The sequence below is a fragment of the Triticum aestivum genome, chromosome 6A (assembly GCF_018294505.1).
Source record: "Triticum aestivum cultivar Chinese Spring chromosome 6A, IWGSC CS RefSeq v2.1, whole genome shotgun sequence".
Lineage (NCBI taxonomy): Eukaryota > Viridiplantae > Streptophyta > Magnoliopsida > Poales > Poaceae > Triticum > Triticum aestivum.
In genome coordinates this window covers 564386522-564458037 of record NC_057809.1, presented here as the reverse complement: position 1 = coordinate 564458037, position 71516 = coordinate 564386522, and the positions used below count along the sequence as shown (strand labels likewise).

Genomic DNA, 71516 nt, shown 5'->3' with positions numbered 1-71516 from the left:
GGGGCACAAAGGTGGACGTTGGCTCTAGTCTCAATAGTGCGCTCATCAGTAAGAGCAGCATGAGCAAGAAGATTTTGGATATAGTTCTCTTGGGAAATAAGCAACAATCTCAAGGAAGTAGTGAAGAGGACCAAGATTCAGTAGTGACCTTATCACTAAGAGCAGCACAAGCAAGATCCTAAATGTACTTCTCTTGGGAAATAAAGAAGCCATCAGAGGTGGACGAAACCTCAGTTCCAAGTAGTGAAAGGGACCAAGATCACACATTAAATCTATTCACTAAGACGAGCCTTCAAAAAGGCAATGCACTCAAAGTTGTTGGTAGTGATGATCATGTCATCGACATATAGGAGCAAAGCTCGACCATGAGCTTAAAGATGGATATAAAGTGCAGAATGATGAACATTAGGCAAAAACTAGTTGTAGTCATCGATGAGACAAAAAACCTCAAACCGTGCACGAGGGCTAAAGGCATAGGGAGAGTGACAAATACGGCAGATCATGCCATCAGGGGAAAATATCTATGTGGTGGCTACATGTAGACCTTCTCATGCAACTCACCATTAAGAAAGACATTCTTGACATCAAGCTAAGAGACAGACCAGTGGCGAGCAAATACCACAACGAAAAGTGTGCGAAGAGTGGTCATGTGGGCCATATGAGAAAATGTCTTGTCGTAGTCATAGCCATGTTCCTATCGAAAGCCACAAGTCACAAGACGAGCTTTGTAAGGCAAGGGAACCGTCAGAGTCTTAAATCTTGTAGACCCACTTACAGTATACAAGTGATGGGTTGAGCATGAGGAGGAAGGGAAATGAGATCCCACGTGCCGGTGCGTTTAAGAGCAGCAATCTCCTCTGCCATCGCATGTCGCCGTTTGGGTGAACATGGTATCACAGTAAGTTGTATTGCGAAGAGCAGCGCCAAAACACCCATAGTGATCAATAGGTGGAAGCAGGCAAGCGCAGAAGCTAGGTTGAGCTGGAGGTAGTGCGTTTCCAACAGAAGGAGACATAGTAGTGGAGGGAGGTGGCTCATCGAAAGATGATGCATCAGAAGAATCCACAAGATGCGGACGTCTAGTGTAGTAAAGAAGAGTATGCGGGAGAATCACTGGGGAAGTCTTAGGGAACGAATGAGGTGGGGAAGCCGCAGGTGATGATGACGTGGGGTCTACAGCAGTACCACATGGAGACACATTGGAATGGATGTAGGAGGGCAAAACATGAGTGATAGGTGTATCAAAAAACGTTAGGAAAGAAATATCCTCAATGGGATAGGCCGAAGGAGAGGATGAACGTGGATAGAAAGGACGAGACTCGTTAAAAGTCACACCTGAGGAATGCACATTCGCCGATCGATAGGATCCCAAGACACGAAGCGCTCAGTAGCCATGAGAACGACCAAACAGACACTCGAGAGGAATGTCACCTTGCAAAGCAAGGAAGGCTGACTGTTGATGAGGTAGGTGGAAGTAGAAACAACCTCAACCTAAAAATGAGGTGAAAGAGAGGTGTTGATCTTCAATGCACAAGCCGCCTCGAGAAGTTGACGATGCTTACGATCAGCAAACCATTCTGAGCATTTGGACCACGACATGAGAACTGAGAAAGTGTGCCTTGCTCAGCAAGGAATCCGCACATGGAAGACACAATTAGACTCTGCACATGATAGATGAACTCACAAGCAAAATCTTCATGGAAGACACAATTAGGAGTGGGAAACCCGGCATGAAGCATGGGGGCAAACTTCTTACTGATAGATAAGACCTTACTACAAGAAAAGCATACAATATATCCATGTGTGTCGAGAGAAAACATCTATAAAGATAATATAGTGGCGATGGCCTCTTTTTGAGGCAAAGGGAGCTCGACCACAAACATCAAAATGAACAAGATAGAAAGGATGAGGCATAGTCTCGCTATGAAGATAGAGTAATTAAACCTGTTTGCCAAGCCAACAACCTGACAGTGACAGATCCAAGAAGACCACTTCGAACTAAGGATGAGAAGCAAGAACCACACAAGTGACAAAGACGATGATGCCACAAAGAGGCAGTAAACGAAGTAACCGAGGCGGAGAGACTGGTGACGGTGGCAGCAAAGGGAAGGTTAAACCAGTCAAGCTTCTAGAGGACTTGGGAGTTACAACGACGATGGCCAACACTAAGTAAAGCATCCATCTGAGGATCCTAATAAGAATAAGAGTTAAACTAAAGAATGACTGTACAACCAAAGTCGACAATCTGACCACTTAAAATGAGCTGCATAGGCCAAGGAATATGAGCAAAAGAATAACATGAAAAGACGAAGTAGTAAAAGTGCCTCGACTGTCTCGACTGTCGACTTGGAGGGAAGTTCCATCATCAGTAAGAACATGAACATGAGTATCTGAAGGTCAAATAGCTGATAAACTCGAAGAATCATAAACTATTTGAAAATACATCCAGTACCAAGGATTCATATAGGTGTACTTGTTTGTGTAAAAGTTGTCACTCGGTACTAGAAAAATCAGTAGCAAAACCTATTGATGGAGAACCCAAAGAATTAGCTAGTAGACATGGAAGTCGCCTAATCTCCAGTGTAGTCATTGTCTCAACCGAAGAGGTTGCCGAAGAAGTATTGTGCGATGAAACTAGAAGTAGCAAGTAGGTGTTCTGTTAAAGTTCAAACACCCAAAAGTATTTCTCGTTCTTCTTTGTTTACTTTAGTTTTGTTTTTGATTGCTTTCTTTTGTGTTCCTTTGGTTTTTTTTTCTTCCTATTGTTTGTTTGTTTGTTTGTTTGTTGTTTTCTTTTAAAAGAAACCCTCCTTTTGTTCTTTTGGTGTTTTGAAGTTCTTTCGGAAAACAACAGAAATATTTCTTTGTTCTCTTTACTTTTTCTTTGGAAGTTTATTTGATTGCCTCTTCATTAAAACTTTGGAAATCTTTTATCTTTATGATCTTTTTTGCCTTTGAGAAAAACCAAATATTCTAAATTATTTCTGTTGTGTTTCTCTGAGTTCTTTGCATTTCATGTTTCAGAAAATTGAAAAATATTTCTCTTTCGTTGTTCTTTTCTTTTCTTTTGGTTGTTCTTTTTGACTTTTCTTTGTTGTTTCTTTCATCTTTGTGTTTTAAACTGCAAAAACCCAAAATTTCCAAAAAGATTTTTCGTTTGCATCTTATCGAGTCCCAAGTGTTTGTAATTCTTTTTACTTCCTATTGTTTCTTTTGTTTGTGTGTTGTTTGCTTTTGAAAGAAACCCAAAAAGATATTTCTTCATTCTTTTTTGCTTTTTCTTTGAAAGTTTATTTGATTTCGTCTTTGCTGAAACTTCGGAAATCTTTCATATGTGCTTCTTTTTGCGTTCTTGTTTGCCTTCTTTGAGAAAAGAGAAAAAATCCAAAAATATTTATGAAGTGTTTCTTTGAGTTCTTTTTTGCTCTTTATGTTTCAGAATATCCAAAAATACTTCTCTTTTGTTGTTTTTCTGTTTGCCATTGTTTTTCTTTTGGTTGTTCTTTTTGGCTTTGCTTTGCTATTTTATTTTTGTCGTTTCTTTGGTCTTTGTGTTTAAGTTGCAAAACCCAAACATTCCAAAAAGATTTCTCGTTTGCGTCTTATTGAGTCTTAATTGTTTTCCTTTGGTTATTCTTTTTGGCTTTTCTTTACTATTTTATTTTTTTCGTTTCTTTCGTCTATGTGTTTATGTTGTGAAACCCAAACATTCTAGAAAGATTCTTGTTTGCTTCGTATTGAGTCTTAGTTGTTTGAAATGTTTTTTTTGCTTCCTACTTTTTCTTTTGTTTGTTTGCTTTCAAAAGAAACCCAGAATGATTTCTTTATCTTATTATTCTTTTGATGTTATTTGAGGAAACCACAAAATATTTTCTCGTTCTTTTTGCTTTTTCTTTGGATGTTTATTTGATTGCCTCTTTGTTGAAACTTTGAAAATCCTTTATCTCTGTTTCTCTTTGCCTTCTTTGAGAAAAACCAAAAAAAAATCCAAAATCATTTCTGTGTGTTTCTCTTGGTTCTTCTTTGCCTTTTATTTTTTAGAAAATCCAAAAATATTTCTCTTTTGTTCATCTTTTGTTTTTTTTGTTTTCTTTTGATTGTTCTTGGCATTTTTTTGTGTTTTCTTTTTGTTGTTTCTTTTGTCTTTGTGTTTAAGTTGGAGACGTTAAAAAAAGTTGCAAAACCCAAAAATTCCACAAAGATATCTCGTTTGAGTCTTAAGTGTTTGTAGTGTTTTTTTGCTTCCTATTGTTTCTTTTGTTTTTTGTTCTTTGTTTTTAAAAGAAACACCAAAAGATTTCTTTGTCCTTTTGTACTTTTGTTATTTTGAAGTTCTTTGAGAAAATAATAATATATTTCTTTGTTCCTTTTGCTTTTCCTTTGGATGTTTATTTGATTTCCTCTTTCTTGAAACTTTGGAAATCTTTTATCTTTGCTTCGCTTTGCATTCTTGTTTGCCTTATTTGAGAAAAAAATACCAAAATTATTTCTATTGTGTTTCTCTAAGTTCTTTGCCTTTTATGTTTCAGAAAATCCAAAAATATTTCTCTTATGTTGTTCTTTTGTTTTTCTTTGTTTTTTTTGCCTTTTTCTGTTGTTTTCTTTTTGTCGTTTCTTTTGTCTTTGCGTTTATTTAAGTTGCAAAAGTTGAAAGTTCCAAAAAGATTTCTCATCTTAAGTGTTGAAGTGAACGTACTTCTGATTGGCTCTTATGTGCTTTATTGTTGAACTAATGAAAAGACCAAAAATATTTCCCTAGTCTACTCTTTTGTACAAATTGTCTAGTAGTAAAACCTGCAAAACCTATCGATGGAGAACCAAAAGAAGCAGCTAGCAGACACTGAAGTCGTGTAATCTCAAGTGTAGTGAGGGGCTCAACTGAAGAGCTTGACGAAGAAGCACATGGCTATGAATAAAAACTAAAAGAAGTAGGTGTCGAAGTCATGTAATATCTGTTCCTCCTTGATATGGTTTGGCGTCCTTCCCCTGGTTGCAGGTTTTGTGGCACGAACTTGATGTTGCATCCCATGTTCCCTTTGATGGCCCTTGGCCCTAGTGGCAGGTAGCGTCGTGCACACATCCTATGGGTTAGACTAATGTTGAGGAAATCGTTAACTGGTAACTGCTCGCTCAGCTTGGGATTAGTGATTAATCGTTGAATCGGTTTATTAACTGGATTAATCGGTCAACCACTAGAAGCAAATTTTGTATGGAGGGAAAATTTACATTGCAACTAGGAGGCAAATGGCACCATTTTCTTTTCTCAATAGATCACAAACATGTATAGAGCAACAATTGATGGAGTCATGTACCTAGGGTAGGGTCACAGACCTGATCTAAGTACCCTGCCCAAGGACACCCTTAGAAGAGATCACCTTCCAGTCGACCTACGAGGGACTCACTCGACTGACTTGAAGGACTCGACCACGAAGACTCACTCGACCACCAGAAGGTCAAGAGGCACTCTGCACTGCAACGGTCTGTAATTAAGTAGACTTTATGATAGTAAAGACACTTTATGTGGAGCGTTACCAGTAACGCCCCGGACTTAATGTACCTTAAACCCTTCATTACGTGGGCTGGCTGGGGTCCTGGCGCACTCTATATAAGCCACCCCCCTCCACAGGCAGAAGGGTTCGGCACCTTGTAATCCATATACACATAATCCACTCGACCGCCTCCGGGCTCCGAGACGTAGGGCTTTTACTTCCTCCGAGAAGGGCCTGAACTCGTACATCTCTTGTGTTTACAACCTCTCCATAGCTAGGACCTTGCGTCTCCGTACCTACCCCCCACTCTACTGTCAGGTTTAGATCCACGACAGTTGGCGCCCACCGTGGGGCGGGTGTTTTAGCGATTTTGTGGAGAAGTTGCGATTCTTCTGAGTACTTTCATCATGGTAGCTGCTGGAGTTTCGGTCGAGGGTCGAGAGATTCGTCTCGGTGCTCTCACCTTCGTCGCCGACGACTCCGCCTGGCTCCAGGAGGCTCCACTCGACGTCGATGCGCTTCTCGTCCGCGGTGCAACGCATTTTTGCGCATGTGTCCGCGGCGTTCTGCTGCGGCAACCGTCGACCCCATATCGGTCGACTCCCCTATCGACCACCCTCCCGGTCTCCCGCCAGCGCAAGCGCTCGGGTCGGTCAAGGCTTCAGCGGTGCGTGAGACGCGCGGTGGCTCGCCAGACGGCCACCACCCAAGTTGCGGCAATCGAGCCCGACGAATCTCTCTATGGCCTGTTTGATCTGTCGACTGGCTCCGTAGAGACTGCATCCGAATGCGATAGCAGTGATCCAGCGGCGGAAATCCTGATGGTCGACGGGCCTCGCAGCCCCCCTGGCTTCAGCCGTGATGGTGGGGCAGGCGACGGAGGCGACCCCGCACGAGACCACGAAGAGTACCAGCCCGAGCCACTCGACTCTTTGCAAAGAGAGGAACTTCGCTGCAGGAACATGGATGCCCTGCATACTCCCATCGCAGGGGAAACCCCCGAGGCTCGCGCCTTGGAGGAGGCACGTTTGGCCAATTTGGCCGAACGCGCTCGCCTGGAGAATCTTCAGCGAGCACTCGACGAGCGCGCGCGGCAACAAGTTCCCGACGCCAATCGACGTCAACTCTTCCCGCCGACTCAGGTATATCGAACCCCAATCCAGAATTTAGCAGCTGCGACCCGTATAGCAGAGTCCATCCAGCCCTCTCAGTCGGAAGCTGGCAGAGGCTTGATGTAGATCAGGGATCTGCTCCGGGCAGCAGGAGATCAGAATTCAGCCGTGTCGCAGTCGCGCAACAGAATTCACAGTCGATCCATCGCTGCGAATACGGTTCAGTCGGCTCACAGTCCCAGATCGCCTCCGCGGCGTGAAGGGCGCGAGAATCGGCGAGACCAATATGGAGACCGACACGACCGAGATGATAGGCGTCGAGTGCCCACTTCCCCTCCGAGGGGTGGGTCATACGCTCCTCGGCAGCAAGATGACAGACGTCAGCTCAGTGCGGGGCGAAGAGTTCCAGTCGACCCCAGAGAACCAGGCTTCGACGCACGATCCATTATCGTGCAAGGCTTGGTCGACCGGAACAGAGCCCATCGAGGTGGACTCGACAGAGATGCGCCCACGAGCAGTCGAGTGCACGTTTCTGGTCCAGAATGTTTCAGCAGAGCTATCAGAGCCGCAGTGATTCCTCCCAATTTCAGGTTGGCAACAGGAGTCAGCAAGTTCACCGGTGAGTCTAAGCCCGAAACTTGGCTTGAGGACTACCGAGTGGCGGTTCAGATTGGTGGTGGGAATGACGAGGTGGCCATGAAGCATTTGCCCCTCATGTTGGAAGGTTCTGCCAGAGCGTGGTTGAATCAATTACCTCCTAGCAGCATTTACACTTGGGAAGATCTGTCCCGAGTGTTCGTCAGAACGTTTGAAGGAACTTGCAAGCGACCGGCTGGATTGACGGAGCTGCAAGTCTGCGTGCAGAAGACCAATGAGACTCTCAGGGAGTATATTCAGAGATGGATCACTTTGCACCATACTGTGGAGAATGTGTCTGATCATCAGGCAGTCTGCGCCTTCAAGGATGGTGTCAAGAATAGAGAATTGAGTTTGAAATTTGGTCGAACCGGAGACATGACCTTGAGTCGGATGATGGAAATTGCTACCAAGTACGCCAACGGCGAAGAAGAAGACCGACTCCGAAGCGGCAAGCACAAGCTGAGCCAGTCGGAGAAGGGAAACACCAGTCAGAAACAGAAGCGGAAGGCTGAACCGGCAGCTCCTGGAGAGGCTCTGGCCGTGACTCATGGAAAATTTAAAGGGAAACCAAAAGGATCCTGGAACCCTAAGAAGGTAAAGGATAAAGAAGGGAACGACGTGATGGATATGCCGTGTCACATCCACACGAAGAAAGACGAAGAGGGGAATATCATTTACCCAAAGCATACCACTCGCCAATGTCGACTCCTGATCCAGCAGTTTCAAGGAAAATAGCCTAAAGACAAGGAAAAGGAGTCGGACAAGGCCGAAGACAAGGAGGACAGTGAGGAAGGATATCCGCATGTCAACTCCACTCTGATGATCTTTGCAGATGTGGAAAGCAAGAGTCGATTGAAAGTCATTAACCGCGAGGTGAACATGGTTACCCCAGCAAAAGCAAATTATCTGAGATGGTCCCAAACACCCATCATATTCGACCAATCTGATCATCCGACTCATATTGCCACCCCTGGGAGGCAAGCTTTGGTGGTCGATCCAGTTGTCGAAGGCACTCGACTGACAAAAGTGCTGATGGACGGTGGTAGCGGGCTGAATTTGTTGTATGCAGACACACTGAAAGGAATGGGCATTCCGATGTCCCGACTGAGCACCAGTAACATGAGCTTTCATGGAGTTATACCAAGGAAGAAAGCCGAGTCACTCGGCCAAATAGCTCTGGACGTGGTGTTTGGTGATTCGAAACATTTTCGCAAAGAGAAGTTGACGTTTGAGGTCGTGGATTTTCAGAGTGCATATCACGCCATTTTGGGGAGACCAGCTTATGCACGGTTCATGGCTCGACCATGTTACGTGTACCTCAAATTGAAGATGCCCGGCCCCAAAGGAGTGATCACTGTCACTGGTGATCGGAAAAAGGCAGAAGAGTGCTTTCAGAAGGGCTCAAAGATTGCTGATTCCCAGGTGACAGCGGTCGAGTTTGAAGAATACAAGCAAAACGCAGATCCGAGTGATTTGCTGCGATGCAAGAAACCCGCCACAGAATCTGCATTTCAGTCGTCCGGTGAGACGAAGCCTGTTCACATTCACCCGACCGACCCCGATGCAGCTCCGACCCACATCTCCACAACACTCGACCCGAAATAGGAAGAAGCGCTCATCCAGTTCCTCCGTGAGAACTGGGACATTTTTGCATGGAAGCCCGCTGACATGCCAGGTGTTCCCACGGGACTGGCTGAGCATCGCCTAAGAGTCGACTCATCAGCAAAACCAGTCAAAGAGCATCTTCGGCGGTCCGCCGTCCAGAAGAGAAAAGCCATTGGTGAGGAAGTGGCTCGACTGTTGGCGGCAGGGTTTATCCGAGAGATATACCACTCCGAATGGCTCGCTAATGTCGTCATGGTTCCTAAGAAGGACAAATCGCTCCGAATGTGCATTGATTTCAAGCACATCAACCAGGCCTGCCCGAAAGATCATTTTCCTCTCCCTCGCATAGATCAAATTGTTGACTCGACCGCGGGATGCGAGAGATTGTCTTTTCTAGACGCCTACTCCGGGTACCACCAGATCCGTCTGTACGGACCCGACGAGGTAAAAACAGCTTTCATCACTCCATTCGGGTGCTTCTGCTATATCACCATGCCATTCGGCCTCAAGAATGCCGGAGCCACATTTATGCGAATGATTCAGAAGTGTCTACTCACTCAAATCAGTCGGAATGTGGAAGCGTATATGGATGATATCATCGTCAAGTCACGAAAAGGTTCCGACCTGCTCGCTGACCTCGCCGAAACATTTGCCAACCTCAGAAGGTATGATATCAAGCTCAATCCATCAAAGTGCACATTCGGAGTTCCTGGTGGCAAGTTACTCGGTTTTCTCGTTTCCGAGCGAGGGATCGACGCTAATCCAGAAAAGATCGGCACTATTCTCCGAATGAAACGCCCTGTGCGAGTGCACGACGTCCAGAAGCTTACTGGATGCTTGGCCGCATTAAGTTGATTCATCTCACGACTCGGTGAAAAGGCATTGCCTCTTTACCGACTGATGAAGAAGGCAGACAAGTTCGAGTGGACTCCAGAAGCTGATGCAGCGTTTGCCGAGCTAAAAGCTCTGCTCTCCACCCAGCCGGTGCTTGCTGCTCCAGTCAGCAAAGAGCCTTTGTTGCTTTATATCGCAGCCACAGGACAAGTCGTCAGTACAGTGCTTACGGTCGAGCGGGAAGAAGAAGGAAAAGCTTTCAAAGTTCAGCGCCCAGTGTATTATTTGTCTGAAGTCTTGACTCCATCCAAGCAGAGATATCCTCATTATCAGAAGCTTGTGTATGAAATATACATGACCACAAAGAAGGTTGCTCATTATTTCTCTGATCATTCCATCACAGTCGTCAGCGACGCTCCACTATCAGAGATTTTGCACAACAGAGATGCAACTGGTCGAGTGGCGAAATGGGCGATTGAACTTCTTCCCCTTGATATTAGGTTTGAGGCAAAGAAAGCCATTAAGTCCCAGGCAATAGCGGATTTCCTCGCCGAGTGGATTGAACAGCAGCAGCCGACTGAAGTTCACTCGGAGCATTGGACCATGTTTTTTGATGGCTCTAAGATGTTGAATGGTTCCGGTGCTGGGGTTGTCCTGGTTTCCCCCAGAGGAGATAAGCTCAGATATGTGCTCCAGATTCACTTTGATTCCTCCAACAATGAGGTAGAGTACGAGGCCCTCTTATACGGATTGCGCATGGCCGTTTCACTCGGCGTCCGTCGCCTGATGGTCTATGGCGATTCAGATTTAGTGGTCAACCAAGTGATGAAGGAGTGGGACGTGAGAAGCCCAGCCATGACTGGATACTGCAGTGCAGTGAGGAAGCTGGAAAAGAAGTTCGAGGGGTTAGAGCTCCATCATATACCCCGACTAAAAAATCAAGCAGCTGATGATCTAGCAAAGATAGGTTCCAAGAGAGGAGCCATTCCGAGTGGTGTGTTCTTGGAGCATATACACACTCCGTCAGTCAAAGAAGATCCTTTCACCGAAGAAGCTCCACAGCCCAAGAGTGCCACAGATCCGACTGAGGTTGAAGTCCCAGCAGTGGTCGACTTGGTCATGGAGGTCTTGGTGGTCATTCCCGACTGGACAGTTCCGTATATCGCGTATATCCTGAGAAAAGAGCTTCCGAAGGATGAGGAAGAGGCTCGACAGATCGTCCGTCGATCTAAAGCCTTCACCGTAATCAAAGGACAGTTATATAGAGAAAGCGCGACTGGAGTTGGTCAGAAGTGCATAACACCAGAAGAAGGTCGAATCATCCTTAATGATATCCACTCGGGGACCTGTGGTCATCATGCGTCCTCTCGGACCATCGTGGCCAAAGCATACCGAGCCGGATTTTACTGGCCAAAGGCGAATGAGATGGCAAAGGAAATAGTGGATAAGTGCGAGGGATGTCAGTTCTACTCGAATATGTCGCACAAGCCCGCATCAGCTCTGAAGACCATTCCACTCGTCTGGCCTTTTGCAGTATGGGGGTTGGACATGGTCGGTCCTTTGAGAACAGGTCGAAGTGGCTTCACGCATGTACTGGTGGCAGTCGACAAGTTCACCAAGTGGATTGAGGCTAAACCAATCAAGAACCTTGACGCCGGTACTGTTGTTAGCTTCATCAGAGAACTGATATTCAGATATGGAGTCCCACACAGCATCATTACGGATAATGGGTCGAACTTTGACTCGGAGGAATTCAGGGACTTCTGCAACTCTCAAGGCACACGAGTCGACTACGCTTCAGTCGCCCATCCGCAGACGAATGGACAAGCAGAGCGAGCCAATGGCCTGATTCTCAAGGGATTGAAACCCCGACTGATGCGTGATCTCAAGCATGCAGGTGGAGCGTGGGTCGACGAACTTCCCTCGGTGCTTTGGGGACTGCGGACCACACCTAATCGATTGACCGGAAGAACTCCATTCTTATTGGTCTACGGAGCTGAAGCACTCTTGCCGAGTGATCTTCTCCACAATGCTCCTCGAGTTGAGATCTACAACGAAGCAGAAGCTGAACAAGCGCGGCAGGACGCAGTCGACCTTTTAGAGGAAGAAAGGGAGATGGCTCTGATCCGATCGACCATCTACCAACAAGATTTACGTCGTTTCCACGCCAGAAATGTGAGGGGTCGAGCCTTCCAGGAAGGAGATTTAGTTCTCCGAGTGGATCAGAAGAAACATCACAAGCTTGCTCCTTGGGAAGGGCCCTTCATCGTCACCAAAGTTCTCCACAACAGGGCGTACCGTCTTTACAACGTCGAACATAATATCGACGAGCCCCGAGCTTGGAACACGGAACTACTTCGCCCATTTTACACTTAAGTTTATCACTCGGATGAGTTGCAATAAAGTACTCCTGTAGTTCATGGATTTCAAAATAATAGTGTCATAGTTCCTCCATAATTTTGGTCACTTTTTATTTTGTCCAATAAAATTTTCCCCTCAGTGGGTGACTTAGCCGCGAATCCGTTTCGCCTAAGTTTGTAAAAATCCTTACCGAGTGGTGAGCCAGACTCCCACTCGGAGGCTTAGCCGCGAATCCGTTTCGCCTAAGTTTATCAAAATCCTACCGAGTGGTAAGCCAGACTTCCACTCGGAGGCTTAGCTGCAATCCAAGTACTCGCCTAAGTTATAAAAATCCTACCGAGTGGTAAGCCAGACTTCCACTCGGAGGCTTAGCTGCAGTCCAAGTACTCGCCTAAGTTATCAAAATCCTACCGAGTGGTAAGCCAGACTTCCACTCGGAGGCTTAGCTACAGTCCAAGTACTCGCCTAAGTTATCAAAATCCTACCGAGTGGTAAGCCAGACTTCCACTCGGAGGCTTAGCTACAGTCCAAGTACTCGCCTAAGTTATCAAAATCCTACCGAGTGGTAAGCCAGACTTCCACTCGGAGGCTTAGCTGCAGTCCAAGTACTCGCCTAAGTTATCAAAATCCCACCGAGTGAAGAGCAAACCTCTCACTCGGGGGCTTAGCTGCAGTCCAAGTACTCGCCTAAGTTACCGAAATCCTACCGAGTGAAGAGCAAACCTCTCACTCGGAGGCTTAGCTGCAGTCCAAGTACTCGCCTAAGTTATGAAAATCCTACCGAGTGGTAAGCCAGACTTCCACTCGGAGGCTTAGCTGCAGTCCAAGTACTCGCCTAAGTTATCAAAATCCTACCGAGTGAAGAGCAAACCTCTCACTCGGAGGCTTAGCTGCAGTCCAAGTACTCGCCTAAGATATAAAAATCCTACCGAGTGAAGAGCAAACCTCTCACTCGGGGGCTTAGCTGCAGCCCAGTGCTCGCCTAAGATATAGAAATCCTACCGAGTGAAGAGCAAACCTCTCACTCGGGGGCTTAGCTGCAGCCCAGTGCTCGCCTAAGATATAAAAATCCTACCGAGTGAAGAGCAAACCTCTCACTCGGGGGCTTAGCTGCAGCCCAGTGCTCGCCTAAGATATAAAATCCTACCGAGTGAAGAGCAAACCTCTCACTCGGGGGCTTAGCTGCAGCCCAGTGCTCGCCTAAGATATAAAAATCCTACCGAGTGAAGAGCAAACCTCTCACTCGGGGGCTTAGCTGCCCCCCTAAGTGGATTAAGGAATAAGTCGACTGCAGTGAGCGTCTTGCTTTGAACCTGCAAAAGACATTTCAAGCCAAAAGCAATCATGTTCAAACATCAAATTCAAGTTCGGAACGATACCTAAAGGAACCGAAAGTGCTCAGGCGCTAAGCCTGTTAAGGTTTATCGGTTACAACTCCACTCGGCATACCGAGGCAAATTTAAAGCGTCGAGCTTAAAAGAAGTTTTTTACCCCTCCTGTGGAGGGCTGGAAGGTGCAACAAACTCATCAAGATCAATTCCATCTGCGATCCGAGTGGCAGCAGCAATGAAAGTTTCCATAAAGGACCTGAAGTCGTGTTTCTTGGTGTTGGCCACCCGGAGGGCCGCCAGCTTGTCTTCTCGCGCATCTTTGCAGTGGACTCGGGCCAGACACAGAGCAACATCTGCACCGCACCGAGCCGAGGACTTTTTCCACTCCTGCACTCGACCAGGGACTGTGTTCAAGCGAGCCATCAGCGACTCGAGGTCGTGCTGGAGTGTCTCCCTGGGCCAGAGCGTTGAGTCGATGCGAGATGTGGCGACCTTCAGCCTTGCAAGATAGTCCACGACAGCTGCAACACGGGACTCCAGTCGGAAAACATTCATGGCAACTTCGTCGTTCACCGGAGAATTGACGGGGTCAAGGTTTGGTTCCAGCCGGCTAGTCTCTTCTTCAAAGTCTTGACAAAATTCTGCAAGGGCGATCACCGAGTCAAGGCAATGGTCGAATGGAAAAATCACAGTTGAAAATGATTGTTGAGCGTAAAGGTTTACCTTCAAGCATAAGGAACAGCTTCTTGGCAAGACCACTCAGGAAGGCCTCCAGATCATTTTTCTTCTCAAGAGCAGCTTTCAGATTGGTATTTTCTTGCTCAAGCTTGGTGACTGAAGCTAACTTCTCGTCAGCAAGCTTGATCTTCTCAGCTAGTTCAAGGTCTTTTTTCTGTTGGGCCTCCTTCACCTTACCTGCAAGTTACAGCAAGATCAGATTTTGAAACAAATAAAGGGAAAAAGCAGTCGTCGAGGTCTCACCAAACATACCTTTGGTCTCCTCCTTTGGCTTCGTCAGATTCTCCTGAGCCAGCTTCAAATCTAGCTCGAGCTGAATGTGCTTGTTTTCCAGCTCAGTGTAGCGAGCCGCAAGGTCACAGGACCTCTGCGAAGAATCAATCGACTAAATGTCAAAGATAATTCACTCCCGAGTGGAAAAGGAAAAATCATGCGTTTCTAAGACTATAGCCGAATACAAGCATTCGACCGTAGTCTCGGGGACTACACCCAGTGGGTGCACTCAGCGTGCCCCCACTAATCCTGTGGAAGACAGAGTCGACCAGTCGACCTCAAAAAAAATTCGCCATAGTCGAATGACGGAAAGACTGAACTTATAAAGCCTAAGGCCGACTGCCAGCAGTCGACCTTAGCCTTGGGGACTACACCCAGTGGGTGCACTCAGCGTGCCCCCACCGGTTTGCGAAATCAATTCGCCATAGTCGAATGACGAAAAGACTGAACTTATAAAGCCTAAGGCCGACTGCCAGCAGTCGACCTTAGCCTTGGGGACTACACCCAGTGGGTGCACTCAGCGTGCCCCCACCGGTTTGCGAAATCAATTCGCCATAGTCGAATGACGGAAAGACTGAACTTATAAAGCCGAAGGCCGACTACCAGTAGTCGACCTTAGCCTTGGGGACTACACCCAGCGGGTGCACTCAGCGTGCCCCCGCTAACACGGAGTTTAAATCTGACACACCCAGTGGGTGATTACTATAAATTCTGGAAAGAAAAGTTTTTGATAACATATCCTAACAGAACAAGTGGTGGTCGACTGACCTGAACATTGCTTTGAAGGGCGGAACTGGCGTCGTAAGCTGCCTGGCTCACATCCCGGATGATCCCTGCCTGGCGTATCGCCTCCTTCGCGGCGCCAGCTTGGTCCTCTGGGACGTGGTGCGTCGTGAAGAGGGAGGGCTGCAGAGCGCTCGTCAGAGGATCTGCGAAGGACACAGTGTGTCGAGTGGTGTTCTCTTCCTCCGCGACTAGAGTCTCAGGCACCGTCACATCCTGGGGCACCCTGCCGGCAGACGCTTTCCTACTCCTTCTGTGCTTCAGCGGTTCCTCATCTTCATCATCATCAGGGAGAGTGATAACAACATTGGATGGAGCTACAACAAAGAATCAGAGTCAGAGATCATGAGTCAGTCGACTAGAAACGGTGTTAAGAGTATAGTACCAGGTTTTGAGGTTGTTGCGTCCTCCATCTCATGGTTGTCAGCCCGGGCTGAGGTTTCAGAAGTAGCAGCACTGCAACTCCAAAGAATCAGTCGACTAACTCCAGCGCCAACCAGAGATAAAGTTCGCACAAAACAAGAAGACTTAAGCAGCATGACTACCCTGATATGGTGGGGATAGACACCTTCATCTTCGGCAGGAGCTTGGTCGGCTTTGACGGGGCCGCCCTGGGCTGCTTCGACGCCTTTTCAGTCGGCGCCGGAGAGGTGGTCCGAGGGCGCTTGGTCGACTGTGTGACAGTAGCAACCCCCTTGCCACGTTCAGTCGCAGGGTCATGGACAAGCTTCGACCGCCTTTCCGAGCGCGGTGGTGCAACCTCCTCCTCCTCCTCTTCCTCGTCCTCATCATCATCATCATCATCGTCATCATCATCATCATCATCCTCAGCGGCGTCCGAGTCCCACTCCTCCTCCTGGCTCTCGCCCCCGCTCGCTTCTCCCTCCTCAGTCGGAGCCTGTGCTCCATTGGGCATCGAGTACAGCTCAGTGAGGGCCTGACAGACATCAAGACAAAGATCAGTCGACCGATCGGCAGAGAAAACAGAAATAAATGTGACAAGAATACAATGGGAAGTGGAGCAGACATACCTTGTTTGGATCACTGTGGTGGTCGAGTGGAGGAATCCTTCTGGCTCCGCGAGGGTTATCCTTGTTCCCAGTAACAGCGGCCATCCACCTTTCCAGAGTGGCATCGTCGACTGTTTCTGAATTGACCCGAGTCACATCCTCAGTCCCGCAGTACAACCACATGCAATGGCTCCGGAACTGAAGAGGCTAGATACGACGCCTAAGAAAAACCTCCAGGAGATCCATACCCGTCACTCCCTCCCGAACCAACTAAACTACACGCTCCATCAGCATCTTCACGTCAGCTTTCTCCTCCGGAATCACCTTCAGAGAGGAGGGCTTGTTCACTCGGCCCATGGTGAACTGAGGGAGTCCACTCGACTGCCCCGGCGTCGACTGATCCTGGTAGTAGAACCAGGTCGACTGCCAGCCTCTGACTGACTCGGGAAATGTCATGGCTGGGAAGGTGCTGTTGTTCCTCACCTGGATCCCCAGACCCCCACACATTTGGACAACTCGGGTTTTTTCGTCGCCTGGGCTCGCCTTCTTCACGGTCTGAGAGCGGCACGTGAATATGTGCTTGAACAAGCCCCAGTGCGGTCGACAACCCAGAAAACTCTCACACATGGACACAAACGCGGCAAGATAGGCGATAGAATTCGGGGTGAAGTGGTGGAGTTGCGCCCCAAAGAAGTTCAAGAAACCACGGAAGAAAACGCTCGACGGCAAAGAAAATCCGCGGTCGACATGGGTAGCCAGAAGCACGCACTCACCCTCTTCCGGCTGGGGCTGCCACTCTTTCCCCGGAAGCCTCGCAGCTCCATGAGGGATCAGGCCCTCGTTGGCCATGTCGAGGAGATCCTTCTCCGTGATGGTCGACTGGATCCAATCTCCCTGGACCCAGCCTTTCGGCAGGCGAGATCTAGACGAAGACCCGCCACGACTAGTGGATCTCCCCTTCGCCTTCTCCGTCGCCGACGCCTTCTTCGCGCGTTCCAACGCTGCCGTCTTCTCCTTGACCATGGCTGCCGGCGGGACGCGCGAGGGGAAGTTGTGCGGAGGCAAGAGCGAGCGCGTTGGGCGGAGACGAAGGGAGCAGAGAGAGAATGCTGAGGCACTGTTCAAAAAACCCTCGCCGGGCGCATTTATAAGATCCCTTCCGAGTGGATGACAGGTGGGCCCGGTCGATCTAATCATATCCTGAACAGTTACGCGGACGCGATACGTGGCGAAAAAAGTGGCGCGGGGATCGAGGCGTCTATGCCCTGTCCCGTCCGAACACCGCGGTCCGCCCCGCTTCGCGCGCTTCCCCAAATTTCGCATCCCGCGGAATCCGCGAACGGCAGATCGGTCTGCCAAACGCGGGATTTCCTGCGATCCGTCGCTCGGAAATCGGCGAAGTCCAAAAGATCACTCGACGAAGGAAAAGAATGGATCGAGTCGACTGAAGAAAAGTTGCTCACTATCAACAAAGAGATTTTTTAGTTCAAAACAACGCACGACCAGTATGCGAAGGCTAATCGGAAACAACATCAACTCCTTCATCACTCAAGCCTCAATCCATTCGGGGGCTAATGATGGAGTCATGTACCTAGGGTAGGGTCACAGACCTGATCTAAGTACCCTGCCCAAGGACACCCTTAGAAGAGATCACCTTCCAGTCGACCTACGAGGGACTCACTCGACTGACTTGAAGGACTCGACCACGAAGACTCACTCGACCACCAGAAGGTCAAGAGGCACTCTGCACTGCAACGGTCTGTAATTAAGTAGACTTTATGATAGTAAAGACACTTTATGTGGAGCGTTACCAGTAACGCCCCGGACTTAATGTACCTTAAACCCTTCATTACGTGGGCTGGCTGGGGTCCTGGCGCACTCTATATAAGCCACCCCCCTCCACAGGCAGAAGGGTTCGGCACCTTGTAATCCATATACACATAATCCACTCGACCGCCTCCGGGCTCCGAGACGTAGGGCTTTTACTTCCTCCGAGAAGGGCCTGAACTCGTACATCTCTTGTGTTTACAACCTCTCCATAGCTAGGACCTTGCCTCTCCGTACCTAGCCCCCACTCTACTGTCAGGTTTAGATCCACGACAACAATCATCCATGCGGGGATCAGAAGTCATCTATGAACATGTATAAAACAACATTTTTTGCTAATTTCTGCTTGCGTCACAACTCTGAGAGATGATGGCCACATGATGACGACAGATAGAGGGAAGGTGGCAGCCTGCGCGATGGGCATCTGAACGAGTCGGTTGCCGGAGGTGGTAGGTCATGAAGGAGGGGAAGTAGCAGCGTGTAGAGGGAGAAGAGGAAACGACGACACACAGGGGAGGAAGGAAGTGGCAGCACGTCGACGAGGACCTGGTCATCTAGGTCGGGAGGGGATGAGAGGAGCAGGAGGGGTTCTAAGCCCTAGATATTTAGGAGCGAGAGGGTTTATGGGCCAAATAATTAGGCTTTGTTTGCCCACAAGTTAACATGCCAGCAACGATTAATCAGCTTGACAACAGATTAGTCAGTCCAATCGACCATTTCATCGGCCTGGCAAGTTAACGCGATGAATATGTGTTATTCGAGTCGGCCACCCGATGAGTAGCGATTAACTGATTAATCGGGTGAATTCTTGAACAATTGGTTAGACATTGCAGTGACGACTGCCCCTGCTCTTGCTTCGCCGATAGGTGGTGCTTGAGCATTCGACTATGGCGCCCACTAGGGGAAGACGAGTTCTGGGATCAAGACAGCGACAGAGGAACCCGTAGCCAGACAAAGGATGCTCAACCGGACTGACATGGAGCGGAGCGTGCACGAGGGGTGTGGTGGAGGGGTGAAAAAGCCGTCGAGAGCGGACCGCCGCTGCCATTTAGCTTTTGGACCTGGAGTTGAGCGGTGAGGGGATGGCGACAGGGAAGCAAGGAAGGCCGGAAGAGGGCACCGAGAGGAGAAATGCATCATCCACCCTACTATTGTGCATTAGCCGCTACGGCGGGCGGTTGTGGGCAGATCCGGTGTCTACATGTGGATCTACTACTCGGGATGAGATGACATGCTTGTTGAGTGAGGTGTCACAACTATTGGGCCGTGTGGGTGGGGTTTGGAGAGTCTGTGTTTTGCTCCGGTTAAGCCTTCATGAAGAAACAGACCAAGTGTAAATCAAAAGGCACATATTGAAGAGTAATAATATGATCCTGCACTCTGGAGTGCATGAATGCATGAACGAGGCATGAACATTAATATGCTTGGTGAGCTCATGCTTCATATGGTGAGGTGCAATCTTGATAGCACATATACTGTATGGTGTGACGAGAAAAGTAATGTAGTGATAGAAAAAACAAAATCCTCAAGGTCGTTAATCGAAAGGCACATACTAAACGAGAGAGAGGGAAGCCGTGTGCTGTGCTCTGTCTGAGTCTTTGTGAAGAAACGGACCAAGTGTAAATCGAAAGGCACATACTAAACGTAGTCTGTTTCTTTGTCTTCCGGGCAATGAGAAAACCATCAAGAAAACGCAGTAAGTAGAAAGGGACGAGTGAACTTGAGCATAGGATTAAGAGAGAGACAGGGAGAGGTAGTTCCACAAAGATATCATAGAACAGGGGGGAGGTGACTCAAGTGGATGAAAGTGGGAGCAGAGACAAACTGACTTAGAATGAGAATGTGATATGAAATGTCTGGATGAGTGACATCTAAATAGACAAGACTCCCGACAAGATGACAACAGCGCGTCAGATACAACAAAGGCTCATTGTCGGAAGCACAAAGGTGGATGTTGAGCTCCATGGGAGTGTCAACAGTGACCTTATCACTAAGAGCATCACAAGTAGGAAGATACTGAATGTACTTCTCTTTGGGAAATAAAGAAGCCATCAGAGGCAGAAGAAACCTCAATTCCAATGAAGTAGGGAAGAGGACCAATATCAAACATAAAAACTATTCACTAAGACGAGCCTTTAAAAAGGCAAATGCACTTAGAGTTGTTGGCAGGATGGTCATGTCATCGACATATAGAAGCAATGTTCGACCTTGAGCTGAAAGATGGATATACAGTGTAGATCATGCATGAGCATTTGGCAAAAAGTAGTTGCAGTCATTGCTGAAACAGAACACTCAAATCGGACGATACGGGCTAAAGGCATAGAGATAGCGATGAAGACGCCAGATCGTGCCATCAGGAAAAAGATATCTAGGTGTTGGCTACATGTAGACCCTCTCATGCAACTCACGATTAAGAAAGACATTCTTGACATCAAGCTGAGAGACAGATCAGTGGCGAACAAATATCACAACGAGAAGTGTGAGAAGAGTGGTCATGTGGGCCATATGAGAAAATGTTTCATCTTAGTCATAGCCATGATCCCGTTGAAAGCCACGGGTCATAAGATGAGCTTTCTTACGCAAGAGAACCATTAGAGTCTAAATCTTGTAGACCCACTTACAAGATACAAGTGATGGGATGAGCATAGGGAAGAAGGGAAATGAGATCCCACGCGTCGATGCGTTCAAGAGCAGCAATCTCCTCTGCCATCGCATGTCGCTGTTCGGGATGAGCATGGCGTCACGGTATCTCGTATTGAGAAGAGCAGCGCTAGAATACTTATAGTGATCTATATGCGGAAGCGAGCGAGCGCAGAAGCCATAAGTAGGTTGAGCTAGAAGCGGTGCATTGCCAATAGAAGGAGATATAATAGTCGAGGGAGATGGCTCATTAGAAGAATCCGCAAGATGCGGACGACTAGTGCAGTAAAGAAGAGGATTGGGTGGAATTATCGGGGAAGTCTTAGGGAATGAATGAGGTGGGGAAGCCGCAGGTGATGATGACGTGGGGTCTACGACAGTAGTACAAGAAGACACATTGGAATGGAAGAGGGCAATACGTGAGTGATAGGACGCATCAACACCATTATGGTTGGTGAGTTCATGCTTTTCATGGTTGTGCGCAATATTGGTAGCATTTGTTCTGTCTGGCAGATGGACCCCTGAGATCATATTGAACAAGGTCAAAAGGACGACGAGATACTGTCTCACTATGAGTATAAAGTAATTGGACAGTGGATTAGGGACATCATCAGAGACGGATCCAAGAAGACCAAGTCGAACTAAGGATGAGAGATAACAAGTGATCCAACGGGATGATGCCAATCCTGGAAATAACTGGTAGACAAGGCAACAAAGGTAGAGACTGGTGATGGTGGCAGCAGAGGGACTTGATCCAGCATCCCATGTGCCTATGCACTCTTCGTACCCCACCAATCCGGCTTGGCGTTCTTTTCCTGTTTGCGGGTTGTGGGTCACGCACTTGATTAAGCACCCCATGTTCTCCTACTACGCCCTTGGCCTCGACTTTAGGTAGCGCCTGTCCTCGGCTCGTCCCGTGCATAAACCAGGTACGCGTCGACTGTTCGAGCTCTTGCTCACCATTGGTGGTGCTCGAGCGTGCGGTTATGGTGTCGCACATAAAGGGAACACGAGATGTGGGATCAAGACAGTACTCATAGCAGCCTGCAGCAAGGCAAAGAATGCCCATCCAGACTGGTAGGGAGCAAAGGTGGGCACAAAGGTGGACGTTGGCTCTAGTCTCAATAGTGCGCTCATTAGTAAGAGCAGCATTAGCAATCTCAAGGAAGTAGCAAAGAGGACCAAGATTCAGTTGTGACCTTATCACTATGAGCAGCATGACAAGATCCTAAATGTACTTCTCTTGGGAAATAAAGAAGCCATCAGAGGTAGAAGAAACCTCAGTTCCAAGTAGTGAAAGGGACCAAGATCAGACATTAAATCTATTCACTAAGACGAGCCTTCAAAAAGGCAATGCACTCAAAGTTGTCGGTAGTGATGATCATGTATATAAAGCAGAAGCTCGACCACAAGCTTAAAGACATATAGGAGCAAAGCTCGACCACGAGCTTAAAGATGGATATAAAGTATAGAATGATGAGCATTTGGCAAAAACTAGTTGCAGTCATCGCTGAGACAAAAAACCTCAAACCGTGCACGAGGGCTAAAGGCATAGAGAGAGAACTGACTTGGATAGAAAGGACGAGGCTCATCAAGAGCAGCACGAGCAAGAAGATACTAAATGAATTCTCTTAGGAAATAAAGAAGCCATCAGAGGTAGAATAAACCTCAATTCCAAGGAAGTAACAAAGAGGACCAATATTAGACATAAAAACTATTCACTAAGACGAACCTTCAAAAAAGGCAATGCACTCAGAGTTGACCCTGAGCTGAAAGATGCTATAAAGTGCAGATCATAAGCATTTGGCAAAAACTAGTTGCAGTCATCGCTGAGACAAACACTCATACCAGACACGAGAGGCTAAAGGCATAAAGAGAGCGACAAAAAGGCAGATCGTGCCATCAGGAAAAAATATCTAGGTGGTGGCTAAATGTATGCCTTCTCATGCAACTCACCATTAAGAAAGACATTCTTGACATCAAGCTAAGAGACAGACTAGTGGCGAACAAATATCACATGAGAAGTGCGCGAATAGTGGTCATGTGAGCCATATGAGCAAATGTCTCATCGTAGTCATAGCCATCTTCATGTTGAAAGCCACGGGTCACAAGACGAGCTTTCTAACGCAAGAGAACCATTAGAGTCTAAATCTTATAGACCTACTTACAATATACAAGTGATGGGATGAGCATGGGAGGAAGGAAAATGAGATCCGACACGTGTCGGTGCGTTCAATAGCAGCAATCTCCTGTGCCATCACATGTCGGTGTTCGGAATGAACATGGCGTCACGGTAAGTCATATTGAGAAGAGCAACGCTAGAATACCCATAGCGATCAATAAGCGGAAGCAGGCGAGCGTAGAAGCCATAAGTAGGTTGAGCTGGAGGAGGTGCGTTGTCAACAGAAGGAGACATTGAACATATAAACCGGACGTGAATTTTTGGGACATGCGGCCACGCGCTGCCACAATCAAGCCCGTCCGCGCGCGCATCGTGATGACTACTTTTAATAGGACATTAGGAAATACAGGGCAGGCTAATTTCCAGCTTCTGGAATACATCTCATTATGCGACACATAGTGTGGACCAGCCCCGCATTCAATACCGTACGAATACACGAGCCATGCAACGCTCAGGCAATGGAATAATTGCTCTTTGTGTTGGGTGGACATAATTGTGTGCTCGCACGAGTTCGTTTCTCGCACTGCTCATCTCGTCTTCCCGTCGTCTGTGGACGAACAGAGCTAGGTCTGGCGATGGATTTTGCACAAATGGAGATCAGGTCAGCCCGTTGAAACCATCTTTCTGATTCGTTCTTCACCTATGCCTTTGGGTGTCTTGCTTTCACATGTTTTGATCTAAATTTTGGTTGGATCCCTTAGCTTAAAGTCATTGTTGGCCGTGAGTTCTCGATCTGGGTCAGCCGGTGAGATGGACCCGCCATCCCCATCTGTTTGCCTCGTTTTTGCAAATCAATCGGGACGCCTATGTACACTGCGAGAGGTTGCTAAAGATGACCCAGGCGACAGATTTGTGGATATGCTAAATTCTGTTGAGGGTGTTGTTGAAGATGGATCATCCATAGATTGCTGGGTGCATTTACATTTTGCAGGGGCAGCTGGGCGTATTCACTCTTCTGCTGTGTCTTTACTAGATGCATCGCATGTGGGCTGTAGGAGCGATGGATTATTGCCGCTGGCCTGGGTGTGGTGCACACGCACTGCGTGGGGTTAATGCCATGCATGTGTCTGGCCGTGGTTTAAATAAATTTGCATTGTTCCGCGAGATTAGTCTGACTTACTAATTCACAAATGCTCATAAACAATGGATATGTATTAAAGATAATCCAGCCGCCTGCATACGTATGTTTGTCTGCAGCTGGAGCTGGGAGGACAGGTGCACATTACATGGACATGGAGCAGGCAGATAAGAAAAATGCATAACGGAAGAACAAATCCATCGCACGAGGGGGAGCTTCAGAACTTGTGGATGCGGGGAATGGTCATTAGCAGCATGTTGGCGATGCCCGGGAGACGATGGACTGAGAGGATCACGAACAACTTACCCCATGCCGTTCGCACTTGTAGAAGTGCCTCCCTGGGTTTAGTTCTGTCCCGGAAACAAACCACAGGACATAGCCGGTGTTGCATTCGGGACAATGGATGAGAGGGAGTAGAGGCATCTGGTTGCTCGTGTGGTGAGATGGAGGTTGTGTTGAACTACTACAGGTCACAGACGAACACATGCTTTGCAAAGCCCGACTAGTCTGAAAGAAATGGAGAAGGGGAGCAGTTTGAAATGGCCATGCGATGCAAGGAGACATGGCGTTTAAATAAGCAGAGAGGAGCGTCGCCCGGCTAGCCGTTGCATCTCCCTCACGCTTGGTGCATGTAGCCGTTGTGGCTACAGCTCAGGAGCTTGACACTGGTCGCGGCCGCCTGTCACCACCCGATGGCATGTGGGCATTTAATGACGCGTAGAGAGAAATACATGCGATATACAATATGGTGTATGCTGCTCAGGTGAGTTTATACGCAACCGTTGTATTGAAGTTAGCACGAATCGCATGGTGATAAGCGATACGGATAACGACCTCGCGTGGTCGCATGTACACAGATGATTTAGCGATATAAACCCTGCTAGAGTGGTAGTCACAACGAAGGCAGCCACGTCGCCTTTAAATCGCTCGTGCCACTGCCTGTTATTTTCGTGCGCCGCCGAGGGCATTTTTGTCATTTCGCATCCGGGCGTATAAAAGCCAACCGCTCCTGTGGAGAGGACCTGGCCGCCGCTGTCCTCTTCCTGTCGCCTCGGCTCACTCCTCCCATCTCAGCTCTCTCCTCCCTCCAAACCCTAGCCCCGCACGCCGCCGGTCGCGCGGCTCCGCCTCCTACTCTCCTCCTCCCCTTGAAGCCCGAGCGCGTCTGACCGCGGGGTGGCCGGCGGCAACGGGCGAGCGGGTGCGGCTGGGCGCGCCGAGCGGGGGCCGGTGTGGCAGGCGAACAGCGGCAGCCGGAGGCGAGGCCAAGGGCGGGCGAGCAGCAAGCGCACGGGGCTGGCGAGGCGGCGCGGGCGCGGGCGCGTCTGCGGGCAGCAACGGCAACAGCGCGCAGCAGCAGGCAGCGGCGACCGCGAGCGCGCGGGGCTGGCGAGGATGCGGCAGCGTGGCAGGGCGGCGAGCAACGGGAAGTAGCAGGAGCTCGCCACGCGTGTGGAGCTGCGTGGACCAGCGGGTCGACGCTCCGTGCTCTCCCTACGCCGCAGCAGCCTCTTCGCGTCTCCCCGCCCCTGCCGCTGCCGGTGACCCCTGTGCCCCTTCTTCTCCGTGCTCGGCCACCCTGCGCCACTGCTGCACCTGTCGCTTCTCGCTCCGCCTCTAGACTGGGCATGTGGAGCGCGGCGCTGTCGCCATTGTCCTTGACGTACGAGGAGCGCTGGCTGCAGAGAAGGCCATCCACGGTGCCGTCGCCCCACAACAGAGAAGGTCGAGAAGGATTCTGGGTGGTTTGGCCTATCCCTTATGCTTTTCCTTTTTCCCTTTTCGATTTACGCTTTGCTGCTCTTCGATTTGATCCATTATAGTGTTGTAGCTGCAAGTGTTGGACTGGTCGTTCCTCTAACCGGAGGCCTTGCGATGGTTCTGTTGGGTTCAGGTTAGTCACTTTCTTTTGCTCCATTTATTTTCTGAATATCTAAATTTATTCTGGATAGTCATGTTTATATTGTTGGTTTATTATAGGTAAAACCCGGCAATGAACTTTGGAGTTAGTATCCTCAAGTTACTTTTTAACTGCATTACTAGACAGCGGTTGGCTTTCAGTTACCAGGTTAGTATCATATCTGAAAGAATGGCAATTGTGACAGTAACTTTATGCTGCTTGATACTGTGCTGTACTACACATATATATCATTACCAATCTATTTTTTGTTTACCTTTTCCTGACTTTAGAAAGGTGATGTTTCATTATGCTTGGTACAACCAACTGGCAGCTATGGTGCCTTCCTAATCCAAGCATATGTTATTTTTCAGGCTTTTCAGGTTTTGCTGCTGTTAATTGTATTTGGTAAGTTGCCTCTCATTGTGCTTGTTGTCGGAACCAGCAACAGCAGAAGCTTGCCTGCTGCCCTACCTCTTCAGCAATCTGATGGATTTACAGGCTTGTTTGTTTCATTGGTGGCTTGCTGCTCGGGTATGCGATCACATCAGTTGGTTATTTGCACTCGGAGCTAAGATCTTTTCTTCTCGTCTCCTGAATCCTGTTCGATAAAATGTGTCTGAGCTGAGACATTTTTTTCTTCCATGTTCCTTTCTATGTGCAGGTTCTTTGTTGATTTTGTTGGATGTGTGTGTTGTTTACCAACAAGGTTAGGTTTCCTATTGGCTTGCTTGATTAGGTCTTGGTACATATTCCATGAACTGGTGCCTTTGTGCGGTCAGCTTGGCTATATATAAATTTTGAGGTTCACCTGCTATGGATATGCTTTTCTAATTGTAGTGTGACAGCTTTAACCAAAGTCTGTTTAGTTCACTCAGCCTTCTATTCATTGATTTTGTATATGGTTCTTGGAAGTAGAGCTTGCTAAGCATTTGAGAGTGTTCCAGTTTGCTTAATCACTGCGACTATGTGCTCTGGGTTAAAATTCTAAATTTTCTCTTTGTAGGAGCTTCATAAGGGTTGCTCACCAATGAACTAGAAGATTGTTTTGTCCTGGGCACTCACACGATTAAGGAAGAAATTGGTTATTCCTGGATGTGCTATGCAGATCAAAGGTGAGCTCATCATATTTTCTTTCTTCAATCTTAGCCGAAGATTTATCTCCGGTTTACTTGCATTTGTCATGTTGGTTCTTTGTGTAGATGTGCCAGCTAGCTTAGAATCTGTATCATCATCTTTGTCTTTGAGTAGAACTGAACTGGGGATTTGCTTTGTTCTGTATAGTTTTTATAAAAGATTTTAAATTCCTGCTCATTTCTGTCGACTTTACTGTAAATGTTTTACATTTAAATTTATCGCATGGACAAGAGCAAAATTTCTTCTGAGAGTTATATTGTTTTGCGTCTGTTACAGATTTTGCAGGTTATTTAGCCATTCCCGTGCTTCCAAAGCAACTCATGACCCCTCTTATAACTCTGCCTGCAATACTTAGGTGTTACAATAACAGTTTGACCATTTTTGCCTTATAATGAGAGTCCTTTCACTATTTTGGAGATTGGTGCATTCTTTCTGCAGTTTAACACCTGCATTGGTACTTTTAACCTTTCATTTAGCGAGTTGACAAGGTCATCGTGTTAGATTGCGCAGAGCTTCTGAGGCCATCTAAATATATTCCATGCACTGAATGAAAGCACGTACCTTGTTGTGACCAGAAACTGAAGTGAGTATAGCCCAAGTCGACTCTGGCTTTTTGTGACCAAAAACTGAACTGAGTATAGCCCAAGTCGATATTTACCTATTCTGTAGTGCAGACCAGCAGCTGAGAATGTTCATTAGATGTTTTGTTCTGTTCCAAACGCGCAAGCAACTTGCAGGGGGGTCCATTTCTTAGAAACGCGTCGTCAGTTAACTATATGTATGCTTATTTCATAATGTAGACTAGCAGCTTGGAATTTCTAATCAGATGATTTGTTTAGTTGTTTCCAAATGTGCAGGCAACTGGAAGGAGAATGCACATCTCTTGTCATTATGTTGTACAAGCTCATGTGGAATTCAATTTTAGGTTGTTTGATATGGTGCAAGGGCATGCCCTAAATGAGAGAAAGAACCAACACAAGGGGAGGAGCAGGGGTCAAACAACCGATATCTTGGCAATCACTCTATTTCTGACTTTCTATGTTATTGTTTTCATTCGTTATGAGGAAGGGGATAACCATCTGATTCGGATATACAAAATTGTGTATTAAACCATTTAATCATATTGACCTACTGGACTATTACCTTGTGTGAAGTTGCTTACCATGGGCCTCTATTCCTATAGTAGACTTCTAATTTCATGATGCTACTGAGTTTACAATTGAAGTTGCTTACCATGGGCCTGTATTGCTTTTCTAATTTCATCAATTGAGTACTTTGATGTTTCAGAGTTTATACCATGAGTGCATCTGCAGCAATTTGGTATCTGGTTTTATTTCATTTTCTTACAATTCACAATAAGCCTTCTCGAATAAATCACAGTGTGACCTAATCTTACGTGATTGGATGTCGCCTAAGTATGCTTCCTGCTATTTTTTACACTATTGTTAACGCCAAACTGTTGTCATGACTTACTGGTGAAATTTAGAAGTGATATATCTGCGCATATATACGGGTATTTAACATAACATGATCTGCATGTTCTGAATCTGCAGTTCTGCACTATGCTTTGCTGGATGTCGCCTAAGCAGAGGATGCGGCAGTCTTGGCCACATTTGGTTTTCATAAGCTAATATGGGTTTCTTTCCCTTTATTCTTGCAAGATATGGTAAGATCTTTCCTGCCGCCTCCTGTTCGATGAAATGCCTGTGAGCTGAAACATTTTGCGTTGCATGTTTCTCTGCCTGTGCAGGTTCTTTGTTGGTTCATTCGACCATGCTGTTAACCAACAAGGTTAGATCTGCTCAGATTGCCTTGGCTTATTACTTCTTGATAATATAGGCCATGAACTCCTGCATTGGTGCGGCTAGGTTGCATGTCTATGTGTTTCACGGTTCACCTATTATGTTTGCCGTGCTTTGTATGGGTTTTCCTTCATATCTTGTTAGAAAAAATGTGTTCTTGTTTACTTATGCTTGTCCTGGTGGTTTTCTTCCTGGGTGATTGTGTGCTCATATGCCATTGGTCGATATCCATGTTTATAGAGGATGCCCACTTTTCTTAGTTTCATACGGATTCTTAATAGTCTTGCAATGCCTGCTCGGGTTAGTTCTTTGAATGAATAGAGATAATAAATGTATGGGGGTTCCAATATCAAGTGTACCACCTGGTTATTGCTTACCCAACTAATACGTGCTGCTTGTTGATAAAGGAAAAACAGCTAGAAAAATAATTAATAAAGTGTACCATCTTATTGTTTTATACACAGTCGCTTGATTCTTTTTGTTCCTCTATAGGCCTCTGATCCTGTCTGTAGTGTGCGGCTAGGTTGTTCCTCCGCCTGGGTCGTAGCTTCTTTCCTTTCTGCCGATGGCAGGTACAAGACTCGAGCAATGGTTAACGGGCAAGCACTATATACACCATTCATCTATGCTAATATAATCCGTCTTTTAAAGCCAATGTATGCTATCACCAAGTGATCTGAATATTTTGTTTCAAGCATCAAGCTTTCATGTAATGGAATATAAGTATCTTTAAGTTGATTCTAAATCAATCTCATACACATGCTTTGAATGCTTGGCTCGCTCTTGCTTTTTGTGCCATGGTCAAACATGGAGCGATGACTCTGTCTAATGTTTATCACTTCATAGCGCCTATATGTGACTATCTACTTTCTTTGCTAATAACATTGTAAATAATTAATCGTAAGCTTCTTAGAACACTAAGTACCATCACTAAGCATCTATCTACCAGCAATAGGTACTTATTTTCATATGTTTCAATATGTGCCCGAATAATATTAATGTACACTCTTTCAATACATGGCATACTCTCGGTCTTTGCGCCATTGGCGCAACCAGTCACCTAGTAGTAGTCGAGGGAGATAGCTCATCGAAAGATGACGCATCAGAAGAATTCACAAGATGTGGACGACTAGTTTAGTAAAGAAGAGGATGAGGATGGGGATGAATCACCTGGGAAGCCTTAGGGGACGAACGAGGTTGGGAAGCCGCAGATGACGATAACGTGCGGTCTACAACAGTCGTACAGGAAGACACATTGGAATGGATGGACAAGGGCAATACATGAGTAATAGGTGTATCGGCAAAAGCCAGGAAAGAAATGTCCTCAATGAGAGAGGCCGAAGGAGAGAATTGACGTGGATAGAAAGGACGAGGCTCATCAAAAGTCGCACCCCGAGAAATGCTTATCCGCCGATCGATACGATCCCAACACTGATAGTCCTTGTGCTCATCAGCGTAACCTAAGAAGAAACATTCAATATACTAAGCAACCAGTTTGAGGGGGCAAGAACATATTAATCGCAACAAAACAAAGGAAGCGTTGTGTAGCCATGAGAACGACCAAAAAGACACTCGAGAGGAATATAGCCCTACAAAGCAAGGAAGGTTGGTTGTTGATCAGGTAGGTGGATGTAGAAATAACCTCAACCCAAAAGTGACCTAAGAAGACACATTCAATATACTAAGCAGTCAGTTTGAGGGGCAAGAAGAATGTATTAAACGAAACAAAACAAACGAAGCACTGAGTAGCCATGAGAACGACCAAAAAGACACTCGAGAGGAATATCACCCTGCAAAGCAAGGAAGGATAACTGTTGATCAGGTAGGTGGATGTAGAAACAACCTCAACCCAAAAGTGAGGTGGAAGAGATGCGTTGATCTTCAATGCACAAGCTGCCTCAAGAAGGTGACGATGCTTAGCAAACAATTCTGATCATAAGACCATGACAAGAGAACTGAGAAAGTGCGCCCTGCAAGGAATCCGCTTAATAAATGATTGATAAACTCACATGCAAAATCTGCATGGAAGACACAGGAAGGAGTGGAAAACCGGGTATGAAGCATGGCGGCAAACTTCTTACTGATAAGACCTCGCTAGAAGAAAAGCATAAAATATATCCATGTGTGTTCGAGAGAAATCATATATAAAGATGATATAGTAGTGATTTCCTCCTTTTGAGGCAAAGGGACCTGGACCCCAAACATCGAAGTGAACATCTTGTGAATTCTTTTGATGCGTCATCTTTCGATGAGCTATCTTTACTATGAGGGCGATGAGACACAATCTCACTATGAGGATAATGTAACTTAACCTGTTTGCTAAGCTGACAAACTGACAGCCTAAAGACACACCGCCAGAGACAGATCCAAGAAGACCACGTCGAACTAAGGATGAGAGACTAGAGCCACACAAGTGACCAAGACAATGATTCTAAAAGAACTGGTAAAGAAAGTAACCAGGGCAGAGAGACTGGCGGCGGTGGCAGGAAAGGGAAGGTTAAGCCAGATAAGCACCTAGAGGACCTGGGAATTATAACGTCGAGGGCCAACACCAAGTAGAGCATCCGTGTAAGGACTCTAATCAGAACATGAACATGAGAATCTGGAGGTCGAATGGCTGACAAACTGGAAGAATCATAAGTTATATGAAAATACATCCAGTACCAAGGATCCATGGAGATGTACCTGGTTGTGTAAAAAGTCGTCACTCGGTACAAGAAAAATTTACCTTATAAAGGATGAAGGGGTTGTTAGTCACGACCAAGCCATCCACGTCGGCTATGAACACTTAGCAAGCGGGCAGCGAGCGCGAGCAGGTAGCGAGAGAAAAAGGGTACACGTGCGCTGCGAGAGAAAATATCTCGTCTCTCTCCCGAGCGGGCAGCGAGAGAAAAAGGGTACACGTCCGCTGCGAGAGAAAATATCTCGTCTCTCTCCCTCCTCCCTTCCCGTCGCCTCCTCCTCTTCCCCATCCCTCACGGCCTCCTCGCCCCCTCCGCCTTCAGCACCTCTTCCTCCCCTTCCTCTCCTCCTTCCCTGCCTCCGGTTCCAGGCATGGAGGGATGAACCCGGAGAGCTGTAGCCGGTGGATGCCGCGACGTACGGGGAGGCGATGGCGAAGGGGAGTTTCGGTCAAGTGGAATCTGATGGGTTGCAGGGCGAGGAGCAGGGAGTAGCCTGGCGTAGATACAGAATATCGGCCTCTCCCCACGACCCACCTCTCCCACCAGAGCACAACTAGGTTGACCTCTGCCTCCCTTTTGATTGCAATTCCTTGTGTGAGCTCCTCCCTCTAATTCATGTCCTCCTAATTAATTTTTTCAGTCATCTAGGGTTTGGATGGGTCTGGGTTCCTACAACGATGGCAGCAGAGGCGACAAAGACCACTTTGCAACCTCGCCGAACTGTGTTACTGAACTGAAAGGTACTGTAGCAATCCTTCTGGTTTGGTAGCTAAAACCAAGATACTTAGCTTGTTAATGCCTTCATTCTTTTTGTAGTAAAAACCATGATTCCAGCATCTGTAGAGTATTAGATTTCAGTTGTTTGTTGTAGTTTGTTTTTTGGGTTTTTGTATCAAGCGAGAATGAGCAAGGCTCGCTTCTGATTGTTGTATGCCAATCCATGTTTTCTATTTGTAGATGGTTGTGTTTTTTCAGTTGGCCTACATGTAATAATTAGTAATTAATGTCTGGATTACTTTCGACCAAATATTTCGAAGGTTGCTTGTTCTTTTGTACGTATCTATGTTGGATTATCAATGCATGATCTAATTATCGTTTTCTTCATATCGATATCCTATTAATTACTACTACATCAAGGGACATCTTCATGTTGTTGGTTTTCTTACAAATCCACTCGTTGCTTGTGGACATGATGGTTTAATTTCTTTGATATTTTCTTCAGTTTAGGGACGGCAGTAGTTCTACCACCGATGGTGTTGCATGTAAGCTGGATGTTCTCATTGTTCTGTTGGCTCTGATCGGGTGAGTTCTAACCTATTTCCTTTTTTGATGCCTCCATATGCTCAACCTATCATGGTTTTAGTTGTAGTGTGAATGTTTTACAGTTTATATATATTTCTGTGTTCTCTGGCAGTGTGGATGCTATGAAGTTAAGGTTCTTAAGATGATTGATGTTTATAGAGGGTAGATACAGTTTTGTCATTCATTCATGACAATATTTGGCCTCTCTTAGTGGACATTCTATGGTAAATCTAATAGTTGGTCTTGATAGTGATGCAGGATGTGTGAGGTACAACTATCAAAGTGACATTAATTTTGGTTTTGCTTCCTATCTGCAGCCTCTTCTACACTAGGTGAGAAACTGGTTAAAAGAGTAAATTTTATTACTTTCCTAAAAATATCTTCCGAGAAACATGATTATTATGTTCAGTAGTGTTGCTTCGCTATTCCAAAGGCACATGGAAGTTTACATTAAAAAAATCTTACAGTTGTTTTTTTATCTTCAGAAAAGGAAAACACTCGACGATCTGGCTCTGTCTCAGGTATATGCTCCCTCGCCCGCAAGATCCGCTCTCTCCCATCTATGCATCACGGCAGCACTTCAGCTCCTCTTGTGGATTCTCACCAGATCAGGCCACCTCACTCACCTTCAGGTAAACCTTGAGCGACGACACAGTATGTTTTCGCGAACTAATCTTCTTTAGTCAACCTATCGATCCTTGTTGCGTGTGCTTCTTAATCGACATGTGAATAATCTGTTGATGCATGGAAATACATGCTGATCTCCTATTTTCTTGCTGCCTGCAAGATAGTATATGCATGAATCCTGTTCAACTACAACAACCTGAAAGCCCTGTTATTCTCAGAAAAATTATCATCTACGGTTGTATGCATATGCCTCTTGATATTTACCAGCTCTCCTTTAAGATTTCCTAACTAGCATACATATCCTAGCTAAAACATAAGAGTTCGAATTTGTACATGTGAACTGCACATTAAGTTACTATCACCATTGTTTAACGGCACTGTTGATTATGACTCAGGTTTGTAAACAGTCATCCATACCATAGGTACGTACGTTAATGCAGAAGCACTACTATTGAATTAGATGTAGTAACTGCGTCATTCTGAACATTTTAGCAAGTTCATGCATTAACCGCTTAGGGTCCATCAATGAAACAAAACCAAACATATGAATTGAAGGAGCTACTGAAATAAAATGGAAAGAACAAAGAGAAAATTGAAGGTTATCTATATGAAAATTTAGAGAATGGGATAGGAGAGGTGGTTCTTCCCAATAGGAAAAAGAGTGGAGTATAGTACTGTTATCCTGCCTTTTCTACTACAATCCCAGTTAGCATAATAATGTGACATGGAAAATCATATTATCGATTCAATTATGATTCAAGCAACATGAACAATTATCTGTGAAATTCACTTATAAACCCTGGTTTTATTTAGTTTTAACTTCAGGATAGGCATTTACTGTATTGTAATTGCCAGACTTCCAAAATTCTACTATTACCATTGTTTAACAACACTCTTTTTGTCACGGGAAAATAATAGATGGATAAACGTCTCAAATCATACACTATGAAGCTTCCAACACTTGCTTACAGTGTCTTTCTTGTGTAATCAGTCTGTCGTGATGGACAAAGTTAAGATCCCAACAAAAAGTGCTTCTTGATACTATGATGCAGCAACTTAACCTTCCAAATTGTAGTTTACTAAACAGAAAGTGCTTCTTGATGCTATGATACAGCTTCTTGATGCTATGATGCAGAAACTTTATGCTATGGGCAAGTGATTCATGCTGCTCTTGGTTCTTCTGTACACTTGAAATAAGGAACAATATTCCAAAGTATGATAGTGTTTGGTTAAAACATATACCTTAGTCCATTACTTCAGTTTCTTCTTCTGAAGTTATGTTCTGCTTTTCTACTTCTTTGCTCTGCTTTGCACAATTTACATGGCTTTGGAGTCCTTTTATTTAGGACCAGGGAAAAACCTCTAATTGTTAACTTTGTATTTTCCCACTGACTAGCGCATATCTTGCCTAAGCGCAGGCTTAAGCAATGCGTTTTGTTCTGCCCTAGCGCCTAGGTGCTTACACCCTTTCCCCCTACTGATTTAAGAGGTGTGGAGATTTTTTAAGGAGGTGTTGCTCGCTTTGTTGTTCAGATCACAGAAGAAGTATGTACAAGTATACATCACCGCTGTTACTTGCTTGCAATTACAGTGTATTTTAAAACACACACTTGGCGAACATCTGCTCGTGCTTACAATGCTCTATGAGGGAAATAATAGATCAACACTTGCTTTTTTGCTCCTTTTGAACAGTTGTCAGGACCTCACCGGCAGATCCCTCAGCTATCAGGGAAAGCAGCCATCAGCGGAGATTGAGGGTGCCTCTCCGGCAAGAGTGCTCGTGTCGTGGTGGTTTCCCACCAGCAGCATGGGGGAGGCGGTGTCCTCTGCAGCTAGGTCTACTTGCTGGCGACCTCACCGTCACCAGCCCATCTGCAGGTATGCTAGCTCATCTTCTATTAATGCAAAAAGGAGATGCTCAAATGGATTGAGTGGTACCCTCCTGAAACTATTGTAGGGATGGACATATGGATTGATTGGTAGGCCCCTGAAAGCTACACAGATCTGAACCAATAACTTTAATAAGAATGTGTATCCCAGCTCCTTTTATAATCTTGAATCCTTCTCGGTCCTACTAAACTGTAACTCATGTTTATTTTTGGAAACAATATTTTGGACATTCCTAACCTGGTCAAGGGAATGTATTGCCCACCTATAGTGAGAGACACATACGAAGTAGGTCCTACTAAACACCTAAAAGGATGAGTTACAGTAGGTGTGCATAGAGTACTAACATTTTTGCTATCTTTATGCTCCTCCATATGGATGGGAACTAAAAGGATGATGATATTATTCTACCTTTCAATATTTGGTGGTGCATATTTAAGAAAATCACAGCTAAGCATGTCACTTTCTAAAAAGACGCTTGACTGGAATGTATATGTATATAGTTAATAAAATCATAGTGACTGATTGTTCAGTTCCTCTGTTTAGATTAGAGGTGTCTGCATGCATCCAAGTGAACGGTCTTTCCAGCTCAAAAGAGAAAGTGACCGATGTTTTGGCATATTTTCCTATTAGGAATAAATGGATATGCCCATGCACGTATGCACACAGATTTCAGGTTACAGTTTAATTAGGAAACAGATGATACCTCATAGTGTCGTATTGGTCTAAGAAGAGGGGATATACTTGGTGAATATATATGTTCCACCCGACCGTTAATTTCAGAGAAAAGGACATGCACTTCAGTAGCAAAAATTTGATTGTTATGTACTATCTGTAATGCTAAGAATTTATTTGCTAATATCTCCTCATCTGAATTTGTATTTTGTGCCATTTGGCCTTTTAACTATATGGGCATATGCAGATGGTCTGAAAACCAAGATATGCCACAGATAATAACTATATGGGCTGCTCCAGATGGACTAAGAATGGAACCATATCCTAGGCCTACATGCTAATATTGTACAGCAATGAATATCTTAACTTATTTATACTTAATCAGCTGTGTAATAATAAGCGTGATATTAGGTTTCGTACCCATCTTCATGGTTGAAATACTTTTCTGCAATATGTGACACATTTGCTTCAGTTTCCATGTCTTGCTTCATGCTATCAACATTGTTAATCATTTATCTTTATCTTTCTTCCCCTTTACAGCCTACTTGAATGGATATGGTTCCTGAGAGACCATTTCTTATGCATCAGGTCCTGAAGGTGGATGATGCTTGTTTAGATATCTATGATTCCAAATTATTCAAAACGGTTCATGTTATACTGGATGCTATTTTATTGAGAGTGGCTTCGAACAATATGGCATGAACATATTTGTTTTCTCTTTGGCCAATAATGAAATGATCTGTGTGCATATAAAATGGTTATCGATACCATAGTTCTTGGTTTTAATTAGCTTTTTGCGCTAACCGGTTTAAGCCATTCTACTATATGTAATACAATCCACATTGCATTATCTTTCCATTTACGTCTCTTACTTATTCACTACTAACATTACTTCTAAATGGCTTCTTGCGCCATTGGCGCAACCGGGTCATCTAGTTAGTAGCAAAACATGTTAATGTTGAACCAAAAGAAGCCGCTAGTAGATACTAAAGTTGCGTCGCCTAACCTTCGGTGTTGTCAGGGTCTCAACTGGAGGTTGACAAAGAAGTAATGGGCAATGAAACTAGAAGTAGGAAGTAGGTGTTTTGTTAAAGATCGAAAACCCAAATGTATTTCTCGTTCTTCTTGTTTGGCTTCATTTGTTTTTTAATCTCTTTCTTTTGTGTTCTTTATGGTTCTTTTCCTTCTAATTATTTCTTTTGTTTATTTGTTTGCTTTTACAGGAAAAAACACAAAACATTTCTTTCTCCCTTTTTAATTTGGAGTTCTTTGAGAAAACAACAAATATTTCTTCATTCTTTTTGCTTTTTCTTTGGAAGTTTATCTGATTGCCTCTTTGTTGAAACTTTGGAAATCTTGTATCTTTGCTTGTCACTTTGCATTATTGTTTGCCTTCTTTGGGAAAACCAAAAATTCCAAAAATACGTAAGTGGTGTTTCTCTTAGTTCTTTGCCTTTTATATTTCAAAAAATCAAAAAAAATTCTCTTTCATTTTTCTTTTGTTTTCCTTCGTTTGCTTTTGATTGTTCTTTCTGGCTTTTCTCGCTGTTTCTTTTTGTTGTTTCTTTCGTCTTTGTGTTTAAGTTGTAAAACCCAAAAAATTCAAAAAGATTTCTTGTTTGTATCTTATTGAGTCTCGAGTGTTCAAAGTGTTCTCCTTTTTTCTTCCTATCTTTTCTTTTGTATGTTTCTTTGTTGTTTCCTAGAAACCCCCAAAAATTTCATTGTGCTTTTGTTCTTTTGATGTTCTTTGAGAAAACAACAAAGATATTTCCTCGTTCGTTTTGCTTTTTCTTTGGAAGTGTATTTTATTGCCTCTTTGTTGAAACTTTGAAAATATTTTATCTTTGCTTGTCTTCACATTCTTCTTTGCCTTCTTCGAGAAAAAAATTCCAAAAATATTTTTGTTGTGTTTCTTTAAGTTCTTCTTTGCCTTTTATCTTTTCGAAAATCCAAAAACATTTCTCTTTCGTTGTTTGTTTATTTTCCTTGCTTTCTTTTGGTTGTTCATTTGGCTTTTCTTTGTTGTTTTCTTTCATCGTTCATTTGTCTTTGTGTTTAAGTTGCAAAACCCAAAAATTCCAAAAACATTTCTCTTTTGCCCTTATTGATTGTCAACTATTTGAGGTGTTCTTTTGTTTTTTTCTTCCTATTTCTCTTTTGGATGTTTGTTTGTTGTTTGCTTCTAATAGTAATCCCAAAAGATTTCTTTGTCCTTTCGTTCTTTTGAAGTTCTTTGAGAAAAAAAATATTTTCTCGTTCGTTTTGCTTTTTCTTTGAAAGTTATTTGATTGCCTCTTTGTTGAAACTTTGAAAATATTTTATCTTTGTTTCTCTTTACGGTCTTGTTTGCCTTCTTTGAGAAAAACAAAAGTTTGAAAAATATTTCTGTTGTGTTTCCTTAAGTTCCTTTTGGCCTCCAAAATTCCAAAATTTATTTCTCTTTTGGTGTTCTTTTGTTTTATTTTGGTTTTTCTTTTTGGCTTTTCTTTGCTGTTTTCTTTTTGTTGTTTATTTCATCTCTGTTTTTAAGTTGCAAAACCCAAAATCTCCAAAAGATTTCTCGTTTGCGTCTTCTTGAGTGTCAATTGTTTGAAGTGTTCTTTTTGATTTATTTTTCTTCCTATTTTTTCTTTTATTTGTTTGTTTGTTGTTTGCTTTTAAAACAAACCCTAAAATATTTCTTTGTCCTTTTGTTCTTTTGAAGTTCTTTGAGAAAACAACAAAAATATTTCCTCGTTCGTTTTGCTTTTTCTTTGGAAGTTTATTTCATTGCCTCTTTGTTGAAACTTTGTAAATATTTTATCTTTGCTTCGCTTTACGTTATTGTATGCCTTTGAGAAAAAACCAAAATTCCAAAAAATATTTCTATTGTGTTTTTTAAAGTTTTTTCCTTTATGTTTTGAAATCCAAAAATATTTCTCTTCCGTTGTTCTTTTGTTCTCTTTTGGTTGTTCCATTTGGCTTTTCTTTGTTTTCTTTTTGTCATTTTTTTGTCTTTGTGTTTAAGTTGCAAAACACAAAAATTGCAAAAAGATTTCTTGTATGCGTCTATTTAGTTGAACTGTTGTTTGGATCACTCTTCGAACCTCCTAACTGTTTGGATGTTAATCCCTTCTTGATTACTTCTTGATTTTTATCAAATTTTATTCCTTGACGATTCTCACTTGGATTACTCGAGGTTCTCTAGAAACTTGGATTATCACATATGTCTATGCATTAGCAACTTATCTGTTTATTTAATCTTTGTTTGTATGATCTCTCCTGTTAATTTCTTCTTCGTCTATGTTTTCAACAATTCTGGTTTGCATTTGTCTCCTTTGCCTAGAAATTTGGATTGTACGTCTTAACGGGAGTGTCTTCATGATGAGTTAGGATTATAGTTATCCTATTTCTTTTCTTTTCTTCAGGGTTTAACTTTGTCATGAATTCTGATTTGGATTTGTTGGTGTTCTTTGAAAATTGGAATTATAGGGTTGGTAGACTTTGATGATCTCGTTTGGTATGTATGTATGTATGTTTCTTTGGATGCCACATAAACGGAGGGTAGTAGTTCCGTAGAGATGAATCAATGGCCGGAGTGGTTTTGTTTTTGCTAATGGCTAATTTGATTTATTATGGTTCAACGTTTTTTTTATTTGGTCAGATCTTCTTGGATGATGTTTCGGTGTTGTACTGGAGTTTGATTATTTGGATTATAACCCCTTTTGATTACTTCTTGTTTGCATAGTATAATTTAGTCCCTTATATGATTCTTACTTGGATTATTGGTGGTTCTAAATATGGCTTGGCGGGAGCCACTTATTTGTTAATCTATTTTGGATAACCTATCTTTATTTAATTTGTTCTAAGCTTTCACCTTGTATGTATCCCTTGCATATGTAGGGTTGGGTACTCTCTGATATGCATAGAGATCAGGTTCTTCAAGGGCATCATCATATTCTTCACCTTCTAAAGATTCATCTTCCTCCTCGTTGTCGCCATCGTCATTTTCCTCTTCAGGCTGTGCGGCGGTCTTCCCCTTTGTAGGAGGAGCGCGGCGAGCCGCATTCACCTTCACTGGCACCAGCTCGAGCAGTGCTGCCACCGCTGGGCTCAAAGCTTTTGCCCGAGCAACAGAGGTACGGATAGGAAGGCGACGAAAGCCACGAACTACTGCAAACATCAACAAGTCGAGGCAGGACGAAGAAGAGAAGGAAAGCCACTATGAATCTTAAGGCCACATGGCCCCTGGGCTCAAGAACACTTACGTCACTAGAGGGCTGGCAGCGCTAAAAGGCTCCATTACGACAGTGAGCGGAATTTTGTTTGACCCTAGATCTCTTAGGGTGTCGATGCGGGCTCGTAGCTCGTCGTTGCTGAGCTCTCGTGTCGTTGCTCGAGTCGGATCTTAAGGCCCCATGTAAAGATACATGGGGTGAGCCCGAGTGGCTAGACTCGCCGCTCGAGTCGCGTCTTCAAGACTTGCTCCCTGGTCAGCCCGCGGTCGATCAGGCTCTCCACCGCGTCGATCAGCCCCCGGGCGTTGCTGGATGTCTTCTTCATCGACTTCCAAGATCTCTCAGACGCTTGGGTGGCTCATTGATGAAGGGCGGCAGATCCCCCGCGAGCCTCGAAGCATAGAACCAACCCTTATGCCAGTTGCAGACTGACTTCACCAAAGCAATCTTGAAGTAGTCCGATTCAAGCCGGAGCTGGAGGCAGTGGCGGAGCCAGCTCGGCCCGTGAGCCGGGGCAAAGTACACGACGCTCCTGCTTGCTGGTTGTTTGCCCCTGCAAAATGATGCTCGACTCTCAATTAACTGCTAGTGGTCAAAGGAGAATGCATGGCACAACCCGGGCAGCCCCCGGGCTAGCCGGGAGGTGGCTCCGCCACTGGCTGGAGGTTGGCGCCTTCAAGGTTGCGGATATCATTGCCATTCTTCTGGACCTTCACCAGGAAGTAGTATCAAAACAACTCGAAGTTCGGGTTCGTCCCAAGGAAGCATTCGCAATGGGTGATGTAGTTGGCGATGTGGAGAATGGCGTTGGGTGTCAGATGATGCAACTGACACCCGTAGGAGAACAAAAGCCCACACACAAAGCTGTCCAGCTGGAAAGGCAAACCTCGACAAAAGAACTGCTAGTGCAACACTCGCTTGTGCCGGCTGGTGGCAGGATGGCCACGGCCCCCGCCGTCCTCCATTGAAGTACCTCCCAAGGCAGCAGAAAGTCATCTTGAACCAACATAGTGGAGAACCACTTGCCTGTGGTCTCGCCTGCCTCCTCGTTGGCGGAAGCGTTGTCCTTCCGCTCGTCAGTGGTGGTGGCCTTGGGAACGGTCCGGCCATGACCTCGACCATGGTCTCCCTTGCCTCGCACCATCAGCGGCTCGCTTGGGTGGAGAAGGAAAGAAAGGGAGGGCTCGAGGAGCAAGAGCTTGCAACAATGGCGGTTCCAATAGGGGAGGGAGAAGCAGTAGCGGGATCTGCGAGAGGAACAGAGGAAGTGGGGAAATGTCTCTCCCCCTCTTTATATCCCACCGGGAAACCCAAGCAACGGCTTCGGTAGGTCGACATATGCCCCATTTCCTTTGCGGTTTCCCACTACACAGGATGTGGGCGCGGAGATCTAGGCATTATCATCATGTTGCAGCGGTCAAAGCGAAACCGACTGGCCATCTCCCTATCTTTTGACAATGATGACGGGATGTGACAAGGCGAGTGGCAGTGACGCCTAGGTTCCTATGGCTAGCAAGAAATGATTTTAAGAAGACTTGCCACCAGAGGCCGTTCAGCCATGAAGCTGCGAAGATGCAACACCGGAGGCCATGCAGCCGTGAAGCCGCAACATTGCAAAGACGCAGGCCGCGAAGCCATGAAGGTGAAAGATGCAAAGCCGCTAGATCGCGGCACCACAAAATCAGGAGCTACGAAGCCACAAAGATGCGTTGCTGGGGGGCGCGCGATAGCCAAGTACATAGATTTTGAGGTCGGGCTACCGAGAGCTAGACTGTCTCCATCACTGAAAAAGAGCCTGCCTGGATTTCGTTCTCAAGGCAGCAAGACTCCACAACTCCAGACAAGCTCGGCCACTACTGATGGTACAATATACCGAGGGTGGCTCATCCACCGGGAAGCTTGAGACTTGGCTGGCTTCAGGGCCCAAGAGGCCTAGCGGCATCCTTACCCAGCGATCGGTCTAGGGGTCTAGGCTTGGAGATAAAATTTATCCTTGGCGTGCAAGCCAAGAAGCTCTTACAGTAAAGTCAGTTAGGATCCCTATCAATCCTAGCTCTCATCCCCTTTATAAGGCGAGGCTAGGGGTAGTTCGAGGCATCTGTTCCATTGCTCAGACCTTGGTAGCATTCATCATCCTCCACTTGTAACCCCCTCACACGAGGTCCTCCCACATCAATCCAAAACAAAGCAAGAGTAGGGTATTACCTCGATCATGAGGCCCCGAACCTGGGTAAAACTTCCGTGCGAACTCCCTTTACTTCCGACTACGGTCTGCACCCTAACTTGGTCACTGACGGTTTTCTGCACCATCACTGGTACTCTGGTAGTGAGTTGGAATCTGTTTAAATCGTTTGGTTTGCAATATCTCTCTCTAGGTTCGGTCCATTATATGTACCCTTGATTCCCGTGTTGGTCTTTTGCGCCTGTCGGTTGCACGATATATTTAGGAGGTTTGGTCTCATGGGCAAACCTTTGCTCTTTAACCGAGTCAGGTTAGTGCCTTTTCAGTGGTTTGTTCAATTCATTTGTGTTGGCCTCCATGCATTGGTTGCAGGACTGAATCTGGTATGTGGAGATCATGTCGAAGGGGGTTTGAGGAAGGTCTTATTTGAGTTCATGAGTTCCATCATTCATCATTTAATAGGAGGTGGATTCAGTGTCCTGATTGATTCTTATTGTAGCAGTTGATCTTGCTTTTGGTATGTGTGTATGTTCTCCTTTAGTTGCAGTAGAAGCAGGAGGGTAGTAGTTCTGCAGAGATGAATCAAAGGCTGGAGAGGTTTGGTTTCTGTTCACGGCTGATTTGATTAGTTACGGTCAACTGTTATTTTCAATTGGTCAGATCTTCTCGAATGTGGTGTTGAAGTACTCATCAACCTAGAACTTCGTGATTGTTTGGATGATATAATCCCTTCTCGATTCATCTTATTCATTTGCACAGTACTCCCTCTGTAAACTAATATAAGAGCGTTTAGAATACTAAATTAGTGATCTAAATGCTCTTATATTGTTTACAGAGGGAGTACAATTTAGTCCCTAATTATTCTTACTTGGATTATTGGTGGTTCTCCAGAAATTAGGATCATATTATTTGCTGCATGGCCATCATCTTTTTGGTTCGGTTTTGGTGTGGACCATTTGGTTATTGGGTGAACAAATTTCACAAGGAGTAACATTTTTCACTCAACCTTGATATGAGAAGTGTTAGTTTCATGCTACAGTCCTATTTGGTTTAGATAATTTAGTTCCTCTATTTGGTGCCAGTTGCCTTCAGTAAAAAAAATTTGTGTTCAAAGCTAGCAAATATTATGCAACTTAACTAAATAAATTAGTTGATTAATCTCTTTTCAACCTTAACATAGAAGATTGTGATATTTGTTTGATTAAACCTGTGAAGAAAATTCAGGTTCGTACAAATTTTTGTGTAGATACTCTTTGCTGCTTGACCAAGATCTTTTTTGTTTGGTTTTGGTGTACACTAGTTGGTTATTGTGGGGACAAATTTTATAAGTAACATTTTACACTCAAACTTGATTCAGATAGTTCAGTACCTCTACTTGGTGCAATTGGACACCAGTACCTTTTTGTGTGTGTTCAAAGCTAGTTAAAACTATGGAACTTAAATATACAAATCAATTGATTAATCTCTTTCAAACCTTACCTGAGAAAATTGTGATTTCTGTTTGGTCTAGCCTGTGAACAAAATTCAGGTTCCTACAATTTTAAATTAATCTAGTTTCTGCATGTGAGCTGTATTGTTTTCAGGTTTTGTACATGACTTGTTTTATTTGGTCTTGTTATTTTTTATGTTGGAAAAGTCTGATATTTAGATTGTTGATCTGCTTCCTACAGATCTCTTTGTCACGAAATGTACTGGTGGTTTTTAATCTGTTTTGCACAATGCACATATGTTGGTGTCCATTGTGCTTACTACATGAACATGATATTTGGAGTCTTACTTTAGTGGAGTGCTAATCTGATCATGCTTGGAAAAGGGATATCATCATAGGTTTTGTTAGACTGGGGCTTGTCTGAAACTGTTGTAGTCCTGTAAATACAAAAGTAAAAAGTGTTGAATGGGAACAGTAGTAGGTGTCATTGTCATCTGGATTTATCAGTCTGTAGTGTACACCTGGTAAAAGATGGTCTGAACTCTGAAGCTAGTAGAAACTACTGGTTCCACATTTCTTTTCTTGATTCAGATAATTCAGTTCGTTCATTTCGTAACATTTTGCCGCTAGTACAAAACCTGGTAAAAGATGACCGAGAAGGCTGTCAGGTGTTGCAGAGAGAACCCAACTGAAAACGTGATCACGCCGGTTGGTACTACTTTCGACTTTTTGGGTGAAGCATACGACTTGTGTGTACATGTAGGTGAATATCATCCGGAAAGCATGGTAAAGCAGGTGTGTCGTCCTTGTGTACCATTTGAGATGATGTTATGTCGTACTTTAGCGAGTCAGCAAATAACTGCTTCTGTATTGACACCTTGTGCAAGAATGAGAATCGGGCAACACCAGAGTCTGCTTGACATGAAAGTCATAAGTTAGCGCAGATAAAGTGCGTCAAATGAAATCAACAGGAATGATAAGCTTAGTTGGGAGATTCAAACTAGAGAGTGACGGGCTTACTGAGAATTCAGGTTCGACGGGGTGCCTCCAGCTTAAATAAGGGTTTTTTGGTTTCTGCTTCATAATCAAGTTGAGCAAAACGGTGGAAAAACCAAGGGCATCAGTTCATGACCAATTATTCTGTTGCCGACAAGCTGGTCCCTAATTGTATAGCCTGTAATCCGAACGAATCTTGGCTCCTCGTGAACAATGAAGTTGCTGCATTGTTGGGGACATCTTTGTTAGTGCGGCCAAAATAAACAAGCTGAGGGTGAGGGGTGGACTATTGGGTTAGACTAGTGTAGTGATGCGCATGAATACCAGGCTGGCTCACTGTCTGGTGCATATATCAACTGCTCAAGGAGTTCAGCAACACTAGCTTATTTCCTTCAAAGAGGACTGTGATCTCAAACTTTTTATTTATGTCTTCAGTATCTGCCTATTTTAGTTATTCCCTTCATTTTTTGTCTGACCATAGTATCTTAGGCTCTAGTTGTTCATTTCTATTTATTCAGTCACCATTTCTGTTAGTGTTCAGTTTTTATGTTCATTGCTCTATCTGCAATTTACATGAGCTAACTCTCTCAGTCATCACTCTTTATTCATTAGTCCATGTTGAGTCCCTCAATTTTTCCTTTTTCTTTTTTGGCAGTCTATGCTGGATGCTCGTCAGTGAGCCTGTCAACAGGAAAGGGAGAGGGTAGAAGTTGAGCGGTAATCTCTTCATTCAGATGTTTTCCTTGGCAATCGTTTGACGCAGAGCGTTCTTGTCTGGATTTTATGGACGTTGCAAACTAACATGCATGATTCGAAAAGGGACAACTTAACGGCTGACATTCAGTAAACTTTCTGTTGAATTGTTAGTAAACTTTTGATACAGTGCGTAGATATCAGTTTTTTTTCTATTTTAGATTTCTTTTGTTTAATTCATTGTTCTTTTAATTCATTGCCATTTCTTCAGTCTATATTCAGTTTATGTGTTTTCAGTCAGTTTTCAGCCTATTATTCACTTTATGATTTCAGTTTTTAGTCTTCATTTTTTTTTCTTCATCATTCAGAACCCATGGATTGAATGAGGTTTCAGTGGTGTCGAATCGCACCATGATCAGATACATGCTGTGAAATCATATTTTGCGTGGGGGCGCCAACAAGCCTGCCGACAGCAATGTCACTTCCAGAGTTCCAGTGGCTGTAGCAGCCAAGAAGGAACTACCTATTGCCGGCGGGGCTCAAGCGGTGTCACTTTCAGTGGCTATAGCAGCCAAAAAAACCAAAACCCCTCTATATTCTGATGGCAAATCTGTAAGCATCTCACTAATGAAAGAGCTTATCACCATGACGTGTACGTGTGCGTTTTAAAAATGTGAGGCTAAGGTCAACCATCAACCCAAAATGTTTCTCTGTCACTAACCACCTGAAATTTATGTACAACTTTTCAGTTTTTATTGATTGATTGATGGCTTTGTTCTTGACAGTCCTTTACGAATCTACTCTGCTTTTGTGGATAGGCGAAAAAGATTGTTTTTTAGTATTTTTTCTTCAGTAGATTATTGAACGAGGTTTCAGAGCAGATTGAGAGAAAAAGAGAAATGTTAGTTCATGCTTCAGTACATTATTTTTCTTCATTACTCTTTTCAATATTTCTTGCTTCAGTACATTATTTTTCTCTTACTACATTTCTTTGTTCTTTTCATTCCGAAAAGGCTACCTTAGTAGCACAACTACGCTTTTTTTTCCTTTTCAGCTCTCAAACTGCAGCCTAGTTTTGTTGTTAGTTCTCTGTTTTTGATGGATCTGATATGGTTAGCCCTATCTAGTTTTTCTGTATGTGCTACGCCCAGTTATAACTACTTCCATCTTTTAACAGCTGTCCTAGTTTTGTTGCTCACCGGCTGACACCTTCTTTTTCTTTTTCTCTTTTTATCAGATGTATGAATTGCACGTGGCATCACATAAATTACCATTCGAGATAAGTTCCAGTCTGCAGATCTCGGGGGACAGTATGGCTGGAATACGCTTGGTAACAGGGAGCATTACCACTGCTGTGTAGTAAGACCGAATCAAATTTAAGGGAGTGAATTGCAAAAAACCACCACATTGAAGCCTAGGGTTGCAAAAAAGACTCTTCTACGTTTTTGTGCCAGAAAACACTGATTTCGCGCATAATCATTTGCAGAAAACACCAAACCACCAAACCTTCTGTTGGGGCATTTTAAGCACTATTATGACAGGTGGGGCCCGATTTTGGGGACGTGGCGTCATGGCCGTGAGCTCACGCCGTCTAACGGCGTGGCGGCCGCTACTGCTCCGGCGTGTGGGTAAAAACAAGTTCGATCCAGCTCTCTCCTCACACTCTCACCTCTGCCTCGCCCTCTCCTCACTCTGTTCTTCCTCCCCGGCGCCGCCAGACCGCCGACCGTCGTTCTGCTGCTCCCCGGTGCCATGGTGTCGTGGAGCAACGAGACCAGTGAGGATTCAGTCCTGAACATCTCCTCCTCCTGTGATGGCATCATCAAGGTTAGTTGGTTAGATACCTAGAGCTAGGGTTAGGGTTAGTGAATTGGGGATTTTTTTTCACTTAGCTCGATCTGAACCTAGCCTTCTCTTTGCTTGCTCCCGCAGCTTCCAGCTATGATGCACGATCCGAATTTCAATGGTACTGACACAAATGTGAATGTGTTGTGTGAACACGGTGAGCCGGCCGAACGTTTTGTAGCATTTGAATGGATGCACACGGGCAGGAGGTTTATTGGATGTGCTAAGAAGGTATGATTCACATCCTGTGTAAAGGAAGCTGTTTGCTTAATGCTTTGTTTATCAAGCTCTTAAGATTTTTTTAGCTTGGTCTTTGTTTAGCCTGTTATGACATGCCTTGTCATTAGTGGATTTTTTTAGCTTGTTCTGACCAGACATTGTTTATTGTGGTCAGTGCTTACTCCTTTGTTTATCAAGTTGTTAAGCTTGGTTAAGTGCTTTGTCTTTGTTTAATTTGCTTTAGCCACTGTGTTGGAGTGTGTTCTCATTAGTGGATGGTAGTCATTGTTTATTATGGTCAGTGCTTAATGACTTGTTTATCAGTTGGCATTGTTAATTTGTCTGCTGTATGGTAAGGAACCTGTGAGTGCTTAGTGACTTGTTAATTTGTCTGTTTAACAGTGCACATATTAGATACATGAACCTGTTGGTTTGATGGTCTTAGACAATTATTTATTCTTTTATTGTTTATAATACAGGAAGGCATAAACTGTGGAGTAGTTCAATGGATTGATTTTGAATGGCCAGACTCAATGGAGGAGGCATTGGCCAAGCTATGGGATATGTATGAGGAGACCAAGTCAGCTAGGACCAATGACAATCTAGAGAGTTCCGTTGCAATTCACAACCTGACAGAAGAGAAGAAGAAACTATAGGAGAACTATGACAGTTTGTATGCTGATGTGAATGCTCTTTTGAATGCTTAGCAAGAGAGGTGTGTGGAGTTAACCAATCAAAAGGAGCAGAAGCAATATCTTGAAGTGAACATTGCTGAGCTTGAAACTGTAGTTGGCAACTTGAAGGCAGAGTTGTCAAAGAAAGAGGAGGAGAAGAAGAAACTCAAGGAGAACTATGTCAGTTTGTATGCTGATGTGAATTCCCTCTTGGATGCCCAGCAGCAGAGGGGTGTGGAGTTAAACAATCAGAAGGAGCAGAAGGAATATGTTGATGTGAAGATTGTTGAGCTTGAGACTGTAGTGGGGAACTTGAAGGCAGAGCTGTCAAAGACAGAGGAGGAGAAGAAGAAGATGCTGCTAAACTATGAAACTCTGAAGAACCTGACATGTGCTCAAGCCAATGTGATTAGGAACTTGAAGTTCAATCATTTGAAGGAGGAGAGGCTCACAAAAGAGAAGCTTAAACTGCAGTATCACATTTCTGAGCTACAAAAGTCTGAGGAAAAGATAAAGTTAAAGCTTCAGGGTGTGAAGGCCATCTTAGATGAGTAGGGTGCCTTCTAGTATGATAATCATCTACCAGTTTATAGATGATAATCTTCTATCCAGTACTTAAGTATGAACTTGTGACACAAGTACTTCAGTGATGAATTTGTGATCTATGGTGTTGGATCCAGCAGTGTTGTAATCTAGATGATAATCATTTATTAAGTACTTTAGTATCTATTTTTGAACCTTTGTCTATGTATTTTGTGAGATCAGGTGTTGGATCCAACCTTGATGAACCTTTATGAATGTGAGTGCACTTTGATTGTCATGTCCTAAGTTAGTAATTCTGTCATCTAGATTCATGGATTTGACCCTAGGGTTCACCTTAAGCCTCATCTTGTCGACATATCGATGATTTGACCCTAGGGTTCACCTTGAGCCTCATCTTGTCGACATATCGATGATTTGACCCTAGGGTTTACCTTGAGCCTCATCTTGTCGACATATCAATGATTTGACCCTAGGGTTCACCTTGAGCCTCATCTTGTTGACATATCGATGATTTGATCCTAGGGTTTACCTTGAGCCTCATCTTGTCGATATATCGATGATTTGACCCTAGGGGTTACCTTGAGCCTCATCTTGTCGATATATCGATGATTTGACCCTAGGTGTCACCTTGAGCCTCATCTTGTCGACATATCGATGATTTGACCCTAGGGGTTACCTTGAGCCTCATCTTGTCGATATATCGATGATTTGACCCTAGGGGTGACATTGAGCCTCATCTTGTCGATATATCGACAATTTGACCCTAGGTGTCACCTTGAGCCTCATCTTGTCGATATATCGATGATTTGACCCTAGGGGTCACCTTGAGCCTCATCTTGTTGATATATCGATGATTTGACCCTAGGGTTTACCTTGAGCCTCATCTTGTCGATATATGGATGATTTGACCCTAGGGTGTCACCTTGAGCCTCATATTGTCGATATATCGATGATTTGACCCTAGAGTTCACCTTGAGCCTCATCTTGTCGATATATCGATGATTTGACCCTAGGTGTCACCTTGAGCCTCATCTTGTCGATATATCGATGATTTGACCATAGGGGTCACCTTGAGCCTCATCTGGTCGATATATCGATGATTTGACCCTAGGGTTTACCTTGAGCCTCATCTTGTCGATATATCGATGATTTGACCCTAGGGTGTCACCTTGAGCCTCATCTTGTAGATATATCGATGATTTGACCCTAGGGTTCACCTTGAGCCTCATCTTGTGGACATATCGATGATTTGACCCTAGGGGTTACCTTGAGCCTCATCTTGTCGATATATCGATGATTTGACCCTAGGTGTCACCTTGAGCCTCATCTTGTCGATATATCGATGATTTGACCCTAGGGTGTCACCTTGAGCCTCATCTTGTCGATATATCAATGATTTGACCCTAGGGTTTACCTTGAGCCTCATCTTGTCGATATATCGATGATTTGACCCTAGGGTGTCACCTTGAGCCTCATCTTGTCGATATATCGATGATTTGACCCTAGGGTTCACCTTGAGCCTCATCTTGTCGATATATCGATGATTTGACCCTAGGGTTTACCTTGAGCCTCATCTTGTCGATGTATCGATGATTTGACCCTAGGGGTCACCTTGAGCCTCATCTTGTCGATATATCAATGATTTGACCCTAGGGTTTACCTTGAGCCTCATCTTATCGATATATCGATGATTTGACCCTAGGGTGTCACCTTGAGCCTCATCTTGTCGATATATCGATGATTTGACCCTAGGGTTCACCTTGAGCCTCATCTTGTCGACATATCGATGATTTGACCCTAGGGGTTAACTTGAGCCTCATCTTGTCGATATATCGATGATTTGACCCTAGGTGGCACCTTGAGCCTCATCTTGTCGACATATCGATGATTTGACCCTAGGGTGTCACCTTGAGCCTCATCTTGTCGATATATCGATGATTTAACCCTAGGGTGTCACCTTGAGCCTCATCTTGTCGGTATATCGATTGTTTTGACCCTAGGTGTCACCTTGAGCCTCATCTTGTCGACATATCGATGATTTGATCCAACAAGCCAATTTGAACATTGTAATGGCCTAAACAATCCAACAAGCTAACAATGCATCATATAACAATTACTAGTGAACATTGTAATGGCCATAATAACAAGCCAACTTGACAGAAATAGAGAGGCTTAAGTACATTGCATCATATAGATTCATAGGTTCATAGATTACAGTACCATATCACATCATCATGAAACCAGATCCAACAACATAGCAAATACTAGTTCAGCCAGATTACAGTACCACAAGTTGTTGCCAAAATAGATCTTAGCAATTACTAGTTTAGCTAGATCATATCATCATCAAGGTTCAACATCAGTTCCCAGAAGCATAGAAATAGTCTTTCAGCCTGCTGGGTTGCTTTCTTTGTCTTGGTGGCAAGAATGGTGCTGATGTGGATGCTGCAGCTATTGAACCTCTCCTACTTGCTATAGCTGAAGAAGCTCTCCTGGCAGGAGTTGAGCTGGCTGCCCTTGTTGCTGCACCTGTAGTTGAAGAAGCTGCCCTTGGTGCTAGAGCTGTTGAAGAAGCTGCCCTTGGTGTTGGAGCTGTTGAAGAAGTTGCCCTTGGTGCTCCCCTTGGTGCTGCACTTGTTGATCCCCTTGGTGCTATTGGTGCCCTGCTTCCTTGTGTGCTACCCTCCTCTGTGCTGTTAGACTGCATATAAGAATTGTAGCAAGTTAATACATTCAAGTGTTAGAAAACAAAATCTGGCTAAACCTGGTGCTTGTAGAAACCTGATGCTTGTTCTTTCTCAATGCTAACCCTAGTTTTAGAGGCTGTTTGCATGATGTGTATCTGTGACCTACAAGCTGGCAGTTGCTGCATGTAATTGAAGCCATGCTAGATGTATCTTTGGGTGCTGGTGGCTCAAACTGGCTCCTTCTCCTCTAGGTTTGCTTCTTCCCTGGCTTATCCTTGAACACTGGAGGTTCTATGTCTCCGCTATTGGTCTTGGGCCACAGATCTTGTCCTGGTACAGGGAATATGATGGGGTTGTATGCTGCCAGATACATTGGCTTTTTGAAAAAGTCATGTACAAAGTCTTCAGGCCTCAGTTTGGCTTTGGTGATAGCTGATACTGCATGATTGCATGGGACAGCAGTCATGTCCCATTTCCTGCACCCACATGTCCTATGTTGCAGGTTAACCGAATAAGTTCTCTCATTTCTTGTCACTTGGTAGATATTTGGCCCAGCCATCAATGCTTGACAGTTCCTAGATTTTTTCTTTGCTTCTTCAAGCAACTTAGCATATGTTGGGCATATATCCCACTTGGCTACCTCTGTCTTAGTCCTATTGCCATTGAACCTAACCATCAACTTAGTCTTGATTCCATCTATCATGCTCTTTATTGGTTTGCCCCTCACATCTAATATCATCTTGTTAAATACCTCACTAATATTGTTGACAACTAGGTCAGTTTTGCAATTGAAGGCCATTGCAAATCTAGCCCAAGTAGCTCTAGGAACTTTGTTAAGCCAAGCCCAAGCAGCCTTGCACTCATTTTAAGAGCATCCATTGTAGCAAGATGGTCATGTTCAGTATAAGAGTAACTAGCTTTATCCATGTACTTCTTTAATTCTGACCCCCTAAAATCAGCAGTCTGGAAGTTTTGATAGATGTGTCTAAGGCAGAATCTATGTGGGCAGTTGGGGAATACATTGTTTGCAGCTTTAAGAAGGCCCTGTTTGGAGAAATCACCATAATCACAACTAAGCAATGTATATGACCAACAACTAATTAAGCAATTATGAACTATGCAATTGTGAACTATGCAATTATAAACTAAGCAATTGTGAACTATGCAATTATGAACTAAGCAATTATGAAGCAATGTATATTATAAAATACAACTAAACATGGAAATTACCTTCTGTCTATCAGAGATATGGTGTAATAACCAAATCTCCCTGATTCTCCACCAATTGCTATCTTCAGTTCAGATAGAAACCAAGTCCAACTGTTTGCGTCTTCTTTGTGCACAACTGCAAAAGCAATGGGATATATGTTATTATTCCCATCCCTTCCTGTGGCAGCCAGGATTTGTTGGCCAGTAGACAGCTTGATGAAGCATCCATCCACACCTGCATTGGCACACAACACAAGTCAGAAACAAGGCATTCAAACAAGGCAAAGTAAAGAAAGTAAAGTAATCACCTATGAATGGTCTACATCCATTCAGAAATCCTTCCTTGCAAGCATTCAAATAGATGAACAGACCATGGAACCTTGGATTTTTGCTTGGATGCTCCTTTAAGAACTTAGTAGTGACAATGCACCTACTACCTGGATTTGTGTCCAAGACAGCCTGCAAGTAATCCCTGATTCTGGTATACTGACCCGTCTGATCTCCTTGCACCATCTCAACTGCTTTGTTCTTAGCCCTGTAGGCCATATGAGTGCTGATCTCAACTCCATACTTGCTCTTCAGGTTTTGCATTATTGTAGTTATTGGTGTGTTCAAGTCTGTTCTTATTGCTTCTAACACCTGATGTGTGACCCACTTGGTAGTCACCTTGGTGCTCTCTGCTACAGCTAGACATGTGTGCAAAATTTTTGCTTTTCTAATGCAAAAAGTTCTCTCATTTGCCAACACAGAAGCTGCAATGAAAAAAGGGCAATCTTCATGTTTGCAAATAGCTATGATTCTATCATTGCAGTTCCTATGAAACACATAGTTTCTGTTTTGAGCTATGTGGGATGTGAGAAGTGCCCTTCTAAATTGGTAAACACTTCCAAAACAAAGATTTTTTACAAACTGCATCTCTGGGCTCTCTCTATCCTCATCATACAAGATTCTTGGTTTGGGTTTTTTGGCCCTACTCTTATTGCCAAGCACAAAAGCTAGGGGTACTGCCCCATCATCCTCCTCCTCCTTCAAATCACCAGGATTTGGATCCTCATCAGATGATGGCACCCAAACATCGTCAAATTGTTGCTCCAAACTTGCATGTGATCTACTAGTTGGCCCCTTTCTTACTTTCATCTTCTTCCTCTTTTCCCCTTGTGGTACCACCCCTTCTTCAATTTCCTCATCCTCTCCATGTTCCTCAGGCACTACCTCTTCTTCTAGCTCATAAGGTTCTTCAACATCAGTGTCACCTTCAAAGTGTAAAAATGGGTCCTGTCTTTGCCTCCTCATCTCAGCCATCCTAGCCATGAAATCCTCATCTTGCTCCAAGTCAGAGTCATCTTCAGTTAGTAAAACAGGAAGTTTTCTTTTATTTGCCTCCACCCTCTCAACACTCTTCTTATGCTTCTTATACCTCTGTATTTTATTCCTCCTCTTAAGCTCCATACTTCTTTCCAACTCCTCTTGCTCCAAATCAACATCTCTTGCATTTCCTTGATCCATATCTATATCTTTCTGCATAATCAGATGTGTGCTCTGCTCTCTGGAGTAAAACTGTATTGGATGTGCCTCCTGCTCATCAACTTGTGCAACTCTCCTTGTTTTTTTGGATGGTGACCTGTACACCACACCTTCATCACTGACCTCATACACAGTCCTCTCTCCAACACTATCTATAGGGACCTGTTGCTCACAAACATGACCTATGTTTAAGTCTCCAGGTCTGTGCTCACTACCCCTAACTACTGTCACATTAACTATGGTATGATCTCTGTTGGCAATGTGGTCTAGCATCTCATCAACCTTGTCATCATCACAGATCTCTTCCAAACCAGCTACCCCCAAGCCAGCATCCCTAACAAAGTACATGTAGTCATCCTCTCCATAGCCTGCTGCCTCTATTAGTGCTATTAGATTCAGAAATGTTATGTCTGAAACACACCATGGTCTCCCTTGCCTCGCACCATCAGCGGCTCGCTTGGGTGGAGAAGGAAAGAAAGGGAGGGCTCGAGGAGCAAGAGCTTGCGACAATGGCGGTTCCAACAGGGGAGGGAGAAGCAGTGGCGGGATCTGCGAGAGGAACAGAGGAAGTGGGGAAATGTCTCTCCCCCCTCTTTATGTCCCACCGGGAAACCCAAGCAACGGCTTCGGTAGGTCGACATATGCCCCATTTCCTTCGCGGTTTCCCACTACACAGGATGTGGGCGCGGAGATCCAGGCATTATCATCATGTTGCAGCGGTCAAAGCGAAACCGACTGGCCATCTCCCTATCTTTTGACAGTGATGACGGGATGTGACAAGGCGAGTGGCAGCGACGCCTAGGTTCCTATGGCTAGCATGAAATGATTTGAAGAAGACTTGCCACCAGAGGCCGTTCAACCATGAAGCTGCGAAGATGCGACGCCGGAGGCCATGCAGACGTGAAGCCGCAACATTGCAAAGACGCAGGCCGCGAAGCCATGAAGGTGAAAGATGCAAAGCCGCTAGATCGCGGCACCACAAAATCAGGAGCTACGAAGCCACAAAGATGCGTTGCTGGGGGGCGCGCGATAGCCAAGTACATAGATTTTGAGGTTGGGCTACCGAGAGCTAGACTGTCTCCATCACTGAAAAAGAGCCTGCCTGGATTTCGTTCTCAAGGCAGCAAGACTCCACAACTCCAGACAAGCTCGGCCACTACTGATGGTACAATATACCGAGGGTGGCTCGTCCACCGGGAAGCTCGAGACTTGGCTGGCTTCAGGGCCCAAGAGGCCTAGCGGCATCCTTACCCAGCGATCGGTCCAGGGGTCTAGGCTTGGAGATAAAATTTATCCTTGGCGTGCAAGCCAAGAAGCTCTTACAGTAAAGTCAGTTAGGATCCCTATCAACCCTAGCTCTCATCCCCTTTATAAGGCGAGGCTAGGGGTAGTTCGAGGCATCTGTTCCATTGCTCAGACCTTGGTAGCATTCATCATCCTCCACTTGTAACCCCCTCGCACGAGGTCCTCCCACATCAATCCAAAACAAAGCAAGAGTAGGGTATTACCTCGATCATGAGGCCCCGAACCTGGGTAAAACTTCCGTGCGAACTCCCTTTACTTCCGACTACGGTCTGCACCCTAACTTGGTCACTGACGGTTTTCTGCACCATCACTGGTACTCTGGTAGTGAGTTGGAATCTGTTTAAATCGTTTGGTTTGCAATATCTCTCTCTAGGTTCGGTCCATTATATGTACCCTTGATCCCCGTGTTGGTTTTCTGCGCCTGTCGGTTGCACGATATATTTAGGAGGTTTGGTCTCATGGGCAAACCTTTGCTCTTTAACCGAGTCAGGTTAGTGCCTTTTCGGTGGTTTGTTCGATTCATTTGTGTTGGCCTCCATGCATTGGTTGCAGGACTGAATTTGGTATGTGGAGATCATGTCGAAGGGGGTTTGAGGAAGGTCTGATTTGAGTTCATGAGTTCCATCATTCATCATTTAATAGGAGGTGGATTCAGTGTCCTGATTGATTCTTATTGTAGCAGTTGATCTTGCTTTTGGTATGTGTGTATGTTCTCCTTTAGTTGCAGTAGAAGCAGGAGGGTAGTAGTTCTGCAGAGATGAATCAAAGGCTGGAGAGGTTTGGTTTCTGTTCACGGCTGATTTGATTCGTTACGGTCAACTGTTATTTTCATTTGGTCAGATCTTCTCGAATGTGGTGTTGAAGTACTCATCAACCTAGAACTTCGTGATTATTTGGATGATATAATCCCTTCTCGATTCAGCTTATTCATTTGCACAGTACTCCCTCTGTAAACTAATATAAGAGCGTTTAGAATACTAAATTAGTGATCTAAATGCTCTTATATTGTTTACAGAGGGAGTACAATTTAGTCACTGATTATTCTTACCTGGATTATTGGTGGTTCTCCAGAAATTAGGATTATATTATTTGCTGCATGGCCATCATCTTTTTGGTTCAGTTTTGGTGTGGACCAGTTGGTTATTGGGTGAACAAATTTCACAAGGAGTAACATTTTTCACTCAACCTTGATATGAGAAGTGTTAGTTTCATACCACTGTCCTATTTGGTTTAGATAATTTAGTTCCTCTATTTGGTGCCAGTTGCCTTTAGTAAAAAAAATTGTGTTCAAAGCTAGCAAATATTATGCAACTTAACTAAATAAATCAGTTGATTAATCTCTTTTCAACCTTAACATAGAAGATTGTGATATTTGTTTGATTAAACCTGTGAAGAAAATTCAGGTTCGTACAAATTTTTGTGTAGATACTCTTTGCTGCTTGACCATGATCTTTTTTGTTTGGTTTTGGTGTACACTAGTTGGTTATTGTGGGGACAAATTTTATAAGTAACATTTTACACTCAAACTTGATTCAGATAGTTCGGTACCTCTACTTGGTGCAATTGGACACCAGTACCTTTTTGTGTGTGTTCAAAGCTAGTTAAAACTATGGAACTTAAATATACAAATCAGTTGATTAATCTCTTTCAAACCTTACATGAGAAAATTGTGATTTCTGTTTGGTTTAGCCTGTGAACAAAATTCAGGTTCCTACAATTTTAAATTAGTCTAGTTTCTGCATGTGAGCTGTATTGTTATCAGGTTTTGTACATGACTTGTATTATTTGGTCTTGTTATTTTTTATGTTGGAAAAGTCTGATATTTAAATTGTTGATCTGCTTCCTACAGATCTCTTTGTCACGAAATGTACTGGTGGTCTTTAATCTATTTTGCACAATGCACATATGTTGGTGTCCATTGTGCTTACTACATGAACATGATATTTGGAGTCTTACTTTAGTGGAGTGCTAATCTGATCATGCTTGGAAAAGGGATATCATGATAGGTTTTGTTAGCCTGGGGCTTGTCTGAAACTGTTGTAGTCCTGTAAATACAAAAGTAAAAAGTGTTGAATGGGAACAGTAGTAGGTGTCATTGTCATCTGGATTTATCAGTCTGTAGTGTACACCTGGTAAAAGATGGTCTGAACTCTGAAGCTAGTAGAAACTACTGGTTCCACATTTCTTTTCTTGATTCAGATAATTCACTTCGTTCATTTCGTAACATTTTGCCGCTAGTACAAAACCTGGTAAAAGATGACCGAGAAGGCTGTCAGGTGTTGCAGAGAGAACCCAACTGAAAGCATGATCATGCCGGTTGGTACTACTTTCGACTTTTTGGGCGAAGCATACGACTTGTGTGTACATGTAGGTGAATATCATCCGGAAAGCATGGTAAAGCAGGCGTGTCGTCCTTGTGTATGATGTTATGTTGTACTTCAGCGAGTCAGCAGATAACTGCTTCTGTATTGACACCTTGTGCAAGAATGAGAATCGGGCAACACCAGAGTCTGCTTGACATGAAAGTCATAAGTTAGCGCAGATAAAGTGCGTCAAATGAAATCAACAGGAATGATAAGCTTAGTTGGGAGCTTCAAACTAGAGAGTGACGGGCTTACTAAGAATTCAGGTTCGATGGGGTGCCTCCAGCTTAAATAAGGGTTTTTGGTTTCTGCTTCATAATCAAGTTGAGCAAAACGGCGGAAAAACCAAGGGCATCAGTTCATGACCAATTATTCTGTTGCCGACAAGCTGGTCCCTAATTGTATAGCCTGTAATCCGAACGAGTCTTGGCTCCTCGTGAACAATGAAGTTGCTGCATTGTTGGGGACATCTTTGTTAGTGCGGCCAAAATAAACAAGCTGAGGGTGAGGGGTGGACTATTGGGTTAGACTAGTGTAGTGATGCGCATGAATACCAGGCTGGCTCACTGTCTGGTGCATATATCAACTGCTCAAGGAGTTCAGCAACACTAGCTTATTTCCTTCAAAGAGGACTGTGATCTCAAACTTTTTATTTAAGTCTTCAGTATCTGCCTATTTTAGTTATTCCCTTCATTTTTTGTCTTACCATAGTATCTTAGGCTCTAGTTGTTCATTTCTATTTATTCAGTCATCCATTTCTGTTAGTGTTCAGTTTTTATGTTCATTGCTCTATCTGCAATTTACATGAGCTAACTCTCTCAGTCATCACTCTTTATTCATTATTCCATGTTGAGTCCCTCGATTTTTCCTTTTTATTTTTTGGCAGTCTATGCTGCATGCTTGTCAGTGAGCCTGTCAACAGGAAAGTGAGAGTGTAGAAGTTGAGCGGTAATCTCTTCATTCGGATGTTTTCCTTGGCAATCGTTTGACGCAGAGCGTTCTTGTCTGGATTTTATGGACGTTGCAAACTAACATGCATGATTCGAAAAGGGACAACTTAACGGTTGACATTCAGTAAACTTTCTGTTGAATTGTTAGTGAACTTTTGATACAGAGCGTAGATATCAGGTTTTTTTTTTCTATTTTAGATTTCTTTTGTTTAATTCATTGTTCTTTTAATTCATTGCCATTTCTTCAGTCTATATTCAGTTTATGTGTTTTCAGTCTATTATTCACTTTATCATTTCAGTTTTTAGTCTTCATTTTATTTTCTTCATCATTCAGAACCCATGGATCGAATGAGGTTTCAGTGGCGTCGAATCGCACCATGATCAGATACATGCCGTGAAATCATATTTTGCGTGGGGGCGCCGACAAGCCTGCCGACAGCAATGTCACTTCCAGAGTTCCAGTGGCTGTAGCAGCCAAGAAGGAACTGCCTATTGCCGGCGGGGCTCAAGCGGTGTCACTTTCAGTGGCTATAGCAGCCAAAAAAACCAAAACCCCTCTATATTCTGATGGTAAATCTGTAAGCATATCACTAATGAAAGAGCTTATCACCATGACGTGTACGTGTGCGTTTTAAAAATGTGAGGCTAAGGTCAACCATCAACCCAAAATGTTTCTCTGTCACTAACCACCTGAAATTTATGTACAACTTTTCAGTTTTTATTGATTGATTGATGGCTTTGTTCTTGACAATCCTTTACGAATCTACTCTGCTTTTGTGGATAGGCGAAAAAGATTGTTTTTTAGTATTTTTTCTTCAGTAGATTATTGAACGAGGTTTCAGAGCAGATTGAGAGAAAAAGAGAAATGTTAGTTCATGCTTCAGTACATTATTTTTCTTTATTACTCTTTTCAATATTTCTTGCTTCAGTACATTATTTTTCTCTTACTACATTTCTTTGTTCTTTTCATTCCGAAAAGGCTACCTTAGTAGCACAACTACGCTTTTTTCCTTTTCAGCTCTCAAACTGCACCCTAGTTTTGTTGTTAGTTCTCTGTTTTTGATGGATCTGATATGGTTAGCCCTATCTAGTTTTTTTGTATGTGCTACGCCTAGTTATAACTACTTCCATCTTTTAACAGCTGTCCTAGTTTTGTTGCTCACCGGCTGACACCTTCTTTTTCTTTCTCTTTTTATCAGATGTATGAATTGCATGTGGCATCACATAAATTACCATTCGAGATAAGTTCCAGTCTGCAGATCTCGGGGGACAGTATGGCTGGAATACGCTTGGTAACAGGGAGAATTACCACTACTGTGTAGTAAGACCGAATCTAATTTAAGGGAGTGAATTGCAAAAAACCACCACATTGAAGCCTAGGGTTGCAGAAAAGACTCTTCTACGTTTTTGTGCCAGAAAACTCTGATTTCGCGCCTAATCATTTGCAGAAAACACCAAACCTTCTGTTGGGGCATTTTAAGCACTATTATGACAGGTGGGGCCCGATTTTGGGGACGTGGCGTCACGGCCGCGAGCTCACGCCGTCTAACGGCGTGGCGGCCGTTACTGCTCCGGCGTGTGGGTAAAAACAGGTTCGATCCAGCTCTCTCCTCACACTCTCGCCTCTGCCTCGCCCTCTCCTCACTCTATTCTTCCTCCCCGGCGCCGCCAGACCGCCGACTGCCGTTCTGCTGCTCCCCGGTGCCATGGTGTCGTGGAGCGACGAGACCAGTGAGGATTCAGTCCTGAACATCTCCTCCTCCTGCGATGGCATCATCAAGGTCCGTTGGTTAGATACCTAGAGCTAGGGATAGGGTTAGTGAATTGGGGATTTTTTCACTAAGCTCGATCTGAACCTAGCCTTCTCTTTGCTTGCTCCCGCAGCTTCCAGCTACGATGCACGATCCGAATTTCAATGGTACTGACGCAGATGTGAATGTGTTGTGTGAACACGGTGAGCCGGCCGAACGCTTTGTAGCATTTGAAGGGATGCACACGGGCAGGAGGTTTCTTGGATGTGCTAAGGTATGATTCACATCATGTGTAAAGGAAGCTGTTTGCTTAATGCTTTGTTTATCAAGCTCTTAAGATTTTTTTAGCTTGGTCTTTGTTTAGCCTGTTATGACATGCCTTGTCATTAGTGGATTTTTTTAGCTTGTTCTAACCAGACATTGTTTATTGTGGTCAGTGCTTACTCCTTTGTTTATCAAGTTGTTAAGCTTGGTTAAGTGCTTTGTCTTTGTTTAATTTGCTTTAGCCACTGTGTTGGAGTGTGTTCTCAATAGTGGATGGTAGTCATTGTTTATCATGGTCAGTGCTTAATGACTTGTTTATCAGTGGGCATTGTTAATTTGTCTGCTGTATGGTAAGGAACCTGTGAGTGCTTAGTGACTTGTTAATTTGTCTGTTTAGCAGTGCACATATTAGATACATGAACCTGTTGGTTTGATGGTCTTAGACAATTATTTATTCTTTTATTGTTTATAATACAGGAAGGCATAAACTGTGGAGTAGTTCAATGGATTGATTTTGAATGGCCAGACTCAATGGAGAAGGCATTGGCCAAGCTATGGGATATGTATGAGGAGACTAAGTCAGCTAGGACCAATGACAATCTAGAGAGTTCCTTTGCAATTCACAACCTGACAGAAGAGAAGAAGAAACTACAGGAGAACTATGACAGTTTGTATGCTGATGTGAATGCTCTTTTGAATGCCCAGCAGGAGAGGGGTGTGGAGTTAACCAATCAAAAGGAGCAGAAGCAATATCTTGAAGTGAGGATTGCTGAGCTTGAAACTGTAGTTGGCAACTTGACGGCATAGTTGTCAAAGAAAGAGGAGGAGAAGAAGAAACTATAGGAGAACTATGACAGTTTGTATGCTGATGTGAATTCTCTCTTGGCTGCCCAGCAACAGAGGGGTGTGGAGTTAAACAATCAGAAGAAGCAGAAGGAATATGTTGATGTGAAGATTGTTGAGCTTGAGACTGTAGTGGGGAACTTGAAGGCAGAGCTGTCAAAGACAGAGGAGAAGAAGAAGAAGATGTTGCTAAACTATGAAACTCTGAAGAACCTGACATGTGCTCAAGCCAATGTGATTGGGAACTTGAAGTTCAATCATTTGAAGGAGAAGGAGAGGCTCACAGAAGAGAGGCTTAAACTGCAGTATCACATTTCTGAGCTTCAAAAGTCTGAGGAAAAGATAAAGTTGAAGCTTCAGGGTGTGAAGGCCATCTTAGATGAGTAGGGTGCCTTCTAGTATGATAATCATCTATCAGTTTCTAGATGATAATCTTCTATCCAGTACTTTAGTATGAACTTGTGACACAAGTACTTCAGTGATGAATTTGTGATCTATGGTGTTGGATCCAGCAGTGTTGTAATCTAGATGATAATCATCTATTAAGTACTTTAGTATCTATTTTTGAACCTTTGTCTATGTATTTTGTGAGATCAGGTGTTGGATCCAACCTTGATGAACCTTTATGAATGTGAGTGCACTTTGATTGTCATGTGCTAAGTTAGTAAATTCTGTCATCTAGATTCATGGATTTGACCCTAGGGTTCACCTTGAGCCTCATCTTGTCGACATATCGATGATTTGACCCTAGGGTTCACCTTGAGCCTCATCTTGTCGACATATCGATGATTTGACCCTAGGGTTTACCTTGAGCCTCATCTTGTCGACATATCGATGATTTGACCCTAGGGTTCACCTTGAGCCTCATCTTGTCGACATATCGATGATTTGACCCTAGGGTTTACCTTGAGCCTCATCTTGTCGATATATCGATGATTTGACCCTAGGTGTTACCTTGAGCCTCATCTTGTCGATATATCGATGATTTGACCCTAGGTGTCACCTTGAGCCTCATCTTGTCGACATATCGATGATTTGACCCTAGGGGTTACCTTGAGCCTCATCTTGTCGATATATCGATGATTTGACCCTAGGTGTCACCTTGAGCCTCATCTTGTCGATATATCGATGATTTGACCCTAGGGGTCACCTTGAGCCTCATCTTGTCGATATATCGATGACTTGACCCTAGGGTTTACCTTGAGCCTCATCTTGTCGATATATCGATGATTTGACCCTAGGGTGTCACCTTGAGCCACATGTTGTCGATATATCAATGATTTGACCCTAGGGTTCACCTTGAGCCTCATCTTGTCGATATATCGATGATTTGACCCTAGGGGTCACCTTGAGCCTCATCTTGTCGATATATCGATGATTTGACCCTAGGGTTTACCTTGAGCCTCATCTTGTCGATATATCGATGATTTGACCCTAGGGTGTCACCTTGAGCCTCATCTTGTCGATATATCGATGATTTGACCCTGGGGTTCACCTTGAGCCTCATCTTGTCGATATATCGATGATTTGACCCTAGGGGTCACCTTGAGCCTCATCTTGTCGATATATCGATGATTTGACCCTAGGGGTCACCTTGAGCCTCATCTTGTCGATATATCGATGATTTGACCCTAGGGTTTACCTTGAGCCTCATCTTGTTGATATATCGGTGATTTGACCCTAGGGTGTCACCTTGAGCCTCATCTTGTCGATATATCGATGATTTGACCCTAGGGTTCACCTTGAGCCTCATCTTGTCGACATATCGATGATTTGACCCTAGGGGTTACCTTGAGCCTCATCTTGTCGATATATCGATGATTTGACCCTAGGTGTCACCTTGAGCCTCATCTTGTCGATATATCGATGATTTGACCCTAGGGTGTCACCTTGAGCCTCATCTTGTCGATATATCGATGATTTGACCCTAGGGTTTACCTTGAGCCTCATCTTGTCGATATATCGATGATTTGACCCTAGGCTGTCACCTTGAGCCTCATCTTGTCGATATATCGATGATTTGACCCTAGCGTACACCTTGAGCCTCAGCTTGTCGATATATTGATGATTTGACCCTAGGTGTCACCTTGAGCCTCATCTTGTCGATATATTGATGATTTGACCCTAGGGGTCACCTTGAGCCTCATCTTGTCGATATATCGATGATTTGACCCTAGGGTTTACCTTGAGCCTCATCTTGTTGATATATCGATGATTTGACCATAGGGTGTCACCTTGAGCCTCATCTTGTCGATATATCGATGATTTGACCCTAGGATTCACCTTGAGCCTCATCTTGTCGACATATCGATGATTTGACCCTAGGGGTTACCTTGAGCCTCATCTTGTTGATATATCAATGATTTGACCCTAGGGTGTCACCTTGAGCCTCATCTTGTCGATATATCGATTGTTTTGACCCTAGGTGTCACCTTGAGCCTAATCTTGTCGACATATCGATGATTTGATCCAACAAGCCAATTTGAACATTGTAATGGCCTAAACAATCCAACAAGCTAACAATGCATCATATAACAATTACTAGTGAACATTGTAATGGCCTAAACAATCCAAAAAGCTAACTGTGCATCATATAACAATTACTAGTGAACATTGTAATGGCCATAATAACAAGCCAACTTGACAGAAATAGAGAGGCTTAAGTACATTGCATCATATAGATTCATAGGTTCATAGATTACAGTACCATATCACATCATCATGAAACCAGATCCAACAACATAGCAAATACTAGTTCAACCAGATTACAGTACCACAAGTTGTTGCCAAAATAGATCTTAGCAATTACTAGTTTAGCTAGATCACATCATCATCAAGGTTCAACATCAGTTCCCAGAAGCATAGAAATAGTCTTTCAGCCTGCTGGGTTGCTTTCTTTGTCTTGGTGGCAAGAATGGTGCTGATGTGGATGCTGCAGCTATTGAACCTCTCCTACTTGCTATAGCTGAAGAAGCTCTCCTGGCAGGAGTTGAGCTGGCTGCCCTTGTTGCTGCACCTATAGTTGAAGAAGTTGCCCTTGGTGCTGGAGCTGTTGAAGAAGCTGCCCTTGGTGCTGGAGCTGTTGAAGAAGTTGCCCTTGGTGCTCCCCTTGGTGCTGCACTTGTTGATCCCCTTGGTGCTGTTGGTGCCCTGCTTCCTTGCGTGCTACCCTTCTCTGTGCTGTTAGACTGCATATAAGAATTGTAGCAAGTTAATACATTCAAGTGTTAGAAAACAAAATCTGGCTGAACCTGGTGCTTGTACATACCTGAGGCTTGTTCTTTCTCAATGCTAACCCTGATTTTAGAGGCTGTTTGCATGATGTGTATCTGTGACCTACAAGCTGGCAGTTGCTGCATGTAATTGAAGCCATCCTAGATGTATCTTTGGGTGCTGGTGGCTCAAACTGGCTCCTTCTCCTCTTGGTTTGCTTCTTCCCTGGCTTATCCTTGAACACTGGAGGTTCTATGTCTCTGCTATTGGTCTTGGGCCACAGATCTTGTCCTGGTACAGGGAATATGATGGGGTTGTATGCTGCCAGATACATTGGCTTTTTGAAAAAGTCATGTACAAAGTCTTCAGGCCTCAGTTTGGCTTTGGTGATAGCTGATACTGCATGATTGCATGGGACAGCAGTCATGTCCCATTTCCTGCACCCACATGTCCTATGCTGCAGGTTAACTGAATAAGTTCTCTCATTGCTTGTCACTTGGTAGGTATTTGGCCCAGCCATCAATGCTTGACAGTTCCTAGATTTTTTTCTTTGCTTCTTCATGCAACTCAGCATATGTTGGGCATATATCCCACTTGGCTACCTCTGTCTTAGTCCTATTTCCATTGAACCTAACCATCAACTTAGTCCTAATTCCATCTATCATGCTCTTTATTGGTTTGCCCCTCACATCTAATATCATCTTGTTAAAGACCTCACTAATATTGTTGACAACTAGGTCAGTTTTGCAATTGAAGTCCATTGCAAATCTAGCCCAAGTAGCTCTAGGAACTTTGTTAAGCCAAGCCCAAGCAGCCTTGTACTCATTTTTAAGACCATCCATTGCAGCAAGATGGTCATGTTCAGTATAAGAGTAACTAGCTTTATCCATGTACTTCTTTAATTCTACCCCCCTAAAATCAGCAGTGTGGAAGTTTTGATAGATGTGTCTAAGGCAGAATCTATGTGGGCAGTTGGTGAATACACTGTTTGTAGCTTTAAGAAGGCCCTGTTTGGAGAAATCACCATAATCACAACTAAGCAATGTATATGACCAACAACTAATTAAGAAATTATGAACTATGCAATTGTGAACTATGCAATTATGAACTAAGCAATTGTGAACTATGCAATTATGAACTAAGCAATTATGAAGCAATGTATATTATAAAATACAACTAAACATGGGAATTACCTTTTGTCTATCAGAGATTATGGTGTAATAACCAAATCTCCCTGATTCTCCACCAATTGCTATCTTCAGTTCAGATAGAAACCAAGTCCAACTGTTTGTGTCTTCTTTGTCCACAACTGCAAAAGCAATGGGATATATGTTATTATTCCCATCCCTTCCTGTGGCAGCCAGGATTTGTTGGCCAGTAGACAGCTTGATGAAGCATCCATCCACACCTGCATGGCACACAACACAAGTCAGAAACAAGGCATTCAAACAAGGCAAAGTAAAGAAAGTAAAGTAATCACCTATGAATGGTCTACATCCATTCAGAAATCCTTCCTTGCAAGCATTCAAATAGATGAACAGACCATGGAACCTTGGATTTTTGCTTGGATGCTCCTTTAAGAACTTAGTAGTGACAATGCACCTACTACCTGGATTTGTGTCCAAGACAGCCTGCAAGTAATCCCTGATTCTGGTATACTGACCCCTCTGATCTCCTTGCACCATCTCAACTGCTTTGTTCTTAGCCCTGTAGGCCATATGAGTGCTGATCTCAACTCCATACTTGCTCTTCAGATTTTGCATTATTGTAGTTATTGATGTGTTCAAGTCTGTTCTTATTGCTTCTAACACCTGATGTGTGACCCACTTGGTAGTCACCTTGGTGCTCTCTGCTACAGCTGGACATGTGTGCAAAAATTTGCCTTTCTAATGCAAAATGTTCTCTCATTTGCCAACACAGAAGCTGCAATGAAAAAAGGGCAATCTTCATGTCTGCAAATAGCTATGATTCTGTCATTGCAGTTCCTATGAAACTGATAGTTTCTGTTTTGAGCTATGTGGAATGTGAGAAGTGCCCTTCTAAATTGGTAAACACTTTCAAAACAAAGCTTCTTTACAAACTGCATCTCTGGGCTCTCTCTATCCTCATCATACCAGATTCTTGGTTTGGGTTTTTTGGCCCTACTCTTATTGCCAAGCACAAAAGCTAGGGGTACTGCCCCATCATCATCCTCCTCCTTCAAATCACCAGGATTTGGATCCTCATCAGATGATGGCACCCAAACATCCTCAAATTGTTGCTCCAAACTTGCATGTGATCTACTAGTTGGCCCCTTTCTTACTTTCAACTTCTTCCTCTTTTCCCCTTGTGGTACCACCCCTTCTTCAATTTCCTCATCCTCTCCATGTTCCTCATGCACTACCTCTTCTTCTAGCTCATAAGGTTCTTCAACATCAGTGTCACCTTCAAAGTGTAAAAATGGGTCCTGTCTTTGCCTCCTCATCTCAGCCATCCTAGCCATGAAATCCTCATCTTGCTCCAAGTCAGAATCATCTTCAGTTAGTAAAACAGGAAGTTTTCTTTTAATTGCCTCCACCCTCTCAACACTCTTCTTATGCTTCTTATACCTCTGTATTTTATTCCTCCTCTTAAGCTCCATACTTCTTTCCAACTCCTCTTGCTCCAAATCAACATCTCCTGCATTTCCTTGATCCATATCTATATCTTTCTGCATAATCAGATGTGTGCTCTGCTCTCTGGAGTAAAACTGTATTGGATGTGCCTCCTGCTCATCAACTTGTGCAACTCTCCTTGTTTTTTTGGATGGTGACCTGTACACCACACCTTCATCACTGACCTCATACACAGTCCTCTCGCCAACACTATCTATAGGGACCTGCTGCTCACAAACATGACTTATGTTTAAATCTCCAGGTCTGGGCTCACTACCCCTAACTACTGTCAGATTAACTATGGCTTGATCTCTGTTGGCAATGTGGTCTAGCATCTCATCAACCTTGTCATCATCACAGATCTCTTCCAAACCAGCTACCCCCAAGCCAGCATCCCTAACAAAGTACATGTAGTCATCCTCTCCATAGCCTGCTGTCTCTATTAGTGCTATTAGATTCAGAAATGTTATGTCTGAAACACACATGGTCCTTTCCAAATTGTCCCTGTCATGAAAGTGGAGCCTAACTTCCCACACATCATCACACAAACTACAAAGCAAAGAAGTGCATATTCAGTTAACTGAAATATTACAAATTACTAGGTGAAACTGACACATATTCAGTTAACTGAAATCTTTTGAACACTAAAAAAATCCAGTTAAGTTCATACAGTGAAGCAAATCCATTTAACTCCATACACTACCCTAATCCAGTTAACTTCATACACTAATAGAATTCAGTTAACTATTGACACTAAACAATATTCAGTTAATGTCATAGTGAAGCAAATCCATTTAACTTCATACACTACCCTAATCCAGTTAACTTCAGACGCTTCATACACAGGAGCAAATTCTGGGCCTTTACAAACTATTGACACTAAACAATATTCAGTCAACTGAAAAACTTGTGTACACCGAGAAAATTCAGTTAACTTCATACACAGGAGCAAATTCATCTAACTGATAGGATACATATCGGAGGTTAGACTACAAACAATATTGACCTACAGTTCATTCAAATTGAAGACTAACTATTGAACCATGAGAAATTGATTCCTAACCCTAACCCTAGAAATTGATCCCTAACCCAGAAGGAGGGGGAGTACTTACTCAACGCCGCCAAATGCAGAAGCCCATTGATGGCTAGCCGTCGGAGTAGCATGCACAGCACGGGCAAAAGCGCCGGCGGCGCGGTACTCAAGCGACGGCGACAGTGCTCTCCTCTTCGGGGGGTTTGAGCTGCCGCACACCTCCTCCACTTTGTTCGATTCGCCGCCACGAAGCTACCCTCCGCTGCAGCCTCCATCCACTCCCCCGCCGGCGGCATCCACTCCACCGCCGTTGTTGGGGCTCGCCGTTGCCATGGAGCACGGGGAGAAAGAGAGACAGAGGAGGAGTGGTGAAAGGGGGAGAATGAAGTGGATAAGGGACCCGTGCCGTTTTGACCGAGACGGCGCGTCCGTTCCCACTGTAGCACCGTTAGACGGCGTGAGCTCGCGGCCGTGAAGGCACGTCCCCAAAATCGGGCCCCACCTATCATAATAGTGCTTAAAATGCCCCAATAGAAGGTTTGGTGTTTTTGCAAATGATTAGGCGCGAAATCAGTGTTTTCTGGCACAAAAACGTAGAAGAGTCTTTTCTGCAATCCTAGGCTTCAATATGGTGGTTTTCTGCAATTCACTCAATTTAAGGAGGGATGGAAGGAGTTTATTATGGGGAAGGACCTAAGGTTTGGCAATGCTATACTAATCACTTTCAGGTGCAGCGCATTTGAGGAGTTCATAAGGATAATGATCATCAACAAGATTTAAGAGTTGCTTGAGTTCAGTCAGGAGGACGATGATGTGATTTTCGGAAGTATAATTCGTTCGCGGCATGCAGTTTTTAATTTGTTATTGTTGTCAGTGGAACAATCAATTATCAGTGTGTCCGTATGTATATGTTTGCTAAGCTACTGGAACCTTTGTATGAACCATCTGTTTTCAGTATATTTTTCTTCAATCTGCTTTCATGTATGTAGCTGTAGTTCCCAATCATTCCATAGTTGCATCAGCATCCATATACAGCTAAAAATTATCCACAAGCTAGATCATATACAGGGTTACAATGTACTCAAGCAACAGTTGTGAAGTGCGCTTTATCTAGCGCACCAGGTGTCAGTAATCTATTTGTTGGTCGCAAGCTTGCTAAAATGGAAGGTAACATACAGAGAACGTTTACTGGAGAGTGGCCATAGAGTGGACGAGCTCACTTGCTCCTGCTAGGTGGACCAATGGAACAATCAGGCATTGGTAGGTGTATTAAGTGCGGGCGTAGGAAGCAGGGAAAGATGCGCGGCGTCCAACAGTAGTATATGGTGACGGTGCCGTTTAATATGACTGCACGATGACGGTAGAACGTGCACACGTTCCGGCACCAACCGAGTGACTTCCCAACATTATCAGCTTGGCAGTTGTGTGAACCATCCGAAGAGTAAACCTAAGTTGATCTTGATCCAAAGCGCTAGAGGATAATAACAAAATGGAATTTCCTAAGTTATTCAGGACTTTTGGTTCGCTGCTCATTCTTGCACCTCTGATGCTTTTGTGCAGCAATCTACCCGCTCGATGGAGAAAGTGTAGAGGGGCAATCTTGCTAACCAAGTGTAGTGAAATACTAAAAAAAGCAAGTGTAGTGTAAAATAGGGACACTTCCTAGATTCCCATGCTATCTGCAAGTGCCTAAACTAAACGAAGCTTTATATTGCCCCTCTGTCTATAACAAGCAGTCTAAAACAGCAGATTGTTTTGGCTTTTAGGGAAAAGAGTGATTGGTGGAACTTGAGCTTAATCTGAATATTTTCGGTACATGTTTGTGGTGGTAGTAGATATGCAGATCAGCATATGGTTTTGCTGGAGAAAGATACAAAAGGCTTGAAGGGAGAGGGGGAGACATGAGAGCGCCGATTCAATAGCCCACATTTTAGCGCGCGATTTTTTTGGAAGACACGTTTCGGAGGTGGAAATACAACACATCATCACCGTAGATTCCTGTTTATTAATAGTATAAAATATCTGAAAACTTTGATTTTTAAGTTCGAAACTGGCATAAAACCCCCGATTGTTGCGTCTCTCACATCACACATCCAAAAACTCTAAAATATTTTCAGAATAGTCGATGATATATTTAGGTTTTACTGTAAAATAAAAAATAAACAAGTGAAAGTTTCACTTTGCAGAAAGATAATCTGCTTGTCAATTTGTAATGAGATATTTATCTTCCTTACAAGTGATACTCCCTCCATCCAGATTTATAAGTCTGGTTCAGATTTGTAGGTCTTCGACGCGACTAGCAAAATATGTGTTATTTGTCAAAATAAAATTTTAGGAACTTAATCGATGATGAACTTCTCAAAAAGCGAGTTTGTCATTATCATGATTGAAATATACCCAAATGTGAAAATTTGTCGTCTTTCAATATTTCAAATACATGATTATAAACTAATAAACATAATTGCCATGACACAATGAAAAAAAATCCACGTATATGTAATATGAAATTGCCATGCTACATACAGAACAAAAATTTGCTATGGTATAGTGAATAGATTTGCCATGGCACACTCAATAAATTTGTGGTGGTACAATACATAAAAAGCATACACAGGGTAAAATTGACATGGTGTTAGTACAAGAAAACATGTACAATTAAAATTTACCATCGGCCATGCCAACTTTGGAAGAAAATGTTCTATAGATCATGGGAAACTTATAAAAAAAGGTTTGTACTTGTAAAGGATTTTTATTTGTTATATAAGACATGATAAATTGTTGGGAAACCTGTAATCATCACATGAGAACTTGTTGGAAAAAGCTTAGTTTATCACATAGCAAATTAGGAATTCATAGACGTCTATATGTAGGTAATATGTAGGAAATTGTGTACTTCAACATGGCAAAAATCAATTTAAAGATGTCTAGTGGCATGGCAAATACAGACAATAAAAGGATGAATATGTGTAGGGAAGTGAAAGAAAATTGTACTAGTGATATGGCAATTTTTTTTTAAATGTCATGTCA

General features: G+C 43.9%; 2 protein-coding genes across 52 annotated transcripts; both read left to right on the top strand.

The window, feature by feature from the left end:
• The first annotated feature begins 24926 nt into the window (after window positions 1-24926).
• On the top strand, window positions 24927-48991 carry LOC123128549 (uncharacterized). Of its 50 annotated transcripts, none has more exons than XR_006463283.1 (20): window positions 24927-25627; window positions 25726-25796; window positions 25883-25970; window positions 26174-26207; window positions 26301-26333; window positions 26464-26508; window positions 26806-26914; window positions 27794-28602; window positions 28687-28727; window positions 29231-31979; window positions 32063-32162; window positions 32645-32724; window positions 32975-33056; window positions 33210-33356; window positions 35044-35229; window positions 45396-45457; window positions 45802-46045; window positions 46671-47260; window positions 47366-47509; window positions 47977-48991. XR_006463283.1 is itself a non-coding variant. In XM_044548583.1 (5 exons), exons 2-5 carry the CDS (start codon window positions 46968-46970, stop codon window positions 48151-48153), a joined length of 534 nt encoding a protein of 177 aa, XP_044404518.1. In that variant the 5' UTR covers window positions 45396-45457; window positions 46671-46967; the 3' UTR covers window positions 48154-48991. The 50 variants fall into 50 exon arrangements, 1 of the variants encoding a protein (XP_044404518.1); XR_006463284.1 differs by having other exon boundaries at window positions 24927-25644; window positions 25734-25796; XR_006463285.1 differs by having other exon boundaries at window positions 24927-25647; window positions 25734-25796.
• A 1549-nt stretch (window positions 48992-50540) lies between these two features.
• On the top strand, window positions 50541-62176 carry LOC123128548 (uncharacterized). Of its 2 annotated transcripts, XR_006463236.1 has the most exons (4): window positions 50541-60344; window positions 60425-60533; window positions 60637-60777; window positions 61245-62176. XR_006463236.1 is itself a non-coding variant. In XM_044548582.1 (3 exons), the coding sequence occupies exons 1-3, from the start codon at window positions 60459-60461 to the stop codon at window positions 61572-61574; spliced, it is 546 nt and encodes a 181-aa protein (XP_044404517.1). In that variant the 5' UTR covers window positions 60351-60458; the 3' UTR covers window positions 61575-62176. The 2 variants fall into 2 exon arrangements, 1 of the variants encoding a protein (XP_044404517.1); XM_044548582.1 differs by lacking the exon at window positions 50541-60344 and having other exon boundaries at window positions 60351-60533.
• Window positions 62177-71516: the final 9340 nt, after the last annotated feature.

Bases quoted from the DNA above. Each gene is read 5' to 3' on its own strand.
- LOC123128549 (XM_044548583.1), top strand. From the start codon at position 46,968: ATGACAGGTGGGGCCCGATTTTGGGGACGTGGCGTCATGGCCGTGAGC. The intron at 47,072-47,151 runs GTTCGATCCAGC...CGGCGCCGCCAG, and splicing joins CGGCGTGTGGGTAAAAACAA to ACCGCCGACCGTCGTTCTGC. The intron at 47,510-47,976 runs GTATGATTCACA...TTTATAATACAG, and splicing joins TTATTGGATGTGCTAAGAAG to GAAGGCATAAACTGTGGAGT.
- LOC123128548 (XM_044548582.1), top strand. From the start codon at position 60,459: ATGGTGTCGTGGAGCGACGAGACCAGTGAGGATTCAGTCCTGAACATC. The intron at 60,534-60,636 runs GTCCGTTGGTTA...TTGCTCCCGCAG, and splicing joins CCTGCGATGGCATCATCAAG to CTTCCAGCTACGATGCACGA. The intron at 60,778-61,244 runs GTATGATTCACA...TTTATAATACAG, and splicing joins GGTTTCTTGGATGTGCTAAG to GAAGGCATAAACTGTGGAGT.